Source organism: Dromaius novaehollandiae, chromosome 7, assembly GCF_036370855.1.
Source record: "Dromaius novaehollandiae isolate bDroNov1 chromosome 7, bDroNov1.hap1, whole genome shotgun sequence".
NCBI lineage: Eukaryota > Metazoa > Chordata > Aves > Casuariiformes > Dromaiidae > Dromaius > Dromaius novaehollandiae.
In genome coordinates, this window is record NC_088104.1 from 45,589,656 (window position 1) to 45,659,143 (window position 69,488).

Below are 69,488 nucleotides of genomic sequence, written 5' to 3' on the forward strand. Positions count from 1 at the left end.
TTGCAGTGGTGTCCGCGGCTGAATCAGGAGAGACTCCCCGCACCATAGTTCTGCTCCATCCTTATGACCTACCTGCAGCAGTCGTCCTTGTAAGCTACCTCCATCTTTGTAACCTACCTGTAAGCTTGGGTGGCCAACCCAGCACATGCATGACCCATTGCTATTGATACACCTTAACTACGTACAAAAGCCTGTCTTAAGTGACCATTTCTGCAAGAACAATGTCTCCTGACTCTTTACACATGTCTTAACTGTGTCCAATTTGGTCACTTAGGCAGCAAGACCTACCCACGGGAGTCTTTAGGACATTCCACCCAGGATGGTAACCAACACATTTAAGCGTACACATTGGGCTAGACACAGCAGGAATTGCCTGAGGACATTTCTTAAACCGTCCAAAATTTCTACCTGGCGGGCTCTTGTAACAAGCAGTCGACTACTGAATTGTGAAGGGTCAGTCCATCTGTCCTTTGTCTCCAGCCACTCTCTTTTCTTGGAAGTTCAGATAACCAGCCGGGGAGTCCCTGGTCCACCACGGAAGTAACGGCCGATGTGAGCTGCGTGCACGTACAGCCTTGATGCCCAGCAGGACCACAATAAGTAAAGAATAAGTTGCATTTTTATCCTTACAACTCACTTTTAATTTCAGCCCTGTAGCTCTTGAAATATGAAGCATCTGAATTAGGCAGTGATGTCTGGGCAGAGGTTCATCTCAACCACCTTTTTGGTGCAAGAAATTTGGGCATCTGGTTAAGGGTAGCTGTGCGGGGCCTTTCATGGGTAGCTCTTACGATAGGATAGAAAGGCCTGTCTCAGCTTACTCTTAGGGGAACCTCGACATTGAGTTGGCACTCAAAGACTAATTTTTCAAAGATGGCAATTTAGGTGAAACAAATTTGTAGGTACAAATGAATGTGTCTATTTGTGGACAGGCAGAGGATTGAAAATGTAAGAAAAGACTTTTTCACTCTGAGGGTGGTTGAACACCGGAACAGGTTGCTGACAGAGGTTGTGGAGTCTCCAGTCTTGGAGCTATTCAAAACCCAACTGGACACGTCCCTGGGCAACCTGCTCTAGCTAACTCTGCTTGAGCAGGGGGTCAGGACAGATAATCCCCCGAGGTCTCTTCGAACCTCAGCTACTCTGTGATTCTGTCATTGGGTGGGTGGGAGTGCGAAGCGGGGAAGGTGCTTGCACTTCTCGGTCTAGTGAGGCAAGAGATCCTTTTATGCAAAATTGAGTCATTCTTGAAGTCACAGCAGTTTAGACATAAGAAAGGAATGAGATTGCAGTAGATAAAATGTTACGGTATTTCAAAATGCAATAAAGAACAAAACTTGGGGCTGTATTTTCTTGATGTGTATTCTCTTTAATGCTTCAATCCATAGGTTGTCCTGGCAAGAGCTTCTTAACCAAATACTCATATTTTATCTGTGAAAACCTTAATTGCGATGATGTGGAGTGGTACAGTGAAACGGTGCTGTGGTGAGGCAACAAAAGGTGCTGAACGAATAAAGATGGCAGTAAGAGTCAGAAAAATGCTTTTAGCAAGAAAGAAAAATGTCAGCAGCAGAAGCAGACGAAACTGAAAAACTACTCCTTTTGACACAATCCTGGTCTATGTTACTGACAGCGGAGATACACAAACACAAAGCACCCAGGAGCAAGGTCAGACCCTTGTCCCCCCTCCCCAGTCTGGGAAGTGCAAGTGAGTCCTAGGCCACAGTCTAATTACAAGAGAGAGGCACCATAACGTCCTTTGGGACTAAGGTGCTGCCTGTGCTAAGAGGACTAGAAACCTTCAGGCCCAGCAGGCAACAGCCACTTCTCTCGGCCTTTGAGCAGGAAACATCAGTAGCGAAGTATCCTCCTGGGGTGGGATTCGAGAGCTATGTGAGCCCCCAGGCTGACCCATTGGCTTGGGACTGGCAGGTAGGATGTGGGGCGGTAGGAGGATGGGACCCCCGCCCTCTTGGAGCATTGCTGGCACGCCATGGTGCCACGAGTGCCCGTGTATGGGCAGCCCTGGAGTCTATCTGCTGGGTGTCTCAGGGTTTGCGTTGCCTCCCAGAGAAGTTAGAGGACAAAGCAAAGACAGAGCAACGCGGGGCAGGCAGCAGGGGTTTCTGGAGCCCTGGCTTAGGTGATCTGTCCAAAGGCTAAGCATTTTAGACACACCAGCCTGGTGAGGGGCTTAGGAACAAGGGCACGCAGAGGCTTCTGCACCACACCAAAAGGCCCATTGATGCTCCTGGATTGCAAAGCAAGTCAGCTGGAGGCCCCTGGGGCATGTCATAAGGCTCTTGGAGGGCCCTCAGTGCAGGGAAAGACCAAGCAAGTGATTTGGGGAATGCTGAGAAGTATTCGGAGAGCTCTTGGGCCGTCCTGCATTTGCCGCTTTACCCACCTCCTCGGCTTCTGGCAGCCAGTGCCCGCTGCAGCTGCTGGACAGGCACTGCTAGAAAAGCTTCCTCCCCCCGCCGGAGCGCTGCAGACCGGGCTGCTCCTCCCCAGCCACCGAGTCCTCAGGTGCCCAGGGGCCAAGCGGGGCTGGGTGCAGGGGCAGGCCATCTCACTGACTTCTGCTACGGCTTCCGCAGTGCTACAGAGGGACTGAGAGCCCTTCATTGCCCCCAACACAAGCACCGGCCGGGCTGGGCTCAGCACCTCCAGTGCAGTGAGAGCAGGATCTGGCCATCTGCTCTGGCCGTTGCAGGGGCAGAGAGGGCTGGAGCCAGGGCGGGCACCCCTGGCTGCCTGCTGCTGGCGCGGGGCTCTTGCCTGGGACACTCGGTGTGGTGTAGCCTGAATGGGAGGGCGAGAGGGCTTGGGTGGGACACGAGCGCTTCTCCCTCTTCTTCCTCGCGCTGGCTATGGCCTGTGCAATCCCCGGCACCACAGCAGTGTTTCAGCAAAGCCCAGCATGCCCGCGACAGGCCTGGGGCTGCTCCTTGAGGCTCAGCCATGCTGGTGTTCTTCCCGTCCCTGGCCCCATGCAGCACAGGGGCTTTGCTCTGGGGTGGGACCCCCTGGGTGGGACCCCCGGGTGGGACCACCCCCCCCCCCACGCCGCCCTGCCTGGGCTCAGCGCTCAGCCCGGCGGGAAATTTGCCATGCAAGCAGACTTCTCCTGACACCCCATCAGCTGTGCCAAAAGCATCCCCCCCCTCCCTTCTCCTAGCTATCCCAGGGACCCTGCTAGCACAGCTCTCCTTGCTCCACCACCAGCTCCTGCAGCAGCTAGTGCCAGCTGCCTCCCACTCTGGGGGGGGTCAGGGCAGGGCTGCCCCACACCTGCCACCAGCCCCAGCCAGCCCTGATCCCCCTTCCTTCTTCTGCGCCCCGCTCCCCAGGGAAGGGACACCTTCAATCGGCCCCTGCACCCCAGTGCCTTCCCTTGCACTCCCTGGGGGGAGTGGGCAGCCCCATGCCTCCACCAAGGGCTGCGTGTGCAGGCGAGGGCAGCCCCAAGGGCTGCGTCAGCCCCCGTCTCCCTGCCGTGGCGCTGGGCACTACGGCACTTGCAGGGACCCACGCACACGGCCCTCGGGAGCCTGGGGCCCCGGTGGGGCTCCTCTGCCTCCAAGGTGCCCGCGCTGATGCTCCACACGTCTCTCCCGGGACTCGGAGACCAAGAGAGGGCCCCAGTGCAAGGGAAGAGCAGCAGAGGGCTGCGGGGACACGGACACCGCAGGCGCCGGGGCGTCCTGGAAAGCAGGCAGAGGGAGGCAGAGGGCAACAGCAGGCAGAGAGGAGGGCGGGAGAGAAGGCGTGCGGGGTGTTGGTGTCGCCTTCAGCACTCGCACGGGCACTGCTGGTTCTGCCCTCCCCGAGGGCCGCAGGGGCAGCCCGGTGGAGAGCCAGAGCCGAGCGGTCGAGGGCAGCGGCCGCACGGGGCTGGGCGAGCTGCCGAGCCCGTGACACCGACTAGGGGGTTAGGGTCTAGTGAAGTGAAGTCCCCACTCTGCAGCACTGATGTACTGAGCACCGCTGGTTGCACAAGGGGCCCAGAGGCCTGATGCCTCCTGGATGGGCTGTGGTGATCTGCTTTATGCACAGCTATTTAGGGGCTCCTGCTTTTAATTCTGGCTGATCAGCAATAGTGATGGGGGGTGTTACAGCAGGGATCACCCTGATTGTGGCCATGGAGAAGAAGGGCCTTGAAGGAGAGAAACCACCAGGCATCAAACCCTCATCGGAAAGGTGTAAAATCTCTGGGCAAACAACATGCCATCGCTTTGAAGGGGCACGCTCAGCATCTTCCTGCTGTTACACTGGGCTTCTGCAGTCAGGGTGCCCGAAGAGCTCCAGCTGCAGAGGGGCTGGAGCCTCTCGTGCCTGTGCAGAGCTCGGGGCCCTGCTGCGCTGGTGCCTGCATGGGCAAATCCTGCGGGGCCTACCAGAGCATCCCAGCAGCCTGCTAACTCCTGGGCTCAGCCACACCAGGGGAAGCCAGAGCCAGCGAGGGGCCAGCTCATGCAGGGCCCGTCCTCATGCAGAAGAGATCATGGCTTTGCAGGGCAGAACCCTGTCAAGACTGCTGCCATTCCTGACCCTGCTGTCCGGAGAAATGGGGTGCTTCTCTGACTGCTGGAAGGGGGGTATGTTGTGGCTGCCCCAGACTGCTGGAGAGCGTGTGTGCCCTCCCCCTCCCAGGGTGACCCCGATTCCTTCAGCACCTGACTTTTCTACCCATTCCTTTGCCCAAAGAAAAGACACTGAGCCGTGGTGAAGAGACAGGGCTGCTTCTTTGGGGAAAGCCCAGCAGAGGGGGGACTGGCAGCACAAGCCTGGGACGGGCTGGGCCTGAGGGCTGGAGCTGTCCTGCGGGCAGGGAGAGAGGCCAGGAACCCCCCGACTTCCCCGCACACTCAGGTGGCCGCTGCGGGCAGAGCAGCCTGGCATCAGGAGGCAGCCGAGCTCCAGCAGCAGACACGGCCACCGCGCAGAGGACAGTGCCACCGCTCCCACAGTCTCCTCAGCCGGTAGCACAGGCCTTCTGTGGTGCCTGGGGAGGGAGTCATCTTCCCTAGAGCTCTCAGGAGCAGGATGGTTTGTGTCGCCAGGGAACGGATGGACGGGCTGCTGTCCTCCTGCAAGCCTTGCAGGGCTGAGAGAGAAAGGAGCAGAGCAGAGATCAAGGCGCCATGTCTGCACAGACGCCAGGCATCCCCTGCTGACGCAGCCAGTCCCACCCAGCTCTTCCCACAGCCAGGAGGCAGCAGGAGCAAGAAAGGGATGAGGTGGGAGTTGCTGGCCAGGACCGTCCCAAAGGCGCCTGAAATCTTCTCTCTACTCTACCCACAGCGGCCCTGCTCTGCACGGGCAGCAGAGCCCTCCTCGCCTGGGGCAGGGGTGGCAGCTCCCTGCCCAGCATCTGTCTGCCTCCCACCAGCCCTGCCTGACACCCTGCTGCCCTCACTCACCCTTGCAGATGTCCTCCAGCTTCTCCTTGCTCCGGCCCCTCAGGTGCTGCCCAATGAGCCCTAGGCACACACACAGCCCCCCATAAATCCTGCTCCCCAGCCCACCCCCAGCAGCGAACCTGTCCCCCGGCTCGGCCATGCACTCACCTCCCCTCGGGCAGGGCTGACCCCAGTGTGCTTTCCCCAGCGTAACACCCAAGGGCGTTGCTGTGAGGCACTCAACAAGGCCCCCACCAGCCCCACACGTGTGGACAGAGATGGCGGAGGGTGACACGGAGCCCCCAGGCACCCAGGCCCTGCATCAGGCACACAGCAGCTGCAGCTGCAAGGCTGCTTCTTGCTGCTAGCGCAGCAGCCGGGGCTGGGACCAAGCTGCCCCGGGACAGAGAGGGACCCCAGGGGTTGGGACTCACCAGTGAACCTCACGGCTGCCTCTCGCAAGGACTCCTGCGGGCTCTCCAAGTACGTCAGGCTCTGGCTCAGGTACTCTTCTGCTCTTCTGCTGCCCCCCTCCAGCTGGGGAAGGCACAAGGGCACGGGCTTGGCGCACCCCCCCCTCACCCAGCCAGGCAGTCCCTGCGCCCAGGACCGGCCTCCCCGGCCTTGCCCTGCCAGGACGCTCATGGCTCCCACACACGAGCTGGGCAGTGCCGAGCTTCGGAGGGAGCAGAGGGCAGGCTGCTCCCCAGGCACGCTGAGGTGCCCTCCTGCTGCCAAGGCCCAGCTGGGCCAGGGGCTGCTTTAGCATCCCAGGGGGCAGCGAGGGCAGAGGAGCCTGGAGAAGAGCTCGCCAGGGCAGCGTGCTTGGAGAAGGGCAGCGTGAGTGCTGCTCCAGCCTGGCGACTTTGGGTGCCAGCCAGGGCCAGGGGCACAGCTGCCTGCCCCACACACTGGGCATGGAGGGGGACAGGCCTTGCGCAGGCTGGCTCTGGGGGCTTTGGGGCCATTCTTACCAGGCACTCGCCGATCCTCCATGTCTGCGCTGTCTCAGCCAGGTGCCTGAGCTGCTTCCACTTCAGGAACTTGGCAGCGCCAAGGAGGGCTTCCCGAGAGGCCTGCACAGCAGCAGAGACGGGGAGGTGCCACTGCAGCCCAGGGGACAAGACCCTGTGTCCCCCTGCTCTTGGCAAGCCTCGGGGCCTTGCCTGGCCCACCATGGGAAGAGGCAGCAGCTGGGACCTGGGTCTGCCATGGGGTTCAATGTCCTGGGCAGAGATGGGGGGCAACCACCACCTCAAACACCTCGTCCATTGCTGCTGCCTCGTGCCCCAGCTCCAGAGCTGGGTACCTGGGACGCAGGGCCCAGCCCCTCCCCTGACTGCATCTCCCTCCCTGGGGCTCTCCCCTCCCCAGGCTCGGGGGCTGGGGAACATGTTGGCTCCCCAAACCAGCTTGCAGGTGCTGCACCTCTGTGCAGCCCAAGGACACTGGGGCCACAGGGTGAACTCAGGGAGCAGGTGTCTCCTCCTCCTGGAGAGGGCTGGGCATGCCCCAGCCCAGCCGTCTCCAGGAGCCCTGGGCAGAGCACAGGGGCAAAAGGGATTGGGGGTCAAACCCCATCCTTGGACACCTGCAGGCACAGCTGGGAAGCTGGGGCTCTGCACCCTCCTCAGGCACTCAGGAGGTTGGGCCTCAAGGTGACCCATGTTCAGAGGGGCCCACTGCCAGCAGCCCTTGCTCCTGATGCTCACGCCCACCCAAAGGGGGTCACCCCTCAAAATGACCGCTCAGGGTAGACATCCATACCTGGGCCACACCTGGGCTCTCATCATGCAGATGGAAGAGCAGTGGGAGCAGGCTCTTGTGCACTTGCATCTTCAGCTGCTGGTTTTTGCTGCCCACTGCAGCCTCCACCACATCTCTGAAGACGTGCATGGAGAGTTTTCGCACACAGCCAGACTCCTGGAGGCAAGGAAGAGGGGGCACCTCAGCACTGCCTGCTCCAAGCCCACAGTCAGCATAGGGGGCACTGTGGCTGATGGGGAGATGACGGTTTCTGACCCTCCCTCCGCACCAAGGAGCTGTGGGCCAGGTCTGCAGACCCTGCAAAATGGCCCCAAGCCCAGGCAGGGCAATGCAGTGCGCTTCTGTAACAGGCTGCAGCCAGGAGAGCACAGCTGGGGGAGACGTCTGTGCCTCAAACGGCTCCTCTGGCCCTGGCCACATGCCCCCGGTCACCCCCAGCCAAGGCCCAGAAGAGCTGCCCCAGGAGAGCCCTCCACAGTGCCTCCTGGGCGCATCCCGCCCACTCCAGGCCTCGCCTGCCTGCCCCGGGGAGAGGCGCGAGCTCGCGGTCTTGCCCAGCCACAGTGCCTAGCAGGGCCGTCGGGGTGCTGGGAGCAAGCCTCGGCCTGCAGACGGTCTGCCCAGGGGCTGGGGTGGGCATGCAATGCCTGGCACAGAGGCTGGGATCCCCCGGGGATGGGAGAAGCCGTGGGGGGGCTGCTAGGGGCTGGGGGACATTGGCATTGTCGAGCGCGCGTTTCCAGGGAGGGGCAGCAGCAGGACAGGCTTCTCTGAGCTCTGCCTGCCTGGCCCTTCCGGGGAGCCTTTCTCCATCGCCCTGGGGCTCCACCAGTGCTCCCAGCTCAAGACGCCAGCAGAAAGAGGCAGCCATGGGGCACAGCTGCTCTCTCGCGCCCAGGCCTGCTCCTGGCTCTTTGGGCAGCACCTGCCCAGGCCTCGGGAAGGGCCGCAGGGGCCAAGCACAATACAGTTGCCCAGGGCATGGAGAGGGCTGCTTCGATGCAGTCCTGCAGCCCAGGACACCATGGGCAGCACAAGGCAATGATCCCAATTGCCACCAGGCAAAAAGGCTCCTGGCAGCGCCCGGGGCCTGTGGTGGGAAGCACAAATTCACACGCCGGGGGCACACGCACAGGGGAACACACCACAGCCGTGACCCTGCACACAGCCTCACAGACACACCAGCAGGGCCCCGGGCTCTCCCCCCAGCCTCACCTCATCAAAGAGCGGCAGGAGCTTCTCGGCCAGCAGCGGAGCGATGTGGGCAACCCTCCGTCCATCCATGACAGGGACCACATTGCTGAACACCAGCAGGGCATTTGTGCTCATGTCCCTGTCCACGTCCTGCAGGTGCCTCATTACCAGTGGCCACAGGTACTGCATTTTGCTTACCTGTGGGAAACGCAACCTCATTTCCTGAAGCAATAAAAGACTGCCCTGGCAAAAATGCCACCTTATTAGACACCACCTTCCCCTCTGGCTTCCCAGAAGCTGGCACAGCAATTACTGCAGCAACCTTCTGGCTGGCTGGGCTTACTGGCACATGGGCCTGAGCGGGTCTGGGGCATAGGGAGGGAGGAGAGGCCAACACAGTCTCCTCTGCACCTGACCAGTCGCCCTCTTCTCTGCCAGACTTGAATGGGCACCGTGGTTAGTAACCAATGCTGTCTGGAAACCTGCCCGGCCCGTGAGCAGTCCCAACCCTAGCAGGCTCCTTTCCCAGCGAGGCTCAGCGCTCCGTTGCCACGGCCCTGCGGACACCCACGGCTTGTGCACAGAGGCTGCAGCGCAGCGCAGACACCCCCAAGGTGGCACTCAGCACACGGTGGCCTCTGCAGAGTGGGGGCTGCTGCCTCGCGCCCCGGAAGCTGCCTGTGCCCAAAGCCTGGCCCCGTGCTCAGGCTCCCCCTCCACCTCGCAGCAGGATGCTCCCTCTGGGCACAGCACTCTCGCGACACAAACCGTCTGGAGATGGCTTGCTTGGTGCTGGCTCAAGATATCTACAGCATCCCCTGGCCAGCCCCACGCTGCCTGCACAGCTTCACCCGGCTGTCCCCTGCTCACCATCTCCTGTCTCTTGCACAGCAGGACAAGGCCTCGGAGGGCCAGCCCACGCATCACTCTGCACTGACTCCGCAGAGACATCAAAAGGGTTCCCAGGAAATCGTCCTTGTCGCCAGGAAGGTCACTGCAGGCCAGCAGCTGAAACACACAGCACAGAGAAACTGGCAATGGCGGCAGGACTCCCTGCATCGGGCAGTGCTGCATCCCACCAACAGCTCAGGACAAGGGGCCACCAGGCACAGACAAAGCCCAGTGCACAGGCAGCAGGGAGTGTGGAGAGCCCCTGGGGCCCCACTCCCTGCCCTGGGCCTCAGGGCACACCATGCAGATCCCCTGCCTGCTCCTCTGCTCCTCTCCACCAGCTGCAGCCTCTTATCCTCAGGCCTTTGAGGAGCTGCTGAAGAGAGAGCTGGCACAAAGGAGGCATCAAATACAGGTGGCGACAAGAGTTACCCCACCACAGAGGGGCCAAGGCCAAGGGCACTAATTGCAGGGCACTCCCTGCCCCACTTCCACTCGCTGCCATCCATCCCACAGGTGGGTAGAAGAGAGCACCGGAGCTAGAGGCACTCCAGAAAGGCACCGTCTGCCATCAGGCTCACCTCCACGAGGAAAGCCATGGCGGGGATCTCCTGGCAGGACTCCTTGCTCTTGAGCAGCGCTGTCAGCCGTTGGAAGAGGAAAACACGTACGTGTCTTGGGGTCTTCCTCATCTCTCTGGCAGAGGGAAGAAGGCACTGTCAGTTCTGAGCAGCCCAGGCAAACCTGGGCTTCTGCGACTGCCCTCCCAAACCCTCTCACCAGTGCCCTATGGGCCATGACAGGCAGGGCAAGGCCACGGTTGTGCTCGGCTCTGGCAGCCAGCAGCACTGCCCAGCGTCATCAGGCTCCTTTTGCCAGGGGAGACTGGAAGAACACCCTTCCGGCCCTGAACTCCAGCCTTCCAACGTGACCCCTTTCCTGCCCCCTTGAGTCAGGCACCCCTGGGCTCTTCCAGGGGCACCTTGCCCCTTCCCTGGGGGCTGCCCTTGACGGGGCTGCCTGCACACACACACCCCGGGGCTCCTGTGGCACGAGCCCAGGCCCCACGGGAGGGGACTCCACGCCTTTGGGAGGGAACTGCTCCTGGCCACCCCCCTCTCTTGTGCCTCCCAACACCACCTCTCCCCCAGCAGCTCGCAGAGCCTGGCAGCGATGGAGCCGGGGCTCCCTTGGCCGCTCAACTCGGCCAGGCCGCTGTCACAAGCGCTGAGGCTGCAGCCCCTTTCTTGGGGAGCTGGGCACCCCTGCGGGCTCGGTGGGGCACCGCATCTGCAGGGGAGAAATGCTGGGGCAGAGCGGGCACAAGGGGGCTCTCACCTGGCCAGCAAAGCCACTCCGCTGTGGTGGGTCTCAGCGCTGAGGAGCATGTCCCAGGCGCTCTTCCTCACCATGGCCAGCACCAGATTCTCATAGCCAGCATGGCAGAGCAGTGCTTTCATGGTCCGCACTGTTAACCTGTGTGCAGAGCAAACACCAGCTCACACTGGCACCCCGGCCCTGCCTCCAGGTCCGTGGCAGAGATGGTGGGGCTGGGATGGAGCACCTCACGGGGCTCGTGGGAGTGGACTCTTCCCCTCCGCATTCCTTCCAGCACATCTCAGCCTCTTCTGGTGTCAGCTCTGCGGTGAAGGAAATCTGGAATAGCAGCGCCAGGAAGAGCCGGGGGAAAAACTCCTCTAGCACCTGCAGGCAGGGGGGCTGCTGGAGGACCTCCTGTAGCGCTCTGGTTGCCTGCAGAAAAAGCCCAGAGGCAGCTCTCGCTGCTGAGACGTCCCTGTTGCGCTGCCCGAGCTTGGGGGTGAGGCTCAGGCACTGCCCTGCACCTGGGGAGAAGCAGCAGTGCCTGCCCTGGCTGTGTGGCCTCCCTCACATGCTGTGCCTGTGCGCCCTGGGGGAGGTCAGGGCTTGGCGGTAGATGAGGAAGGGGAGAGGGCTCCCTGCCTCTTGCCTGCAGAGGCAAGCGCAGCCCTAGGAGAGAGCGAGGCTTCCTCCAGAAACTCACGGCCAGGGAAGAGACGTCCACGACATCCCCAGCCGAGGTTACTGTCTCATACAGCGGCCAGTCCTCCAGCACGCTGAGCAGCTCCTGCAGCACCCGCTCCGCAGCCGCGGGCTTCGACGCCAGCACCCTCCACATGGCCGCGGCAGCACTGCAGGCCCAGAGCGCCCTGTCAGCGGGTGCCGCAGCCGCAGCGCCGTGGCCTGGGCAGCCCCACAGGGCCTGGGCTGGCCGCCAGCCCTGCCGCTGCCCGCTGCCCGCTGCCCGCTGCCCGCTGCCCACTGCCCCGTGCCGGCAGCACCCAGCCGGCCCTGCCCCAGCAGGCACCACACCGCCAAGCTCAAGTCCCTTGTGGGGCAGGGAGGGAGCCAGGCGACCGGGCTCAGGGGCCCAAGGCAGCCAGGCTTGCTCAGCTCTGGCTGCTGCAGCCCTGCCTGAGGCAGCGGGGCTGGCACACGGGGACACCGGGAGGGCCCAGCCCCTCAGCAGAGTCCTGAAAAATCTCCCTCTCCCCCGCAGCCCACACGGGACGAGCTCTAAGGCCTGCGGGGCCCCAAGCACTAGAGGCAGCAGGGCCCGTACCTGTCGCAGGATGGGGAACAGCGCAGCAGGCTCACAACCACCTCCTCGGGGTACGCGCAGGCCAGCTTGAGAAGGGCCCTGTCCAGGCTGTGCTGCGCAGACTCCTCTGTGACGGACAGCACGCTTCTCCACAGGCACCTCACCATCTCTGGCACCTGGAGGGCACACGGCTCCGAGTGGGGCTGCTGCCAGCCTGCAGCCGTTTGCCCAGCTCCCACCCAGAACTTTGGCCTCAGAGGGTGTCGGGTGCCTGGCATGCCTGGACTCAGGGGAAAAACAATCTCCCAGAGGCCTCGAGCCTCAGCCACACCACCCACAGGCTACTTACATTCGCCAAAAGGGAGGCATCGTCCGTCACAAACACATCCAGCATGTGAGTAGCTGCCTGTGTGTCATAGGTGCTGCAGGCTCTCATGCCCCTGATGGCTGTGACGATGATATCGGCCCTCTCAGCGGGCTGGAGGTATTTCCCAAACAGCTATGGGAGAAAGGAGGGCAGCCAAGACGGATACATCACACCCAGGGTCCCAACAGCAGTGCCTGGCTGAGTAGCAAGTGGCCCTGGAGAGAGTCGTGGGGCAGTGCTGGCACAGAGACTCCTGGAGAGCCAGGAGCAGGGCTTCTGCTGGGCTGGGTGATGGCACTGGGCTGGAGCTGGATGGTTGGGGTCAGGGTCCCCATGCACTGGTCCTGCGGGGAACCAGAGCTCGCTGGGGGCAGGAGGGAAGCCTTTGGCTAGCCCCAACCCATGGGCAGTGCGAGCCCTCACCCAGTGACCGCAAGGCCCCATCAGCCTCACGCGTTAGCCATCCCTCTCTTCATCCAAGTCGCATGCTGACCCCACGGCTGGCAGCCCCAACCAGGGAGGTGCTCCTTACCCTGCTCATTTCGCTGGCATCCTTGCACCCTGAAAGCCAGAAGGGGTTCGCAGCTTCCCCGTCCCTTTGGAGCTGCAGGTGCTCTGGGCTATCCTGCGACAGCTCCCTGCCTGCACAAGAGGGGAAAAGCAGGGCGGTCAGCAGGAAGGCTGCAGAGGTGGAGATGGCCCACTGAGGGCATCAGGGAGGAATCTGCCCTGGCAGACAACGGGGGCATGCCAGGAAAGTCTGGGCGGCAGGACGCCCAGGGAGGGGCTGCGCCTGTTGCCAGGCGGGGGAAGGAGAAATGGCTTGCAAGAATACAGAAAGGCAGAAGGACTCTGATCAGATGGTCTGGTGTGAAGCAAGACAGCAGACCTCGGAGCAGCAGGTGCTGCTGAAGGCTTCCCAGGCCGCTGCTAAGCAGAACAGGGCTGAGTGTCTGTGGTCTGGCTGCCCGTGTGTGCAAGAACCCAGCCCAATGCAGCTTCTTACTCTCTTCCCGCAGCAGGAATCTGTACAGGTGCCAAAGAGCATCCGCTGCCCTGTGACTGCTCCCCTCGTCCTTGTAGGCGCAGCACAGGGTGAGATGCCCCACCAGCTGCCCCAGGATTGGCACATGCTGCTGGTCGAGGGAGGCAGAGCTGGCACTGGATCCTTGAAAGCAGCCGCGGGCCTGGGGGAGGGAGGTAGCGCTGACACCAGGCCTGAGGGGCAGCGCTTGGGTCAAAGCCCTGAACCCGGGCTCCATGCAGGGCTGCATCCCAGGTGAGCCAGAGCTTTGGTGGCCCCTTCTGGCCCTGGCTCCCAAAGCAGCTGCGCAGCAGCCCAGGGCACGGAGGGCTGCCAGACGCGCTGGGCCCACGGCATGCGCCCAGGGCAGGCCTGGCCTGCATGGGCCAGGGGCACCGCCGGCTCCTGAGAGAGCAGAGACCACAGGGCGAAGCCCAAAGAGGCAGGCCAAGATCTTAGCTCCAGGGCAGGCTCTTGCTGAGGGCCCTAACCTCTGCCCAGGCTTCCCTCAGAGGGAGCCCGCAGCTGCAGGGCACTCCGGGGAGCTGACAAGGGGTGAGGGGGGGGCTGGAGCTTCCCTGCACCACAGGCTCCTTACCGGCAGCAAGGAAGAACTGGTCAGGAGACCACTCAGCCTCGCAATGCGTCCCACGGCCCTCTCATGCACAGCTGCTCGCTGGCAGTCGGTGAAGGTCAGCAGGACCTGGGAGGAGAAAAGCTGCTGCTCTGCCCTGCGCCCTGACGGCTGCTCCAAGGCAGGCAGCTCTGCTAAACACCTGGCCACATTTACGCTTCGGCTCCTTGGAGCACGAGCAAAGGCTCTAAGGAGGTTCTTGCCTCCAGAGTCCCTCGCAGCCATGGCGCAAATGCCCCAGACGGGCCTGCTGCGGCCACACTGATAGCTGAAGGCCATGAGGGCTCCAAGAGCACTGTGGGGAACCCTGCTCCCATGAGGGAGCCAGGCCCCTCCCGGCAGCATGCTCTCCGCTGCTGCTGCTGGCAGGGGGGTCCACCTGAGGGGGGAACTTCCCTTACAAACGAGGGACTGGTCCTGGGACCCTTTCTCTTGGCAAATACCAGACCTGCAGGATGCTCTGCATCTCCAGGAGGCCAGAGGTCGGGGAGTAGAGCACCAGAACCTGCAGCATGTTGTCCATAGCATCCAGGGTCTGCGAGGGGGACAGAGGGTTGAGGTGCTTCTTCCCCATTGCCCCCTACCTGCCGGAGAGGGGCTGGAATTCCTCCTGCCGGAGGGGGACACCTCTGGTCCTGCGGAGCCCAGGGAGAGGCCCCAGGGCAGGGGAGCTGCCTGGCGGCACTGCCCGTTGGCCTGCGCAGGGCAAGGGGAAGAAGGGATGCAGGTGGGAAACCGAGCTGGCAGCCAGCCCTACCTTGGAGCTCACTCTCGTCTCTCAGCACAGGGCAGCCAGGCAGCAGCCCAGGCAGCCTGGCGGGCCTCTGCAACCCACGCAGCACATACCTTGGAGTAGAGGGCAGCATCCAGGCACTGCAGCTCCTCTCTTGGAGGCAGAGTGAAGACGCTGCAGAAGCAGGCATGCAGCAGGCTCTTCTTGTTCTCCAGAAGCAGCCCGACTTTGCTGCAAGCACAGAGAGGGGCCTGTCACTCCCTGGGGCTGGCAGCAGTACCTTTCTGCCCTGGGAAGGTGGACGCGCACCTGGGGGTGGGAGACCTGCGGGGGATACCTGCACTAGGTGGGGGAGCCCTATGGGCAGCCACCTCTTCCCCCCAGGATGCTGGCCAGGGACACAGGACACGCCTGGCAGGGAGAGGGCATCAGGCCCCATGTGCCTGCCTCACCCTTCTGGGGGAAGCCCAAGAGACATGGCGCAGTCCCAGGGCCCTCTCTGCCCTCCCATCTCCACCACTCTCGGGCCCAGCGCAAGCCCAGCAAATGGCACTGGGAGACTCCTCCAGGATGGGGGAAGCCTCCCAGCTAGGACTGGGGCCATCGGGCCATCTGATGGGGAGGCCCTGGCCAAGCCAGGGGCTGGGGCAGCTACCTCATTGCGCTGATGGCGAGCATGACTTGCTGCCGCACCACCGTGCCCAGGTGGTCGATGGGCTCCTCTTGCAGCAGCACCTGGAGAGCACAACCGGGATGGGCCATGGGAGCTGCCAGGGCCCAGCAAGCAGGCTGCAGGGCTGGCAGAGCCCGGGTGCCCCCACGCCACCACCGACACCCGGGGCAGCCCCCTCGTTGCCCAGGGCTCAGCTCCCCCGACTCCTCGGTGGCTCCTGCAGCCCCCGCAAGGGCTGTGGCCACGAGCCAGGGCCCCACACCTCCCTGTGCTCAGACACCCCCATCCTGCCCTCATCGCTGGGCCAGTGCCCCCTCCACCAGGCCTGCTGGCGGTCCCCTCTCCCCTCACCTCCAGCGACTCCGCCAGTTCCCATTTGCGCAGAAAAAGCTCCTCCCATAACACGGCATCGGAGCAGGCCCCTGTGCAGAGGGTGCAGACGCAGGCCAGAAACCACAGCTTCTCGGCCTCTCCCTGGTACCAGGAGCAGAGGGACAAAGAGAGCGCGTAAGAGGGGCAGGGGCAGGGCCAGCAGGACCAGAGCACTGCAGGGCCTGCAGCGACAGTGGGGCTCCACAGCCAGCAGCCCTCCGGGGGCTTCTGAGCGTGGTGCAGCCCGAGGGACCCACCGGCAGAGGCGGGCACAGCCCCGAGGGGGATGGCGACACTCACCTCCCCTCGGTGATTGAAAAAGGCACGCACATACTGCATGGGTTCCATGTCCTCTCTGGGCAGAGCCAGGTGAGGAGCTGAGGGGAGGAAGAGAGCAGGCAGAGCTGCAGGGCTGGCAGCGAGAGGAGAGGAGACAGCCGAGCCCTCTGCCCCACCGCACACCTGCGGCCACGCGCACAGGCAGCCCCGGGCTGGGCACCTGCACCGGGGCACGGACACCGCGGCTCCCTGGGCTCGCCAGGCCTGGGAGGTGCCCAGCGGATGGGGCGCAGCGCTGCAGCGCTTTCAGGCCCCACGGCCCGGCACCCCCACAGCAGCCGGCTAGACAGCCAGGAGACCGGGGCAGAGCAGGGCGGGCTCACAGCCCCCGGCCCTGCCCAGCCCAGCGGTGGCCCCTCACTCACCCATGGGCAGCGCCTGGGGCTCCCACCCCTCCTGGGGCTGCAGCTCACAGCTGCTTGCTGCAAGGGCCCCACCCTCCTCCTCCTCCTCCTCCTCCTTCTCCTCCGAGGCCACCCTGGGGCGGCTGGGGGGTCTCTCCGCCATCTTGGGCCACGCGGCAAAGGCTCCGCGGGGCTCGAGGTGTCCCCCAGACATCTGCGGGAGAAAGGAGGGCAGCCCAGATAGATGCGGAGCACCCAGCAGTGCCCCCTCACTCAGCCGTTGGCAGTGCCTGGGGCGTGCGCACCTCGTGGGGCTGCAGCTCGCAGCTGCTCTCCGTAGGGACCCCACGGTCCTCAGCCTCCTCCTCCCAGGCCACCCTGGGGCGGCTGGGGGGTCTCTCCGCCATCCTAGGCGACGCGGCAAAGGCTCCGCGGGGCTGCCCGGGGACAAGAGGGAAAGGCCTGAGTGCACTCAGGGGGCTCCTTTGCCAGCCCCACGCACTCCCGTCCTCTCCCGTCACCGTCCTCCCGGACACTGCGGGGGCTGAGGCCGCAGGGGTGCCTGGCAACCCCGCGGGGTGTCACAGGAGCCCAGTCACAAAGGGCCCCACTGTCACCCTAGCGACGCTTGTCACCGGCCCGGGGAGGGGCAGGGTGGGTCCCCTCAGGGGGCGCAGGGCCAGCTCGCCCCCCCTGCTCTGGGACACCTCTGTTTGCCCTTGGGGTGCCCCAGGGCCCCCATGGCAGTCTGGTCCCCTCAGGGCTGCTCCTATCCTCGCCTGCTCCCCCCTGACCGTTGCTCGCTGCCCCTGTCCTCATGCACGCCAGTGAGCACCCCACGGGGACACACATGGCATGAGGTGCAAAGGGAACGAGCCCTGAAGGAAAGCTCTCCTCCACAGGGACCCTCTGGGCTGCTTCCTCACTGCTGCCACCCACCCCCTGGGGAGCAGAGCCAAACTCAGGGGTCTCCACCAGCAGCCTGGGGTCCCCGGGGCCCTCACACACCTCTGGGGCCTTTGAGTCCTCCCAAACCCTGACACTACTCAGGGGTCCAGAAGGGGTCCCCCATCTCCCTCACGCTGTGGGACTGTGGAGTGTTTGCCCTCGGGGGCCAGTGCCCCCAACCCCTGACCTGATCTGTGACAGGATCCAGGTGTCCGGGCCCTCCTGGTGTGCTGCAGGGGCCCTGCAGCCCTGCAGCCCTCTCCCACGGGGTGGGCAGTGGGGCTCCGCTCTCCCTGCCTCCCCTTTCTCAGGGAACAGGGGCAGAGACAGAGGCATCTTGAGGAGATCCCCTCCTTAGACCAGGAAAACAAAGCCCAAAACAGGGAAGGAAAGAAAGAGATTTAGAAAAGAACGGGGCAAAGAAAGGACACTGATCTTAGGGCTCCTTCAAGCAAAACCTTCACCTGGTTTCTTTCCAGCACTGCCGGGAGCAGCCTGGGCCGCCATCCTCCACCACAGGCACCCAGACAGGGTGTCTGGCAAAAAGGGAACAAATTAATCCACCGGGATCATGGCATAGGGTCACACTCATGCAGGGGACCAAACCTCCCACCCAGGACCCTGCTGCCAAGTGGCAATATGAGTGTCTGTGACAGGGTCCTTGCAGTGGTGTCCGCGGCTGAATCAGGAGAGACTCCCCGCACCATAGTTCTGCTCCATCCTTATGACCTACCTGCAGCAGTCGTCCTTGTAAGCTACCTCCATCTTTGTAACCTACCTGTAAGCTTGGGTGGCCAACCCAGCACATGCATGACCCATTGCTATTGATACACCTTAACTACGTACAAAAGCCTGTCTTAAGTGACCATTTCTGCAAGAACAATGTCTCCTGACTCTTTACACATGTCTTAACTGTGTCCAATTTGGTCACTTAGGCAGCAAGACCTACCCACGGGAGTCTTTAGGACATTCCACCCAGGATGGTAACCAACACATTTAAGCGTACACATTGGGCTAGACACAGCAGGAATTGCCTGAGGACATTTCTTAAACCGTCCAAAATTTCTACCTGGCGGGCTCTTGTAACAAGCAGTCGACTACTGAATTGTGAAGGGTCAGTCCATCTGTCCTTTGTCTCCAGCCACTCTCTTTTCTTGGAAGTTCAGATAACCAGCCGGGGAGTCCCTGGTCCACCACGGAAGTAACGGCCGATGTGAGCTGCGTGCACGTACAGCCTTGATGCCCAGCAGGACCACAATAAGTAAAGAATAAGTTGCATTTTTATCCTTACAACTCACTTTTAATTTCAGCCCTGTAGCTCTTGAAATATGAAGCATCTGAATTAGGCAGTGATGTCTGGGCAGAGGTTCATCTCAACCACCTTTTTGGTGCAAGAAATTTGGGCATCTGGTTAAGGGTAGCTGTGCGGGGCCTTTCATGGGTAGCTCTTACGATAGGATAGAAAGGCCTGTCTCAGCTTACTCTTAGGGGAACCTCGACATTGAGTTGGCACTCAAAGACTAATTTTTCAAAGATGGCAATTTAGGTGAAACAAATTTGTAGGTACAAATGAATGTGTCTATTTGTGGACAGGCAGAGGATTGAAAATGTAAGAAAAGACTTTTTCACTCTGAGGGTGGTTGAACACCGGAACAGGTTGCTGACAGAGGTTGTGGAGTCTCCAGTCTTGGAGCTATTCAAAACCCAACTGGACACGTCCCTGGGCAACCTGCTCTAGCTAACTCTGCTTGAGCAGGGGGTCAGGACAGATAATCCCCCGAGGTCTCTTCGAACCTCAGCTACTCTGTGATTCTGTCATTGGGTGGGTGGGGGTGCGAAGCGGGGAAGGTGCTTGCACTTCTCGGTCTAGTGAGGCAAGAGATCCTTTTATGCAAAATTGAGTCATTCTTGAAGTCACAGCAGTTTAGACATAAGAAAGGAATGAGATTGCAGTAGATAAAATGTTACGGTATTTCAAAATGCAATAAAGAACAAAACTTGGGGCTGTATTTTCTTGATGTGTATTCTCTTTAATGCTTCAATCCATAGGTTGTCCTGGCAAGAGCTTCTTAACCAAATACTCATATTTTATCTGTGAAAACCTTAATTGCGATGATGTGGAGTGGTACAGTGAAACGGTGCTGTGGTGAGGCAACAAAAGGTGCTGAACGAATAAAGATGGCAGTAAGAGTCAGAAAAATGCTTTTAGCAAGAAAGAAAAATAAGTCAGCAGCAGAAGCAGACGAAACTGAAAAACTACTCCTTTTGACACAATCCTGGTCTATGTTACTGACAGCTGAGATACACAAACACAAAGCACCCAGGAGCAAGGTCAGACCCTTGTCCCCCCTCCCCAGTCTGGGAAGTGCAAGTGAGTCCTAGGCCACAGTCTAATTACAAGAGAGAGGCACCATAACGTCCTTTGGGACTAAGGTGCTGCCTGTGCTAAGAGGACTAGAAACCTTCAGGCCCAGCAGGCAACAGCCACTTCTCTCGGCCTTTGAGCAGGAAACATCAGTAGCGAAGTATCCTCCTGGGGTGGGATTCGAGAGCTATGTGAGCCCCCAGGCTGACCCATTGGCTTGGGACTGGCAGGTAGGATGTGGGGCGGTAGGAGGATGGGACCCCCGCCCTCTTGGAGCATTGCTGGCACGCCATGGTGCCACGAGTGCCTGTGTATGGGCAGCCCTGGAGTCTATCTGCTGGGTGTCTCAGGGTTTGCGTTGCCTCCCAGAGAAGTTAGAGGACAAAGCAAAGACAGAGCAACGCGGGGCAGGCAGCAGGGGTTTCTGGAGCCCTGGCTTAGGTGATCTGTCCAAAGGCTAAGCATTTTAGGCACACCAGCCTGGTGAGGGGCTTAGGAACAAGGGCACGCAGAGGCTTCTGCACCACACCAAAAGGCCCATTGATGCTCCTGGATTGCAAAGCAAGTCAGCTGGAGGCCCCTGGGGCATGTCATAAGGCTCTTGGAGGGCCCTCAGTGCAGGGAAAGACCAAGCAAGTGATTTGGGGAATGCTGAGAAGTATTCGGAGAGCTCTTGGGCCGTCCTGCATTTGCCGCTTTACCCACCTCCTCGGCTTCTGGCAGCCAGTGCCCGCTGCAGCTGCTGGACAGGCACTGCTAGAAAAGCTTCCTCCCCCCGCCGGAGCGCTGCAGACCAGGCTGCTCCTCCACAGCCACCGAGTCCTCAGGTGCCCAGGGGCCAAGCGGGGCTGGGTGCAGGGGCAGGCCATCTCACTGACTTCTGCTACGGCTTCCGCAGTGCTACAGAGGGACTGAGAGCCCTTCATTGCCCCCAACACAAGCACCGGCCGGGCTGGGCTCAGCACCTCCAGTGCAGTGAGAGCAGGATCTGGCCATCTGCTCTGGCCGTTGCAGGGGCAGAGAGGGCTGGAGCCAGGGCGGGCACCCCTGGCTGCCTGCTGCTGGCGCGGGGCTCTTGCCTGGGACACTCGGTGTGGTGTAGCCTGAATGGGAGGGCGAGAGGGCTTGGGTGGGACACGAGCGCTTCTCCCTCTTCTTCCTCGCGCTGGCTATGGCCTGTGCAATCCCCGGCACCACAGCAGTGTTTCAGCAAAGCCCAGCATGCCCGCGACAGGCCTGGGGCTGCTCCTTGAGGCTCAGCCATGCTGGTGTTCTTCCCATCCCTGGCCCCATGCAGCACAGGGGCTTTGCTCTGGGGTGGGACCCCCTGGGTGGGACCCCCGGGTGGGACCACCCCCACCCCCCACACCGCCCTGCCTGGGCTCAGCGCTCAGCCCGGCGGGAAATTTGCCATGCAAGCAGACTTCTCCTGACACCCCATCAGCTGTGCCAAAAGCATCCCCCCCCCCCCTTCTCCTAGCCATCCCAGGGACCCTGCTAGCACAGCTCTCCTTGCTCCGCCACCAGCTCCTGCAGCAGCTAGTGCCAGCTGCCTCCCACTCTGGGGGGGTCAGGGCAGGGCTGCCCCACACCTGCCACCAGCCCCAGCCAGCCCTGATCCCCCTTCCTTCTTCTGCGTCCCGCTCCCCAGGGAAGGGACACCTTCAATCGGCCCCTGCACCCCAGTGCCTTCCCTTGCACTCCCTGGGGGGAGTGGGCAGCCCCATGCCTCCACCAAGGGCTGCGTGTGCAGGCGAGGGCAGCCCCAAGGGCTGCGTCAGCCCCCGTCTCCCTGCCGTGGCGCTGGGCACTACGGCACTTGCAGGGACCCACGCACACGGCCCTCGGGAGCCTGGGGCCCCGGTGGGGCTCCTCCGCCTCCAAGGTGCCCGCGCTGATGCTCCACACGTCTCTCCCGGGACTCGGAGACCAAGAGAGGGCCCCAGTGCAAGGGAAGAGCAGCAGAGGGCTGCGGGGACACGGACACCGCAGGCGCCGGGGCGTCCTGGAAAGCAGGCAGAGGGAGGCAGAGGGCAACAGCAGGCAGAGAGGAGGGCGGGAGAGAAGGCGTGCGGGGTGTTGGTGTCGCCTTCAGCGCTCGCACGGGCACTGCTGGTTCTGCCCTCCCCGAGGGCCGCAGGGGCAGCCCGGTGGAGAGCCAGAGCCGAGCGGTCGAGGGCAGCGGCCGCACGGGGCTGGGCGAGCTGCCGAGCCCGTGACACCGACTAGGGGGTTAGGGTCTAGTGAAGTGAAGTCCCCACTCTGCAGCACTGATGTACTGAGCACCGCTGGTTGCACAAGGGGCCCAGAGGCCTGATGCCTCCTGGATGGGCTGTGGTGATCTGCTTTATGCACAGCTATTTAGGGGCTCCTGCTTTTAATTCTGGCTGATCAGCAATAGTGATGGGGGGTGTTACAGCAGGGATCACCCTGATTGTGGCCATGGAGAAGAAGGGCCTTGAAGGAGAGAAACCACCAGGCATCAAACCCTCATCGGAAAGGTGTAAAATCTCTGGGCAAACAACATGCCATCGCTTTGAAGGGGCACGCTCAGCATCTTCCTGCTGTTACACTGGGCTTCTTCAGTCAGGGTGCCCGAAGAGCTCCAGCTGCAGAGGGGCTGGAGCCTCTCGTGCCTGTGCAGAGCTCGGGGCCCTGCTGCGCTGGTGCCTGCATGGGCAAATCCTGCGGGGCCTACCAGAGCATCCCAGCAGCCTGCTAACTCCTGGGCTCAGCCACACCAGGGGAAGCCAGCGCCAGCGAGGGGCCAGCTCCGGGGCCTTCCTCATGCAGAAGAGGTCATGGCTTTGCAGGGCAGAACCCTGTCAAGACTGCTGCCATTCCTGACCCTGCTGTCCGGAGAAATGGGGTGCTTCTCTGACTGCTGGAAGGGGGGTATGTTGTGGCTGCCCCAGACTGCTGGAGAGCGTGTGTGCCCTCCCCCTCCCAGGGTGACCCCGATTCCTTCAGCACCTGACTTTTCTACCCATTCCTTTGCCCAAAGAAAAGACACTGAGCCGTGGTGAAGAGACAGGGCTGCTTCTTTGGGGAAAGCCCAGCAGAGGGGGGACTGGCAGCACAAGCCTGGGACGGGCTGGGCCTGAGGGCCGGAGCTGTCCTGCGGGCAGGGAGAGAGGCCAGGAACCCCCCGACTTCCCCGCACACTCAGGTGGCCGCTGCGGGCAGAGCAGCCTGGCATCAGGAGGCAGCCGAGCTCCAGCAGCAGACACGGCCACCGCGCAGAGGACAGTGCCACCGCTCCCACAGTCTCCTCAGGCGGTAGCACAGGCCTTCTGTGGTGCCTGGGGAGGGAGTCATCTTCCCTAGAGCTCTCAGGAGCAGGATGGTTTGTGTCGCCAGGGAACGGATGGACGGGCTGCTGTCCTCCTGCAAGCCTTGCAGGGCTGAGAGAGAAAGGAGCAGAGCAGAGATCAAGGCGCCGTGTCTGCACAGACGCCAGGCATCCCCTGCTGACGCAGCCAGTCCCACCCAGCTCTTCCCACAGCCAGGAGGCAGCAGGAGCAAGAAAGGGATGAGGTGGGAGTTGCTGGCCAGGACCGTCCCAAAGGTGCCTGAAATCTTCTCCCTACTCTACCCACAGCGGCCCTGCTCTGCACGGGCAGCAGAGCCCTCCTCGCCTGGGGCAGGGGTGGCAGCTCCCTGCCCAGCATCTGTCTGCCTCCCACCAGCCCTGCCTGACACCCTGCTGCCCTCACTCACCCTTGCAGATGTCCTCCAGCTTCTCCTTGCTCCGGCCCCTCAGGTGCTGCCCAATGAGCCCTAGGCACACACACAGCCCCCCATAAATCCTGCTCCCCAGCCCACCCCCAGCAGCGAACCTGTCCCCCGGCTCGGCCATGCACTCACCTCCCCTCGGGCAGGGCTGACCCCAGTGTGCTTTCCCCAGCGCAACACCCAAGGGCGTTGCTGTGAGGCACTCAACAAGGCCCCCACCAGCCCCACACGTGTGGACAGAGATGGCGGAGGGTGACACGGAGCCCCCAGGCACCCAGGCCCTGCATCAGGCACACAGCAGCTGCAGCTGCAAGGCTGCTTCTTGCTGCTAGCGCAGCAGCCGGGGCTGGGACCAAGCTGCCCCGGGACAGAGAGGGACCCCAGGGGTTGGGACTCACCAGTGAACCTCACGGCTGCCTCTCGCAAGGACTCCTGCGGGCTCTCCAAGTACGTCAGGCTCTGGCTCAGGTACTCTTCTGCTCTTCTGCTGCCCCCCTCCAGCTGGGGAGGGCACAAGGGCACGGGCTTGGCGCACCCCCCCCTCACCCAGCCAGGCAGTCCCTGCGCCCAGGACCGGCCTCCCCGGCCTTGCCCTGCCAGGACGCTCATGGCTCCCACACACGAGCTGGGCAGTGCCGAGCTTCGGAGGGAGCAGAGGGCAGGCTGCTCCCCAGGCACGCTGAGGTGCCCTCCTGCTGCCAAGGCCCAGCTGGGCCAGGGGCTGCTTTAGCATCCCAGGGGGCAGCGAGGGCAGAGGAGCCTGGAGAAGAGCTCGCCAGGGCAGCGTGCTTGGAGAAGGGCAGCGTGAGTGCTGCTCCAGCCTGGTGGCTTTGGGTGCCAGCCAGGGCCAGGGGCACAGCTGCCTGCCCCACACACTGGGCATGGAGGGGGACAGGCCTTGCGCAGGCTGGCTCTGGGGGCTTTGGGGCCATTCTTACCAGGCACTCGCCGATCCTCCATGTCTGCGCTGTCTCAGCCAGGTGCCTGAGCTGCTTCCACTTCAGGAACTTGGCAGCGCCAAGGAGGGCTTCCCGAGAGGCCTGCACAGCAGCAGAGACGGGGAGGTGCCACTGCAGCCCAGGGGACAAGACCCTGCGTCCCCCTGCTCTTGGCAAGCCTCGGGGCCTTGCCTGGCCCACCATGGGAAGAGGCAGCAGCTGGGACCTGGGTCTGCCATGGGGTTCAATGTCCTGGGCAGAGATGGGGGGCAACCACCACCTCAAGCACCTCGTCCATTGCTGCTGCCTCGTGCCCCAGCTCCAGAGCTGGGTACCTGGGACACAGGGCCCAGCCCCTCCCCTGACTGCATCTCCCTCCCTGGGGCTCTCCCCTCCCCAGGCTCGGGGGCTGGGGAACATGTTGGCTCCCCAAACCAGCTTGCAGGTGCTGCACCTCTGTGCAGCCCAAGGACACTGGGGCCACAGGGTGAACTCAGGGAGCAGGTGTCTCCTCCTCCTGGAGAGGGCTGGGCATGCCCCAGCCCAGCCGTCTCCAGGAGCCCTGGGCAGAGCACAGGGGCAAAAGGGATTGGGGGTCAAACCCCATCCTTGGACACCTGCAGGCACAGCTGGGAAGCTGGGGCTCTGCACCCTCCTCAGGCACTCAGGAGGTTGGGCCTCAAGGTGACTCATGTTCAGAGGGGCCCACTGCCAGCAGCCCTTGCTCCTGATGCTCACGCCCACCCAAAGGGGGTCACCCCTCAAAATGACCGCTCAGGGTAGACATCCATACCTGGGCCACACCTGGGCTCTCATCATGCAGATGGAAGAGCAGTGGGAGCAGGCTCTTGTGCACTTGCATCTTCAGCTGCTGGTTTTTGCTGCCCACTGCAGCCTCCACCACATCTCTGAAGACGTGCATGGAGAGTTTTCGCACACAGCCAGACTCCTGGAGGCAAGGAAGAGGGGGCACCTCAGCACTGCCTGCTCCAAGCCCACAGTCAGCATAGGGGGCACTGTGGCTGATGGGGAGATGACGGTTTCTGACCCTCCCTCCGCACCAAGGAGCTGTGGGCCAGGTCTGCAGACCCTGCAAAATGGCCCCAAGCCCAGGCAGGGCAATGCAGTGCGCTTCTGTAACAGGCTGCAGCCAGGAGAGCACAGCTGGGGGAGACGTCTGTGCCTCAAACGGCTCCTCTGGCCCTGGCCACATGCCCCCGGTCACCCCCAGCCGAGGCCCAGAAGAGCTGCCCCAGGAGAGCCCTCCACAGTGCCTCCTGGGCGCATCCCGCCCACTCCAGGCCTCGCCTGCCTGCCCCGGGGAGAGGCGCGAGCTCGCGGTCTTGCCCAGCCACAGTGCCTAGCAGGGCCGTCGGGGTGCTGGGAGCAAGCCTCGGCCTGCAGACGGTCTGCCCAGGGGCTGGGGTGGGCATGCAATGCCTGGCACAGAGGCTGGGATCCCCTGGGGATGGGAGAAGCCGTGGGGGGGCTGCTAGGGGCTGCGGGGACATTGGCATTGTCGAGCGCGCGTTTCCAGGGAGGGGCAGCAGCAGGACAGGCTTCTCTGAGCTCTGCCTGCCTGGCCCTTCCGGGGAGCCTTTCTCCATCGCCCTGGGGCTCCACCAGTGCTCCCAGCTCAAGACGCCAGCAGAAAGAGGCAGCCATGGGGCACAGCTGCTCTCTCGCGCCCAGGCCTGCTCCTGGCTCTTTGGGCAGCACCTGCCCAGGCCTCGGGAAGGGCCGCAGGGGCCAAGCACAATACAGTTGCCCAGGGCACGGAGGGGGCTGCTTCGATGCAGTCCTGCAGCCCAGGACACCATGGGCAGCACAAGGCAATGATCCCAATTGCCACCAGGCAAAAAGGCTCCTGGCAGCGCCCGGGGCCTGTGGTGGGAAGCACAAATTCACACGCCGGGGGCACACGCACAGGGGAACACACCACAGCCGTGACCCTGCACACAGCCTCACAGACACACCAGCAGGGCCCCGGGCTCTCCCCCCAGCCTCACCTCATCAAAGAGCGGCAGGAGCTTCTCGGCCAGCAGCGGAGCGATGTGGGCAACCCTCCGTCCATCCATGACAGGGACCACATTGCTGAACACCAGCAGGGCATTTGTGCTCATGTCCCTGTCCACGTCCTGCAGGTGCCTCATTACCAGTGGCCACAGGTACTGCATTTTGCTTACCTGTGGGAAACGCAACCTCATTTCCTGAAGCAATAAAAGACTGCCCTGGTAAAAATGCTGCCTTATTAGACACCACCTTCCCCTCTGGCTTCCCAGAAGCTGGCACAGCAATTACTGCAGCAACCTTCTGGCTGGCTGGGCTTACTGGCACATGGGCCTGAGCGGGTCTGGGGCATAGGGAGGGAGGAGAGGCCAACACAGTCTCCTCTGCACCTGACCAGTCGCCCTCTTCTCCGCCAGACTTGAATGGGCACCGTGGTTAGTAACCAATGCTGTCTGGAAACCTGCCCGGCCCGTGAGCAGTCCCAACCCTAGCAGGCTCCTTTCCCAGCGAGGCTCAGCGCTCCGTTGCCATGGCCCTGCGGACACCCACGGCTTGTGCACAGAGGCTGCAGCGCAGCGCAGACACCCCCAAGGTGGCACTCAGCACACGGTGGCCTCTGCAGAGTGGGGGCTGCTGCCTCGCGCCCCGGAAGCTGCCTGTGCCCAAAGCCTGGCCCCGCGCTCAGGCTCCCCCTCCACCTCGCAGCAGGATGCTCCCTCTGGGCACAGCACTCTCGCGACACAAACCGTCTGGAGATGGCTTGCTTGGTGCTGGCTCAAGATATCTACAGCATCCCCTGGCCAGCCCCACGCTGCCTGCACAGCTTCACCCGGCTGTCCCCTGCTCACCATCTCCTGTCTCTTGCACAGCAGGACAAGGCCTCGGAGGGCCAGCCCACGCATCACTCTGCACTGACTCCGCAGAGACATCAAAAGGGTTCCCAGGAAATCGTCCTTGTCGCCAGGAAGGTCACTGCAGGCCAGCAGCTGAAACACACAGCACAGAGAAACTGGCAATGGCGGCAGGACTCCCTGCATCGGGCAGCGCTGCATCCCACCAACAGCTCAGGACAAGGGGCCACCAGGCACAGACAAAGCCCAGTGCACAGGCAGCAGGGAGTGTGGAGAGCCCCTGGGGCCCCACTCCCTGCCCTGGGCCTCAGGGCACACCATGCAGATCCCCTGCCTGCTCCTCTGCTCCTCTCCACCAGCTGCAGCCTCTTATCCTCAGGCCTTTGAGGAGCTGCTGAAGAGAGAGCTGGCACAAAGGAGGCATCAAATACAGGTGGCGACAAGAGTTACCCCACCACAGAGGGGCCAAGGCCAAGGGCACTAATTGCAGGGCACTCCCTGCCCCACTTCCACTCGCTGCCATCCATCCCACAGGTGGGTAGAAGAGAGCACCGGAGCTAGAGGCACTCCAGAAAGGCACCGTCTGCCATCAGGCTCACCTCCACGAGGAAAGCCATGGCGGGGATCTCCTGGCAGGACTCCTTGCTCTTGAGCAGCGCTGTCAGCCGTTGGAAGAGGAAAACACGTACGTGTCTTGGGGTCTTCCTCATCTCTCTGGCAGAGGGAAGAAGGCACTGTCAGTTCTGAGCAGCCCAGGCAAACCTGGGCTTCTGCGACTGCCCTCCCAAACCCTCTCACCAGTGCCCTATGGGCCATGACAGGCAGGGCAAGGCCACGGTTGTGCTCGGCTCTGGCAGCCAGCAGCACTGCCCAGCGTCATCAGGCTCCTTTTGCCAGGGGAGACTGGAAGAACACCCTTCTGGCCCTGAACTCCAGCCTTCCAACGTGACCCCTTTCCTGCCCCCTTGAGTCAGGCACCCCTGGGCTCTTCCAGGGGCACCTTGCCCCTTCCCTGGGGGCTGCCCTTGACGGGGCTGCCTGCACACACACACCCCGGGGCTCCTGTGGCACGAGCCCAGGCCCCACGGGAGGGGACTCCACGCCTTTGGGAGGGAACTGCTCCTGGCCACCCCCCTCTCTTGTGCCTCCCAACACCACCTCTCCCCCAGCAGCTCGCAGAGCCTGGCAGCGATGGAGCCGGGGCTCCCTTGGCCGCTCAACTCGGCCAGGCCGCTGTCACAAGCGCTGAGGCTGCAGCCCCTTTCTTGGGGAGCTGGGCACCCCTGCGGGCTCGGTGGGGCACCGCATCTGCAGGGGAGAAATGCTGGGGCAGAGCGGGCACAAGGGGGCTCTCACCTGGCCAGCAAAGCCACTCCGCTGTGGTGGGTCTCAGCGCTGAGGAGCATGTCCCAGGCGCTCTTCCTCACCATGGCCAGCACCAGATTCTCATAGCCAGCATGGCAGAGCAGTGCTTTCATGGTCCGCACTGTTAACCTGTGTGCAGAGCAAACACCAGCTCACACTGGCACCCCGGCCCTGCCTCCAGGTCCGTGGCAGAGATGGTGGGGCTGGGATGGAGCACCTCACGGGGCTCGTGGGAGTGGACTCTTCCCCTCCGCATTCCTTCCAGCACATCTCAGCCTCTTCTGGTGTCAGCTCTGCGGTGAAGGAAATCTGGAATAGCAGCGCCAGGAAGAGCCGGGGGAAAAACTCCTCTAGCACCTGCAGGCAGGGGGGCTGCTGGAGGACCTCCTGTAGCGCTCTGGTTGCCTGCAGAAAAAGCCCAGAGGCAGCTCTCGCTGCTGAGACGTCCCTGTTGCGCTGCCCGAGCTTGGGGGTGAGGCTCAGGCACTGCCCTGCACCTGGGGAGAAGCAGCAGTGCCTGCCCTGGCTGTGTGGCCTCCCTCACATGCTGTGCCTGTGCGCCCTGGGGGAGGTCAGGGCTTGGCGGTAGATGAGGAAGGGGAGAGGGCTCCCTGCCTCTTGCCTGCAGAGGCAAGCGCAGCCCTAGGAGAGAGCGAGGCTTCCTCCAGAAACTCACGGCCAGGGAAGAGACGTCCACGACATCCCCAGCCGAGGTTACTGTCTCATACAGCGGCCAGTCCTCCAGCACGCTGAGCAGCTCCTGCAGCACCCGCTCCGCAGCCGCGGGCTTCGACGCCAGCACCCTCCACATGGCCGCGGCAGCACTGCAGGCCCAGAGCGCCCTGTCAGCGGGTGCCGCAGCCGCAGCGCCGTGGCCTGGGCAGCCCCACAGGGCCTGGGCTGGCCGCCAGCCCTGCCGCTGCCCGCTGCCCGCTGCCCGCTGCCCGCTGCCCGCTGCCCACTGCCCCGTGCCGGCAGCACCCAGCCGGCCCTGCCCCAGCAGGCACCACACCGCCAAGCTCAAGTCCCTTGTGGGGCAGGGAGGGAGCCAGGCGACCAGGCTCAGGGGCCCAAGGCAGCCAGGCTTGCTCAGCTCTGGCTGCTGCAGCCCTGCCTGAGGCAGCGGGGCTGGCACACGGGGACACCGGGAGGGCCCAGCCCCTCAGCAGAGTCCTGAAAATCTCCCTCTCCCCCGCAGCCCACACGGGACGAGCTCTAAGGCCTGCGGGGCCCCAAGCACTAGAGGCAGCAGGGCCCGTACCTGTCGCAGGATGGGGAACAGCGCAGCAGGCTCACAACCACCTCCTCGGGGTACGCGCAGGCCAGCTTGAGAAGAGCCCTGTCCAGGCTGCGCCGCGCAGACTCCTCCGTGATGGACAGCACGCTTCTCCACAGGCACCTCACCATCTCTGGCACCTGGAGGGCACACGGCTCCGAGTGGGGCTGCTGCCAGCCTGCAGCCGTTTGCCCAGCTCCCACCCAGAACTTTGGCCTCAGAGGGTGTCGGGTGCCTGGCATGCCTGGACTCAGGGGAAAAACAATCTCCCAGAGGCCTCGAGCCTCAGCCACACCACCCACAGGCTACTTACATTCGCCAAAAGGGAGGCATCGTCCGTCACAAACACATCCAGCATGTGAGTAGCTGCCTGTGTGTCATAGGTGCTGCAGGCTCTCATGCCCCTGATGGCTGTGACGATGATATCGGCCCTCTCAGCGGGCTGGAGGTATTTCCCAAACAGCTATGGGAGAAAGGAGGGCAGCCAAGACGGATACATCACACCCAGGGTCCCAACAGCAGTGCCTGGCTGAGTAGCAAGTGGCCCTGGAGAGAGTCGTGGGGCAGTGCTGGCACAGAGACTCCTGGAGAGCCAGGAGCAGGGCTTCTGCTGGGCTGGGTGATGGCACTGGGCTGGAGCTGGATGGTTGGGGTCAGGGTCCCCATGCACTGGTCCTGCGGGGAACCAGAGCTCGCTGGGGGCAGGAGGGAAGCCTTTGGCTAGCCCCAACCCATGGGCAGTGCGAGCCCTCACCCAGTGACCGCAAGGCCCCATCAGCCTCACGCGTTAGCCATCCCTCTCTTCATCCAAGTCGCATGCTGACCCCACGGCTGGCAGCCCCAACCAGGGAGGTGCTCCTTACCCTGCTCATTTCGCTGGCATCCTTGCACCCTGAAAGCCAGAAGGGGTTCGCAGCTTCCCCGTCCCTTTGGAGCTGCAGGTGCTCTGGGCTATCCTGCGACAGCTCCCTGCCTGCACAAGAGGGGAAAAGCAGGGCGGTCAGCAGGAAGGCTGCAGAGGTGGAGATGGCCCACTGAGGGCATCAGGGAGGAATCTGCCCTGGCAGACAACGGGGGCATGCCAGGAAAGTCTGGGCGGCAGGACGCCCAGGGAGGGGCTGCGCCTGTTGCCAGGCGGGGGAAGGAGAAATGGCTTGCAAGAATACAGAAAGGCAGAAGGACTCTGATCAGATGGTCTGGTGTGAAGCAAGACAGCAGACCTCGGAGCAGCAGGTGCTGCTGAAGGTTTCCCAGGCCGCTGCTAAGCAGAACAGGGCTGAGTGTCTGTGGTCTGGCTGCCCGTGTGTGCAAGAACCCAGCCCAATGCAGCTTCTTACTCTCTTCCCGCAGCAGGAATCTGTACAGGTGCCAAAGAGCATCCGCTGCCCTGTGACTGCTCCCCTCGTCCTTGTAGGCGCAGCACAGGGTGAGATGCCCCACCAGCTGCCCCAGGATTGGCACATGCTGCTGGTCGAGGGAGGCAGAGCTGGCACTGGATCCTTGAAAGCAGCCGCGGGCCTGGGGGAGGGAGGTAGCGCTGACACCAGGCCTGAGGGGCAGCGCTTGGGTCAAAGCCCTGAACCCGGGCTCCATGCAGGGCTGCATCCCAGGTGAGCCAGAGCTTTGGTGGCCCCTTCTGGCCCTGGCTCCCAAAGCAGCTGCGCAGCAGCCCAGGGCACGGAGGGCTGCCAGACGCGCTGGGCCCACGGCATGCGCCCAGGGCAGGCCTGGCCTGCATGGGCCAGGGGCACCGCCGGCTCCTGAGAGAGCAGAGACCACAGGGCGAAGCCCAAAGAGGCAGGCCAAGATCTTAGCTCCAGGGCAGGCTCTTGCTGAGGGCCCTAACCTCTGCCCAGGCTTCCCTCAGAGGGAGCCCGCAGCTGCAGGGCACTCCGGGGAGCTGACAAGGGGTGAGGGGGGGGCTGGAGCTTCCCTGCACCACAGGCTCCTTACCGGCAGCAAGGAAGAACTGGTCAGGAGACCACTCAGCCTCGCAATGCGTCCCACGGCCCTCTCATGCACAGCTGCTCGCTGGCAGTCGGTGAAGGTCAGCAGGACCTGGGAGGAGAAAAGCTGCTGCTCTGCCCTGCGCCCTGACGGCTGCTCCAAGGCAGGCAGCTCTGCTAAACACCTGGCCACATTTACGCTTCGGCTCCTTGGAGCACGAGCAAAGGCTCTAAGGAGGTTCTTGCCTCCAGAGTCCCTCGCAGCCATGGCGCAAATGCCCCAGACGGGCCTGCTGCAGCCACACTGATAGCTGAAGGCCATGAGGGCTCCAAGAGCACTGTGGGGAACCCTGCTCCCATGAGGGAGCCAGGCCCCTCCCGGCAGCATGCTCTCCGCTGCTGCTGCTGGCAGGGGGGTCCACCTGAGGGGGGAACTTCCCTTACAAACGAGGGACTGGTCCTGGGACCCTTTCTCTTGGCAAATACCAGACCTGCAGGATGCTCTGCATCTCCAGGAGGCCAGAGGTCGGGGAGTAGAGCACCAGAACCTGCAGCATGTTGTCCATAGCATCCAGGGTCTGCGAGGGGGACAGAGGGTTGAGGTGCTTCTTCCCCATTGCCCCCTACCTGCCGGAGAGGGGCTGGAATTCCTCCTGCCGGAGGGGGACATCTCTGGTCCTGCGGAGCCCAGGGAGAGGCCCCAGGGCAGGGGAGCTGCCTGGCGGCACTGCCCGTTGGCCTGCGCAGGGCAAGGGGAAGAAGGGATGCAGGTGGGAAACCGAGCTGGCAGCCAGCCCTACCTTGGAGCTCACTCTCGTCTCTCAGCACAGGGCAGCCAGGCAGCAGCCCAGGCAGCCTGGCGGGCCTCTGCAACCCACGCAGCACATACCTTGGAGTAGAGGGCAGCATCCAGGCACTGCAGCTCCTCCCTTGGAGGCAGAGTGAAGATGCTGCAGAAGCAGGCATGCAGCAGGCTCTTCTTGTTCTCCAGAAGCAGCCCGACTTTGCTGCAAGCACAGAGAGGGGCCTGTCACTCCCTGGGGCTGGCAGCAGTACCTTCCTGCCCTGGGAAGGTGGACGCGCACCTGGGGGTGGGAGACCTGCGGGGGATATCTGCACTAGGTGGGGGAGCCCTATGGGCAGCCACCTCTTCCCCCCAGGATGCTGGCCAGGGACACAGGACACGCCTGGCAGGGAGAGGGCATCAGGCCCCATGTGCCTGCCTCACCCTTCTGGGGGAAGCCCAAGAGACATGGCGCAGTCCCAGGGCCCTCTCTGCCCTCCCCTCTCCACCACTCTCGGGCCCAGTGCAAGCCCAGCAAATGGCACTGGGAGACTCCTCCAGGATGGGGGAAGCCTCCCAGCTAGGACTGGGGCCATCGGGCCATCTGATGGGGAGGCCCTGGCCAAGCCAGGGGCTGGGGCAGCTACCTCATTGCGCTGATGGCGAGCATGACTTGCTGCCGCACCACCGTGCCCAGGTGGTCGATGGGCTCCTCTTGCAGCAGCACCTGGAGAGCACAACCGGGATGGGCCATGGGAGCTGCCAGGGCCCAGCAAGCAGGCTGCAGGGCTGGCAGAGCCCGGGTGCCCCCACGCCACCACCGACACCTGGGGCAGCCCCCTCGTTGCCCAGGGCTCAGCTCCCCCGACTCCTCGGTGGCTCCTGCAGCCCCCGCAAGGGCTGTGGCCACGAGCCAGGGCCCCACACCTCCCTGTGCTCAGACACCCCCATCCTGCCCTCATCGCTGGGCCAGTGCCCCCTCCACCAGGCCTGCTGGCGGTCCCCTCTCCCCTCACCTCCAGCGACTCCGCCAGTTCCCATTTGCGCAGAAAAAGCTCCTCCCATAACACGGCATCGGAGCAGGCCCCTGTGCAGAGGGTGCAGACGCAGGCCAGAAACCACAGCTTCTCGGCCTCTCCCTGGTACCAGGAGCAGAGGGACAAAGAGAGCGCGTAAGAGGGGCAGGGGCAGGGCCAGCAGGACCAGAGCACTGCAGGGCCTGCAGCGACAGTGGGGCTCCACAGCCAGCAGCCCTCCGGGGGCTTCTGAGCGTGGTGCAGCCCGAGGGACCCACTGGCAGAGGCGGGCACAGCCCCGAGGGGGATGGCGACACTCACCTCCCCTCGGTGATTGAAAAAGGCACGCACATACTGCATGGGTTCCATGTCCTCTCTGGGCAGAGCCAGGTGAGGAGCTGAGGGGAGGAAGAGAGCAGGCAGAGCTGCAGGGCTGGCAGCGAGAGGAGAGGAGACAGCCGAGCCCTCTGCCCCACCGCACACCTGCGGCCACGCGCACAGGCAGCCCCGGGCTGGGCACCTGCACCGGGGCACGGACACCGCGGCTCCCTGGGCTCGCCAGGCCTGGGAGGTGCCCAGCGGATGGGGCGCAGCGCTGCAGCGCTTTCAGGCCCCACGGCCCGGCACCCCCACAGCAGCCGGCTAGACAGCCAGGAGACCGGGGCAGAGCAGGGCGGGCTCGCAGCCCCCGGCCCTGCCCAGCCCAGCGGTGGCCCCTCACTCACCCATGGGCAGCGCCTGGGGCTCCCACCCCTCCTGGGGCTGCAGCTCACAGCTGCTTGCTGCAAGGGCCCCACCCTCCTCCTCCTCCTCCTCCTCCTTCTCCTCCGAGGCCACCCTGGGGCGGCTGGGGGGTCTCTCCGCCATCTTGGGCCACACGGCAAAAGCTCCGCGGGGCTCGAGGTGTCCCCCAGACATCTGCGGGAGAAAGGAGGGCAGCCCAGATAGATGCGGAGCACCCAGCGGTGCCCCCTCACTCAGCCGTTGGCAGCGCCTGGGGCGTGCGCACCTCGTGGGGCTGCAGCTCGCAGCTGCTCTCCGTAGGGACCCCACGGTCCTCAGCCTCCTCCTCCCAGGCCACCCTGGGGCGGCTGGGGGGACTCTCCGCCATCTTGGGCCACGCGGCAAAGGCTCCGCGGGGCTCGAGGTGTCCCCCAGACATCTGCGGGAGAAAGGAGGGCAGCCCAGATAGATGCGGAGCACCCAGCGGTGCCCCCTCACTCAGCCGTTGGCAGTGCCTGGGGCGTGCGCACCTCGTGGGGCTGCAGCTCGCAGCTGCTCTCCGTAGGGACCCCACGGTCCTCAGCCTCCTCCTCCCAGGCCACCCTGGGGCGGCTGGGGGGTCTCTCCGCCATCCTAGGCGACGCGGCAAAGGCTCCGCGGGGCTGCCCGGGGACAAGAGGGAAAGGCCTGAGTGCACTCAGGGGGCTCCTTTGCCAGCCCCACGCACTCCCGTCCTCTCCCGTCACCGTCCTCCCGGACACTGCGGGGGCTGAGGCCGCAGGGGTGCCTGGCAACCCCGCGGGGTGTCACAGGAGCCCAGTCACAAAGGGCCCCACTGTCACCCTAGCGACGCTTGTCACCGGCCCGGGGAGGGGCAGGGTGGGTCCCCTCAGGGGGCGCAGGGCCAGCTCGCCCCCCCTGCTCTGGGACACCTCTGTTTGCCCTTGGGGTGCCCCAGGGCCCCCATGGCAGTCTGGTCCCCTCAGGGCTGCTCCTATCCTCGCCTGCTCCCCCCTGACTGTTGCTCGCTGCCCCTGTCCTCATGCACGCCAGTGAGCACCCCATGGGGACACACATGGCAAGAGGTGCGAAGGGAACGAGCCCTGAAGGAAAGCTCTCCTCCACAGGGACCCTCTGGGCTGCTTCCTCACTGCTGCCACCCACCCCCTGGGGAGCAGAGCCAAACTCAGGGGTCTCCACCAGCAGCCTGGGGTCCCCGGGGCCCTCACACACCTCTGGGGCCTTTGAGTCCTCCCAAACCCTGACACTACTCAGGGGTCCAGAAGGGGTCCCCCATCTCCCTCACGCTGTGGGACTGTGGAGTGTTTGCCCTCGGGGGCCAGTGCCCCCAACCCCTGACCTGATCTGTGACAGGATCCAGGTGTCCGGGCCCTCCTGGTGTGCTGCAGGGGCCCTGCAGCCCTGCAGCCCTCTCCCACGGGGTGGGCAGTGGGGCTCCGCTCTCCCTGCCTCCCCTTTCTCAGGGAACAGGGGCAGAGACAGAGGCATCTTGAGGAGATCCCCTCCTTAGACCAGGAAAACAAAGCCCAAAACAGGGAAGGAAAGAAAGAGATTTAGAAAAGAACGGGGCAAAGAAAGGACACTGATCTTAGGGCTCCTTCAAGCAAAACCTTCACCTGGTTTCTTTCCAGCACTGCCGGGAGCAGCCTGGGCCGCCATCCTCCACCACAGGCACCCAGACAGGGTGTCTGGCAAAAAGGGAACAAATTAATCCACCGGGATCATGGCATAGGGTCACACTCATGCAGGGGACCAAACCTCCCACCCAGGACCCTGCTGCCAAGTGGCAATATGAGTGTCTGTGACAGGGTCCTTGCAGTGGTGTCCGCGGCTGAATCAGGAGAGACTCCCCGCACCATAGTTCTGCTCCATCCTTATGACCTACCTGCAGCAGTCGTCCTTGTAAGCTACCTCCATCTTTGTAACCTACCTGTAAGCTTGGGTGGCCAACCCAGCACATGCATGACCCATTGCTATTGATACACCTTAACTACGTACAAAAGCCTGTCTTAAGTGACCATTTCTGCAAGAACAATGTCTCCTGACTCTTTACACATGTCTAAACTGTGTCCAATTTGGTCACTTAGGCAGCAAGACCTACCCACGGGAGTCTTTAGGACATTCCACCCAGGATGGTAACCAACACATTTAAGCGTACACATTGGGCTAGACACAGCAGGAATTGCCTGAGGACATTTCTTAAACCGTCCAAAATTTCTACCTGGCGGGCTCTTGTAACAAGCAGTCGACTACTGAATTGTGAAGGGTCAGTCCATCTGTCCTTTGTCTCCAGCCACTCTCTTTTCTTGGAAGTTCAGATAACCAGCCGGGGAGTCCCTGGTCCACCACGGAAGTAACGGCCGATGTGAGCTGCGTGCACGTACAGCCTTGATGCCCAGCAGGACCACAATAAGTAAAGAATAAGTTGCATTTTTATCCTTACAACTCACTTTTAATTTCAGCCCTGTAGCTCTTGAAATATGAAGCATCTGAATTAGGCAGTGATGTCTGGGCAGAGGTTCATCTCAACCACCTTTTTGGTGCAAGAAATTTGGGCATCTGGTTAAGGGTAGCTGTGCGGGGCCTTTCATGGGTAGCTCTTACGATAGGATAGAAAGGCCTGTCTCAGCTTACTCTTAGGGGAACCTCGACATTGAGTTGGCACTCAAAGACTAATTTTTCAAAGATGGCAATTTAGGTGAAACAAATTTGTAGGTACAAATGAATGTGTCTATTTGTGGACAGGCAGAGGATTGAAAAAGTAAGAAAAGACTTTTTCACTCTGAGGGTGGTTGAACACCGGAACAGGTTGCTGACAGAGGTTGTGGAGTCTCCAGTCTTGGAGCTATTCAAAACCCAACTGGACACGTCCCTGGGCAACCTGCTCTAGCTAACTCTGCTTGAGCAGGGGGTCAGGACAGATAATCCCCCGAGGTCTCTTCGAACCTCAGCTACTCTGTGATTCTGTCATTGGGTGGGTGGGAGTGCGAAGCGGGGAAGGTGCTTGCACTTCTCGGTCTAGTGAGGCAAGAGATCCTTTTATGCAAAATTGAGTCATTCTTGAAGTCACAGCAGTTTAGACATAAGAAAGGAATGAGATTGCAGTAGATAAAATGTTACGGTATTTCAAAATGCAATAAAGAACAAAACTTGGGGCTGTATTTTCTTGATGTGTATTCTCTTTAATGCTTCAATCCATAGGTTGTCCTGGCAAGAGCTTCTTAACCAAATACTCATATTTTATCTGTGAAAACCTTAATTGCGATGATGTGGAGTGGTACAGTGAAACGGTGCTGTGGTGAGGCAACAAAAGGTGCTGAACGAATAAAGATGGCAGTAAGAGTCAGAAAAATGCTTTTAGCAAGAAAGAAAAATAAGTCAGCAGCAGAAGCAGACGAAACTGAAAAACTACTCCTTTTGACACAATCCTGGTCTATGTTACTGACAGCGGAGATACACAAACACAAAGCACCCAGGAGCAAGGTCAGACCCTTGTCCCCCCTCCCCAGTCTGGGAAGTGCAAGTGAGTCCTAGGCCACAGTCTAATTACAAGAGAGAGGCACCATAACGTCCTTTGGGACTAAGGTGCTGCCTGTGCTAAGAGGACTAGAAACCTTCAGGCCCAGCAGGCAACAGCCACTTCTCTCGGCCTTTGAGCAGGAAACATCAGTAGCGAAGTATCCTCCTGGGGTGGGATTCGAGAGCTATGTGAGCCCCCAGGCTGACCCATTGGCTTGGGACTGGCAGGTAGGATGTGGGGCGGTAGGAGGATGGGACCCCCGCCCTCTTGGAGCATTGCTGGCACGCCATGGTGCCACGAGTGCCCGTGTATGGGCAGCCCTGGAGTCTATCTGCTGGGTGTCTCAGGGTTTGCGTTGCCTCCCAGAGAAGTTAGAGGACAAAGCAAAGACAGAGCAACGCGGGGCAGGCAGCAGGGGTTTCTGGAGCCCTGGCTTAGGTGATCTGTCCAAAGGCTAAGCATTTTAGGCACACCAGCCTGGTGAGGGGCTTAGGAACAAGGGCACGCAGAGGCTTCTGCACCACACCAAAAGGCCCATTGATGCTCCTGGATTGCAAAGCAAGTCAGCTGGAGGCCCCTGGGGCATGTCATAAGGCTCTTGGAGGGCCCTCAGTGCAGGGAAAGACCAAGCAAGTGATTTGGGGAATGCTGAGAAGTATTCGGAGAGCTCTTGGGCCGTCCTGCATTTGCCGCTTTACCCACCTCCTCGGCTTCTGGCAGCCAGTGCCCGCTGCAGCTGCTGGACAGGCACTGCTAGAAAAGCTTCCTCCCCCCGCCGGAGCGCTGCAGACCGGGCTGCTCCTCCCCAGCCACCGAGTCCTCAGGTGCCCAGGGGCCAAGCGGGGCTGGGTGCAGGGGCAGGCCATCTCACTGACTTCTGCTACGGCTTCCGCAGTGCTACAAAGGGACTGAGAGCCCTTCATTGCCCCCAACACAAGCACCGGCCGGGCTGGGCTCAGCACCTCCAGTGCAGTGAGAGCAGGATCTGGCCATCTGCTCTGGCCGTTGCAGGGGCAGAGAGGGCTGGAGCCAGGGCGGGCACCCCTGGCTGCCTGCTGCTGGCGCGGGGGGCTCTTGCCTGGGACACTCGGTGTGGTGTAGCCTGAATGGGAGGGCGAGAGGGCTTGGGTGGGACACGAGCGCTTCTCCCTCTTCTTCCTCGCGCTGGCTATGGCCTGTGCAATCCCCGGCACCACAGCAGTGTTTCAGCAAAGCCCAGCATGCCCGCGACAGGCCTGGGGCTGCTCCTTGAGGCTCAGCCATGCTGGTGTTCTTCCCGTCCCTGGCCCCATGCAGCACAGGGGCTTTGCTCTGGGGTGGGACCCCCTGGGTGGGACCCCTGGGTGGGACCACCCCCCACACACACACCGCCCTGCCTGGGCTCAGCGCTCAGCCCGGCGGGAAATTTGCCATGCAAGCAGACTTCTCCTGACACCCCATCAGCTGTGCCAAAAGCATCCCCCCCCTCCCTTCTCCTAGCTATCCCAGGGACCCTGCTAGCACAGCTCTCCTTGCTCCACCACCAGCTCCTGCAGCAGCTAGTGCCAGCTGCCTCCCACTCTGGGGGGGGTCAGGGCAGGGCTGCCCCACACCTGCCACCAGCCCCAGCCAGCCCTGATCCCCCTTCCTTCTTCTGCGCCCCGCTCCCCAGGGAAGGGACACCTTCAATCGGCCCCTGCACCCCAGTGCCTTCCCTTGCACTCCCTGGGGGGAGTGGGCAGCCCCATGCCTCCACCAAGGGCTGCGTGTGCAGGCGAGGGCAGCCCCAAGGGCTGCGTCAGCCCCCGTCTCCCTGCTGTGGCGCTGGGCACTACGGCACTTGCAGGGACCCACGCACACGGCCCTCGGGAGCCTGGGGCCCCGGTGGGGCTCCTCTGCCTCCAAGGTGCCCGCGCTGATGCTCCACACGTCTCTCCCGGGACTCGGAGACCAAGAGAGGGCCCCAGTGCAAGGGAAGAGCAGCAGAGGGCTGCGGGGACACGGACACCGCAGGCGCCGGGGCGTCCTGGAAAGCAGGCAGAGGGAGGCAGAGGGCAACAGCAGGCAGAGAGGAGGGCGGGAGAGAAGGCGTGCGGGGTGTTGGTGTCGCCTTCAGCGCTCGCACGGGCACTGCTGGTTCTGCCCTCCCCGAGGGCCGCAGGGGCAGCCCGGTGGAGAGCCAGAGCCGAGCGGTCGAGGGCAGCGGCCGCACGGGGCTGGGCGAGCTGCCGAGCCCGTGACACCGACTAGGGGGTTAGGGTCTAGTGAAGTGAAGTCCCCACTCTGCAGCACTGATGTACTGAGCACCGCTGGTTGCACAAGGGGCCCAGAGGCCTGATGCCTCCTGGATGGGCTGTGGTGATCTGCTTTATGCACAGCTATTTAGGGGCTCCTGCTTTTAATTCTGGCTGATCAGCAATAGTGATGGGGGGTGTTACAGCAGGGATCACCCTGATTGTGGCCATGGAGAAGAAGGGCCTTGAAGGAGAGAAACCACCAGGCATCAAACCCTCATCGGAAAGGTGTAAAATCTCTGGGCAAATAACATGCCATCGCTTTGAAGGGGCACGCTCAGCATCTTCCTGCTGTTACACTGGGCTTCTGCAGTCAGGGTGCCCGAAGAGCTCCGGCTGCAGAGGGGCTGGAGCCTCTCGTGCCTGTGCAGAGCTCGGGGCCCTGCTGCGCTGGTGCCTGCATGGGCAAATCCTGCGGGGCCTACCAGAGCATCCCAGCAGCCTGCTAACTCCTGGGCTCAGCCACACCAGGGGAAGCCAGCGCCAGCGAGGGGCCAGCTCATGCAGGGTCCTTCCTCATGCAGAAGAGGTCATGGCTTTGCAGGGCAGAACCCTGTCAAGACTGCTGCCATTCCTGACCCTGCTGTCCGGAGAAATGGGGTGCTTCTCTGACTGCTGGAAGGGGGGTATGTTGTGGCTGCCCCAGACTGCTGGAGAGTGTGTGTGCCCTCCCCCTCCCAGGGTGACCCCGATTCCTTCAGCACCTGACTTTTCTACCCATTCCTTTGCCCAAAGAAAAGACACTGAGCCGTGGTGAAGAGACAGGGCTGCTTCTTTGGGGAAAGCCCAGCAGAGGGGGGACTGGCAGCACAAGCCTGGGACGGGCTGGGCCTGAGGGCCGGAGCTGTCCTGCGGGCAGGGAGAGAGGCCAGGAACCCCCCGACTTCCCCGCACACTCAGGTGGCCGCTGCGGGCAGAGCAGCCTGGCATCAGGAGGCAGCCGAGCTCCAGCAGCAGACACGGCCACCGCGCAGAGGACAGTGCCACCGCTCCCACGCTCTCCTCAGGCGGTAGCGCAGGCCTTCTGTGGTGCCTGGGGAGGGAGTCATCTTCCCTGGAGCTCTCAGGAGCAGGATGGTTTGCGTCGCCAGGGAACGGATGGACAGGCTGCTGTCCTCCTGCAAGCCTTGCAGGGCTGAGAGAGAAAGGAGCAGAGCAGAGATCAAGGCGCCGTGTCTGCACAGACGCCAGGCATCCCTTGCTGACGCAGCCAGTCCCACCCAGCTCTTCCCACAGCCAGGAGGCAGCAGGAGCAAGAAAGGGATGAGGTGGGAGTTGCTGGCCAGGACCGTCCCAAAGGCGCCTGAAATCTTCTCTCTACTCTACCCACAGCGGCCCTGCTCTGCACGGGCAGCAGAGCCCTCCTCGCCTGGGGCAGGGGTGGCAGCTCCCTGCCCAGCATCTGTCTGCCTCCCACCAGCCCTGCCTGACACCCTGCTGCCCTCGCTCACCCGTGCAGATGTCCTCCAGCTTCTCCTTGCTCCGGCCCCTCAGGTGCTGCCCGACAAGCCCTAGGCACACACACACAGCCGCTCACAAATCCGGCTCCCCAGCCCACCCCCAGCAGCACAGCTGCCTCCAGGCCCTGCCAGCCTGGCCACGCTCCCTCCTCCCTTTTGCAGCGCTGACGCCAGGGTGCTCCGCACTGCGTGCCACCCAAGGGCGTTGCTGTGAGGGCACAGCAGGAGGCTCCCAGCAGCCCCACACGTGTGGACAGAGATGGCGGAGGGTGACACGGAGCCCCCAGGCACCCAGGCCCTGCATCAGGCACACAGCAGCTGCAGCTGCAAGGCTGCTTCTTGCTGCTAGCGCAGCAGCCGGGGCTGGGACCAAGCTGCCCCGGGACAGAGAGGGACCCCAGGGGTTGGGACTCACCAGTGAACCTCACGGCTGCCTCTCGCAAGGACTCCTGCGGGCTCTCCAAGTACGTCAGGCTCTGGCTCAGGTACTCTTCTGCTCTTCTGCTGCCCCCCTCCAGCTGGGGAGGGCACAAGGGCACGGGCTTGGCGCACCCCCCCCTCACCCAGCCAGGCAGTCCCTGCGCCCAGGACCGGCCTCCCCGGCCTTGCCCTGCCAGGACGCTCATGGCTCCCACACACGAGCTGGGCAGTGCCGAGCTTCGGAGGGAGCAGAGGGCAGGCTGCTCCCCAGGCACGCTGAGGTGCCCTCCTGCTGCCAAGGCCCAGCTGGGCCAGGGGCTGCTTTAGCATCCCAGGGGGCAGCGAGGGCAGAGGAGCCTGGAGAAGAGCTCGCCAGGGCAGCGTGCTTGGAGAAGGGCAGCGTGAGTGCTGCTCCAGCCTGGTGGCTTTGGGTGCCAGCCAGGGCCAGGGGCACAGCTGCCTGCCCCACACACTGGGCATGGAGGGGGACAGGCCTTGCGCAGGCTGGCTCTGGGGGCTTTGGGGCCATTCTTACCAGGCACTCGCCGATCCTCCATGTCTGCGCTGTCTCAGCCAGGTGCCTGAGCTGCTTCCACTTCAGGAACTTGGCAGCGCCAAGGAGGGCTTCCCGAGAGGCCTGCACAGCAGCAGAGACGGGGAGGTGCCACTGCAGCCCAGGGGACAAGACCCTGCGTCCCCCTGCTCTTGGCAAGCCTCGGGGCCTTGCCTGGCCCACCATGGGAAGAGGCAGCAGCTGGGACCTGGGTCTGCCATGGGGTTCAATGTCCTGGGCAGAGATGGGGGGCAACCACCACCTCAAACACCTCGTCCATTGCTGCTGCCTCGTGCCCCAGCTCCAGAGCTGGGTACCTGGGACGCAGGGCCCAGCCCCTCCCCTGACTGCATCTCCCTCCCTGGGGCTCTCCCCTCCCCAGGCTCGGGGGTTGGGGAACATGTTGGCTCCCCAAACCAGCTTGCAGGTGCTGCACCTCTGTGCAGCCCAAGGACACTGGGGCCACAGGGTGAACTCAGGGAGCAGGTGTCTCCTCCTCCTGGAGAGGGCTGGGCATGCCCCAGCCCAGCCGTCTCCAGGAGCCCTGGGCAGAGCACAGGGGCAAAAGGGATTGGGGGTCAAACCCCATCCTTGGACACCTGCAGGCACAGCTGGGAAGCTGGGGCTCTGCACCCTCCTCAGGCACTCAGGAGGTTGGGCCTCAAGGTGACCCATGTTCAGAGGGGCCCACTGCCAGCAGCCCTTGCTCCTGATGCTCACGCCCACCCAAAGGGGGTCACCCCTCAAAATGACCGCTCAGGGTAGACATCCATACCTGGGCCACACCTGGGCTCTCATCATGCAGATGGAAGAGCAGTGGGAGCAGGCTCTTGTGCACTTGCATCTTCAGCTGCTGGTTTTTGCTGCCCACTGCAGCCTCCACCACATCTCTGAAGACGTGCATGGAGAGTTTTCGCACACAGCCAGACTCCTGGAGGCAAGGAAGAGGGGACACCTCAGCACTGCCTGCTCCAAGCCCACAGTCAGCATAGGGGGCACTGTGGCTGATGGGGAGATGACGGTTTCTGACCCTCCCTCCGCACCAAGGAGCTGTGGGCCAGGTCTGCAGACCCTGCAAAATGGCCCCAAGCCCAGGCAGGGCAATGCAGTGCGCTTCTGTAACAGGCTGCAGCCAGGAGAGCACAGCTGGGGGAGACGTCTGTGCCTCAAACGGCTCCTCTGGCCCTGGCCACATGCCCCCGGTCACCCCCAGCCAAGGCCCAGAAGAGCTGCCCCAGGAGAGCCCTCCACAGTGCCTCCTGGGCGCATCCCGCCCACTCCAGGCCTCGCCTGCCTGCCCCGGGGAGAGGCGCGAGCTCGCGGTCTTGCCCAGCCACAGTGCCTAGCAGGGCCGTCGGGGTGCTGGGAGCAAGCCTCGGCCTGCAGACGGTCTGCCCAGGGGCTGGGGTGGGCATGCAATGCCTGGCACAGAGGCTGGGATCCCCCGGGGATGGGAGAAGCCGTGGGGGGGCTGCTAGGGGCTGGGGGACATTGGCATTGTCGAGCGCGCGTTTCCAGGGAGGGGCAGCAGCAGGACAGGCTTCTCTGAGCTCTGCCTGCCTGGCCCTTCCGGGGAGCCTTTCTCCATCGCCCTGGGGCTCCACCAGTGCTCCCAGCTCAAGACGCCAGCAGAAAGAGGCAGCCATGGGGCACAGCTGCTCTCTCGCGCCCAGGCCTGCTCCTGGCTCTTTGGGCAGCACCTGCCCAGGCCTCGGGAAGGGCCGCAGGGGCCAAGCACAATACAGTTGCCCAGGGCACGGAGGGGGCTGCTTCGATGCAGTCCTGCAGCCCAGGACACCATGGGCAGCACAAGGCAATGATCCCAATTGCCACCAGGCAAAAAGGCTCCTGGCAGCGCCCGGGGCCTGTGGTGGGAAGCACAAATTCACACGCCGGGGGCACACGCACAGGGGAACACACCACAGCCGTGACCCTGCACACAGCCTCACAGACACACCAGCAGGGCCCCGGGCTCTCCCCCCAGCCTCACCTCATCAAAGAGCGGCAGGAGCTTCTCGGCCAGCAGCGGAGCGATGTGGGCAACCCTCCGTCCATCCGTGACAGGGACCACATTGCTGAACACCAGCAGGGCATTTGTGCTCATGTCCCTGTCCACGTCCTGCAGGTGCCTCATTACCAGTGGCCACAGGTACTGCATTTTGCTTACCTGTGGGAAACGCAACCTCATTTCCTGAAGCAATAAAAGACTGCCCTGGCAAAAATGCCGCCTTATTAGACACCACCTTCCCCTCTGGCTTCCCAGAAGCTGGCACAGCAATTACTGCAGCAACCTTCTGGCTGGCTGGGCTTACTGGCACATGGGCCTGAGCGGGTCTGGGGCATAGGGAGGGAGGAGAGGCCAACACAGTCTCCTCTGCACCTGACCAGTCGCCCTCTTCTCCGCCAGACTTGAATGGGCACCGTGGTTAGTAACCAATGCTGTCTGGAAACCTGCCCGGCCCGTGAGCAGTCCCAACCCTAGCAGGCTCCTTTCCCAGCGAAGCTCAGCGCTCCGTTGCCACGGCCCTGCGGACACCCACGGCTTGTGCACAGAGGCTGCAGCGCAGCGCAGACACCCCCAAGGTGGCACTCAGCACACGGTGGCCTCTGCAGAGTGGGGGCTGCTGCCTCGCGCCCCGGAAGCTGCCTGTGCCCAAAGCCTGGCCCCGCGCTCAGGCTCCCCCTCCACCTCGCAGCAGGATGCTCCCTCTGGGCACAGCACTCTCGCGACACAAACCGTCTGGAGATGGCTTGCTTGGTGCTGGCTCAAGATATCTACAGCATCCCCTGGCCAGCCCCACGCTGCCTGCACAGCTTCACCCGGCTGTCCCCTGCTCACCATCTCCTGTCTCTTGCACAGCAGGACAAGGCCTCGGAGGGCCAGCCCACGCATCACTCTGCACTGACTCCGCAGAGACATCAAAAGGGTTCCCAGGAAATCGTCCTTGTCGCCAGGAAGGTCACTGCAGGCCAGCAGCTGAAACACACAGCACAGAGAAACTGGCAATGGCGGCAGGACTCCCTGCATCGGGCAGCGCTGCATCCCACCAACAGCTCAGGACAAGGGGCCACCAGGCACAGACAAAGCCCAGTGCACAGGCAGCAGGGAGTGTGGAGAGCCCCTGGGGCCCCACTCCCTGCCCTGGGCCTCAGGGCACACCATGCAGATCCCCTGCCTGCTCCTCTGCTCCTCTCCACCAGCTGCAGCCTCTTATCCTCAGGCCTTTGAGGAGCTGCTGAAGAGAGAGCTGGCACAAAGGAGGCATCAAATACAGGTGGCGACAAGAGTTACCCCACCACAGAGGGGCCAAGGCCAAGGGCACTAATTGCAGGGCACTCCCTGCCCCACTTCCACTCGCTGCCATCCATCCCACAGGTGGGTAGAAGAGAGCACCGGAGCTAGAGGCACTCCAGAAAGGCACCGTCTGCCATCAGGCTCACCTCCACGAGGAAAGCCATGGCGGGGATCTCCTGGCAGGACTCCTTGCTCTTGAGCAGCGCTGTCAGCCGTTGGAAGAGGAAAACACGTACGTGTCTTGGGGTCTTCCTCATCTCTCTGGCAGAGGGAAGAAGGCACTGTCAGTTCTGAGCAGCCCAGGCAAACCTGGGCTTCTGCGACTGCCCTCCCAAACCCTCTCACCAGTGCCCTATGGGCCATGACAGGCAGGGCAAGGCCACGGTTGTGCTCGGCTCTGGCAGCCAGCAGCACTGCCCAGCGTCATCAGGCTCCTTTTGCCAGGGGAGACTGGAAGAACACCCTTCCGGCCCTGAACTCCAGCCTTCCAACGTGACCCCTTTCCTGCCCCCTTGAGTCAGGCACCCCTGGGCTCTTCCAGGGGCACCTTGCCCCTTCCCTGGGGGCTGCCCTTGACGGGGCTGCCTGCACACACACACCCCGGGGCTCCTGTGGCACGAGCCCAGGCCCCACGGGAGGGGACTCCACGCCTTTGGGAGGGAACTGCTCCTGGCCACCCCCCTCTCTTGTGCCTCCCAACACCACCTCTCCCCCAGCAGCTCGCAGAGCCTGGCAGCGATGGAGCCGGGGCTCCCTTGGCCGCTCAACTCGGCCAGGCCGCTGTCACAAGCGCTGAGGCTGCAGCCCCTTTCTTGGGGAGCTGGGCACCCCTGCGGGCTCGGTGGGGCACCGCATCTGCAGGGGAGAAATGCTGGGGCAGAGCGGGCACAAGGGGGCTCTCACCTGGCCAGCAAAGCCACTCCGCTGTGGTGGGTCTCAGCGCTGAGGAGCATGTCCCAGGCGCTCTTCCTCACCATGGCCAGCACCAGATTCTCATAGCCAGCATGGCAGAGCAGTGCTTTCATGGTCCGCACTGTTAACCTGTGTGCAGAGCAAACACCAGCTCACACTGGCACCCCGGCCCTGCCTCCAGGTCCGTGGCAGAGATGGTGGGGCTGGGATGGAGCACCTCACGGGGCTCGTGGGAGTGGACTCTTCCCCTCCGCATTCCTTCCAGCACATCTCAGCCTCTTCTGGTGTCAGCTCTGCGGTGAAGGAAATCTGGAATAGCAGCGCCAGGAAGAGCCGGGGGAAAAACTCCTCTAGCACCTGCAGGCAGGGGGGCTGCTGGAGGACCTCCTGTAGCGCTCTGGTTGCCTGCAGAAAAAGCCCAGAGACAGCTCTCGCTGCTGAGACGTCCCTGTTGCGCTGCCCGAGCTTGGGGGTGAGGCTCAGGCACTGCCCTGCACCTGGGGAGAAGCAGCAGTGCCTGCCCTGGCTGTGTGGCCTCCCTCACATGCTGTGCCTGTGCGCCCTGGGGGAGGTCAGGGCTTGGCGGTAGATGAGGAAGGGGAGAGGGCTCCCTGCCTCTTGCCTGCAGAGGCAAGCGCAGCCCTAGGAGAGAGCGAGGCTTCCTCCAGAAACTCACGGCCAGGGAAGAGACGTCCACGACATCCCCAGCCGAGGTTACTGTCTCATACAGCGGCCAGTCCTCCAGCACGCTGAGCAGCTCCTGCAGCACCCGCTCTGCAGCCGCGGGCTTCGACGCCAGCACCCTCCACATGGCCGCGGCAGCACTGCAGGCCCAGAGCGCCCTGTCAGCGGGTGCCGCAGCCGCAGCGCCGTGGCCTGGGCAGCCCCACAGGGCCTGGGCTGGCCGCCAGCCCTGCCGCTGCCCGCTGCCCGCTGCCCGCTGCCCGCTGCCCACTGCCCCGTGCCGGCAGCACCCAGCCGGCCCTGCCCCAGCAGGCACCACACCGCCAAGCTCAAGTCCCTTGTGGGGCAGGGAGGGAGCCAGGCGACCGGGCTCAGGGGCCCAAGGCAGCCAGGCTTGCTCAGCTCTGGCTGCTGCAGCCCTGCCTGAGGCAGCGGGGCTGGCACACGGGGACACCGGGAGGGCCCAGCCCCTCAGCAGAGTCCTGAAAAATCTCCCTCTCCCCCGCAGCCCACACGGGACGAGCTCTAAGGCCTGCGGGGCCCCAAGCACTAGAGGCAGCAGGGCCCGTACCTGTCGCAGGATGGGGAACAGCACAGCAGGCTCACAACCACCTCCTCGGGGTACGCGCAGGCCAGCTTGAGAAGGGCCCTGTCCAGGCTGTGCTGCGCAGACTCCTCCGTGACGGACAGCACGCTTCTCCACAGGCACCTCACCATCTCTGGCACCTGGAGGGCACACGGCTCCGAGTGGGGCTGCTGCCAGCCTGCAGCCGTTTGCCCAGCTCCCACCCAGAACTTTGGCCTCAGAGGGTGTCGGGTGCCTGGCATGCCTGGACTCAGGGGAAAAACAATCTCCCAGAGGCCTCGAGCCTCAGCCACACCACCCACAGGCTACTTACATTCGCCAAAAGGGAGGCATCGTCCGTCACAAACACATCCAGCATGTGAGTAGCTGCCTGTGTGTCATAGGTGCTGCAGGCTCTCATGCCCCTGATGGCTGTGACGATGATATCGGCCCTCTCAGCGGGCTGGAGGTATTTCCCAAACAGCTATGGGAGAAAGGAGGGCAGCCAAGACGGATACATCACACCCAGGGTCCCAACAGCAGTGCCTGGCTGAGTAGCAAGTGGCCCTGGAGAGAGTCGTGGGGCAGTGCTGGCACAGAGACTCCTGGAGAGCCAGGAGCAGGGCTTCTGCTGGGCTGGGTGATGGCACTGGGCTGGAGCTGGATGGTTGGGGTCAGGGTCCCCATGCACTGGTCCTGCGGGGAACCAGAGCTCGCTGGGGGCAGGAGGGAAGCCTTTGGCTAGCCCCAACCCATGGGCAGTGCGAGCCCTCACCCAGTGACCGCAAGGCCCCATCAGCCTCACGCGTTAGCCATCCCTCTCTTCATCCAAGTCGCATGCTGACCCCACGGCTGGCAGCCCCAACCAGGGAGGTGCTCCTTACCCTGCTCATTTCGCTGGCATCCTTGCACCCTGAAAGCCAGAAGGGGTTCGCAGCTTCCCCGTCCCTTTGGAGCTGCAGGTGCTCTGGGCTATCCTGCGACAGCTCCCTGCCTGCACAAGAGGGGAAAAGCAGGGCGGTCAGCAGGAAGGCTGCAGAGGTGGAGATGGCCCACTGAGGGCATCAGGGAGGAATCTGCCCTGGCAGACAACGGGGGCATGCCAGGAAAGTCTGGGCGGCAGGACGCCCAGGGAGGGGCTGCGCCTGTTGCCAGGCGGGGGAAGGAGAAATGGCTTGCAAGAATACAGAAAGGCAGAAGGACTCTGATCAGATGGTCTGGTGTGAAGCAAGACAGCAGACCTCGGAGCAGCAGGTGCTGCTGAAGGTTTCCCAGGCCGCTGCTAAGCAGAACAGGGCTGAGTGTCTGTGGTCTGGCTGCCCGTGTGTGCAAGAACCCAGCCCAATGCAGCTTCTTACTCTCTTCCCGCAGCAGGAATCTGTACAGGTGCCAAAGAGCATCCGCTGCCCTGTGACTGCTCCCCTCGTCCTTGTAGGCGCAGCACAGGGTGAGATGCCCCACCAGCTGCCCCAGGATTGGCACATGCTGCTGGTCGAGGGAGGCAGAGCTGGCACTGGATCCTTGAAAGCAGCCGCGGGCCTGGGGGAGGGAGGTAGCGCTGACACCAGGCCTGAGGGGCAGCGCTTGGGTCAAAGCCCTGAACCCGGGCTCCATGCAGGGCTGCATCCCAGGTGAGCCAGAGCTTTGGTGGCCCCTTCTGGCCCTGGCTCCCAAAGCAGCTGCGCAGCAGCCCAGGGCACGGAGGGCTGCCAGACGCGCTGGGCCCACGGCATGCGCCCAGGGCAGGCCTGGCCTGCATGGGCCAGGGGCACCGCCGGCTCCTGAGAGAGCAGAGACCACAGGGCGAAGCCCAAAGAGGCAGGCCAAGATCTTAGCTCCAGGGCAGGCTCTTGCTGAGGGCCCTAACCTCTGCCCAGGCTTCCCTCAGAGGGAGCCCGCAGCTGCAGGGCACTCCGGGGAGCTGACAAGGGGTGAGGGGGGGGCTGGAGCTTCCCTGCACCACAGGCTCCTTACCGGCAGCAAGGAAGAACTGGTCAGGAGACCACTCAGCCTCGCAATGCGTCCCACGGCCCTCTCATGCACAGCTGCTCGCTGGCAGTCGGTGAAGGTCAGCAGGACCTGGGAGGAGAAAAGCTGCTGCTCTGCCCTGCGCCCTGACGGCTGCTCCAAGGCAGGCAGCTCTGCTAAACACCTGGCCACATTTACGCTTCGGCTCCTTGGAGCACGAGCAAAGGCTCTAAGGAGGTTCTTGCCTCCAGAGTCCCTCGCAGCCATGGCGCAAATGCCCCAGACGGGCCTGCTGCGGCCACACTGATAGCTGAAGGCCATGAGGGCTCCAAGAGCACTGTGGGGAACCCTGCTCCCATGAGGGAGCCAGGCCCCTCCCGGCAGCATGCTCTCCGCTGCTGCTGCTGGCAGGGGGGTCCACCTGAGGGGGGAACTTCCCTTACAAACGAGGGACTGGTCCTGGGACCCTTTCTCTTGGCAAATACCAGACCTGCAGGATGCTCTGCATCTCCAGGAGGCCAGAGGTCGGGGAGTAGAGCACCAGAACCTGCAGCATGTTGTCCATAGCATCCAGGGTCTGCGAGGGGGACAGAGGGTTGAGGTGCTTCTTCCCCATTGCCCCCTACCTGCCGGAGAGGGGCTGGAATTCCTCCTGCCGGAGGGGGACACCTCTGGTCCTGCGGAGCCCAGGGAGAGGCCCCAGGGCAGGGGAGCTGCCTGGCGGCACTGCCCGTTGGCCTGCGCAGGGCAAGGGGAAGAAGGGATGCAGGTGGGAAACCGAGCTGGCAGCCAGCCCTACCTTGGAGCTCGCTCTCGTCTCTCAGCACAGGGCAGCCAGGCAGCAGCCCAGGCAGCCTGGCGGGCCTCTGCAACCCACGCAGCACATACCTTGGAGTAGAGGGCAGCATCCAGGCACTGCAGCTCCTCCCTTGGAGGCAGAGTGAAGACGCTGCAGAAGCAGGCATGCAGCAGGCTCTTCTTGTTCTCCAGAAGCAGCCCGACTTTGCTGCAAGCACAGAGAGGGGCCTGTCACTCCCTGGGGCTGGCAGCAGTACCTTCCTGCCCTGGGAAGGTGGACGCGCACCTGGGGGTGGGAGACCTGCGGGGGATATCTGCACTAGGTGGGGGAGCCCTATGGGCAGCCACCTCTTCCCCCCAGGATGCTGGCCAGGGACACAGGACACGCCTGGCAGGGAGAGGGCATCAGGCCCCATGTGCCTGCCTCACCCTTCTGGGGGAAGCCCAAGAGACATGGCGCAGTCCCAGGGCCCTCTCTGCCCTCCCATCTCCACCACTCTCGGGCCCAGCGCAAGCCCAGCAAATGGCACTGGGAGACTCCTCCAGGATGGGGGAAGCCTCCCAGCTAGGACTGGGGCCATCGGGCCATCTGATGGGGAGGCCCTGGCCAAGCCAGGGGCTGGGGCAGCTACCTCATTGCGCTGATGGCGAGCATGACTTGCTGCCGCACCACCGTGCCCAGGTGGTCGATGGGCTCCTCTTGCAGCAGCACCTGGAGAGCACAACCGGGATGGGCCATGGGAGCTGCCAGGGCCCAGCAAGCAGGCTGCAGGGCTGGCAGAGCCTGGGTGCCCCCACGCCACCACCGACACCCGGGGCAGCCCCCTCGTTGCCCAGGGCTCAGCTCCCCCGACTCCTCGGTGGCTCCTGCAGCCCCCGCAAGGGCTGTGGCCACGAGCCAGGGCCCCACACCTCCCTGTGCTCAGACACCCCCATCCTGCCCTCATCGCTGGGCCAGTGCCCCCTCCACCAGGCCTGCTGGCGGTCCCCTCTCCCCTCACCTCCAGCGACTCCGCCAGTTCCCATTTGCGCAGAAAAAGCTCCTCCCATAACACGGCATCGGAGCAGGCCCCTGTGCAGAGGGTGCAGACGCAGGCCAGAAACCACAGCTTCTCGGCCTCTCCCTGGTACCAGGAGCAGAGGGACAAAGAGAGTGCGTAAGAGGGGCAGGGGCAGGGCCAGCAGGACCAGAGCACTGCAGGGCCTGCAGCGACAGTGGGGCTCCACAGCCAGCAGCCCTCCGGGGGCTTCTGAGCGTGGTGCAGCCCGAGGGACCCACCGGCAGAGGCGGGCACAGCCCCGAGGGGGATGGCGACACTCCCCTCCCCTCGGTGATTGAAAAAGGCACGCACATACTGCATGGGTTCCATGTCCTCTCTGGGCAGAGCCAGGTGAGGAGCTGAGGGGAGGAAGAGAGCAGGCAGAGCTGCAGGGCTGGCAGCGAGAGGAGAGGAGACAGCCGAGCCCTCTGCCCCACCGCACACCTGCGGCCACGCGCACAGGCAGCCCCGGGCTGGGCACCTGCACCGGGGCACGGACACCGCGGCTCCCTGGGCTCGCCAGGCCTGGGAGGTGCCCAGCGGATGGGGCGCAGCGCTGCAGCGCTTTCAGGCCCCACGGCCCGGCACCCCCACAGCAGCCGGCTAGACAGCCAGGAGACCGGGGCAGAGCAGGGCAGGCTCGCAGCCCCCGGCCCTGCCCAGCCCAGCGGTGGCCCCTCACTCACCCATGGGCAGCGCCTGGGGCTCCCACCCCTCCTGGGGCTCCAGCTCACAGCTGCTTGCTGCAAGGGCCCCACCCTCCTCCTCCTCCTCCTCCTCCTTCTCCTCCGAGGCCACCCTGGGGCGGCTGGGGGGTCTCTCCGCCATCTTGGGCCACACGGCAAAAGCTCCGCGGGGCTCGAGGTGTCCCCCAGACATCTGCAGGAGAAAGGAGGGCAGCCCAGATAGATGCGGAGCACCCAGCGGTGCCCCCTCACTCAGCCGTTGGCAGCGCCTGGGGCGTGCGCACCTCGTGGGGCTCCAGCTCGCAGCTGCTCTCCGTAGGGACCCCACGGTCCTCAGCCTCCTCCTCCCAGGCCACCCTGGGGCGGCTGGGGGGTCTCTCCGCCATCTTGGGCCACGCGGCAAAGGCTCCGCGGGGCTCGAGGTGTCCCCCAGACATCTGCGGGAGAAAGGAGGGCAGCCCAGATAGATGCGGAGCACCCAGCAGTGCCCCCTCACTCAGCCGTTGGCAGTGCCTGGGGCGTGCGCACCTCGTGGGGCTGCAGCTCGCAGCTGCTCTCCGTAGGGACCCCACGGTCCTCAGCCTCCTCCTCCCAGGCCACCCTGGGGCGGCTGGGGGGTCTCTCCGCCATCCTAGGCGACGCGGCAAAGGCTCCGCGGGGCTGCCCGGGGACAAGAGGGAAAGGCCTGAGTGCACTCAGGGGGCTCCTTTGCCAGCCCCACGCACTCCCGTCCTCTCCCGTCACCGTCCTCCCGGACACTGCGGGGGCTGAGGCCGCAGGGGTGCCTGGCAACCCCGCGGGGTGTCACAGGAGCCCAGTCACAAAGGGCCCCACTGTCACCCTAGCGACGCTTGTCACCGGCCCGGGGAGGGGCAGGGTGGGTCCCCTCAGGGGGCGCAGGGCCAGCTCGCCCCCCCTGCTCTGGGACACCTCTGTTTGCCCTTGGGGTGCCCCAGGGCCCCCATGGCAGTCTGGTCCCCTCAGGGCTGCTCCTATCCTCGCCTGCTCCCCCCTGACCGTTGCTTGCTGCCCCTGTCCTCATGCACGCCAGTGAGCACCCCACGGGGACACACATGGCATGAGGTGCGAAGGGAACGAGCCCCGAAGGAAAGCTCTCCTCCACAGGGACCCTCTGGGCTGCTTCCTCACTGCTGCCACCCACCCCCTGGGGAGCAGAGCCAAACTCAGGGGTCTCCACCAGCAGCCTGGGGTCCCCGGGGCCCTCACACACCTCTGGGGCCTTTGAGTCCTCCCAAACCCTGACACTACTCAGGGCTCCAGAAGGGGTCCCCCATCTCCCTCACGCTGTGGGACTGTGGAGTGTTTGCCCTCGGGGGCCAGTGCCCCCAACCCCTGACCTGATCTGTGACAGGATCCAGGTGTCCGGGCCCTCCTGGTGTGCTGCAGGGGCCCTGCAGCCCTGCAGCCCTCTCCCACGGGGTGGGCAGTGGGGCTCCGCTCTCCCTGCCTCCCCTTTCTCAGGGAACAGGGGCAGAGACAGAGGCATCTTGAGGAGATCCCCTCCTTAGACCAGGAAAACAAAGCCCAAAACAGGGAAGGAAAGAAAGAGATTTAGAAAAGAACGGGGCAAAGAAAGGACACTGATCTTAGGGCTCCTTCAAGCAAAACCTTCACCTGGTTTCTTTCCAGCACTGCCGGGAGCAGCCTGGGCCGCCATCCTCCACCACAGGCACCCAGACAGGGTGTCTGGCAAAAAGGGAACAAATTAATCCACCGGGATCATGGCATAGGGTCACACTCATGCAGGGGACCAAACCTCCCACCCAGGACCCTGCTGCCAAGTGGCAATATGAGTGTCTGTGACAGGGTCCTTGCAGTGGTGTCCGCGGCTGAATCAGGAGAGACTCCCCGCACCATAGTTCTGCTCCATCCTTATGACCTACCTGCAGCAGTCGTCCTTGTAAGCTACCTCCATCTTTGTAACCTACCTGTAAGCTTGGGTGGCCAACCCAGCACATGCATGACCCATTGCTATTGATACACCTTAACTACGTACAAAAGCCTGTCTTAAGTGACCATTTCTGCAAGAACAATGTCTCCTGACTCTTTACACATGTCTTAACTGTGTCCAATTTGGTCACTTAGGCAGCAAGACCTACCCACGGGAGTCTTTAGGACATTCCACCCAGGATGGTAACCAACACATTTAAGCGTACACATTGGGCTAGACACAGCAGGAATTGCCTGAGGACATTTCTTAAACCGTCCAAAATTTCTACCTGGAGGGCTCTTGTAACAAGCAGTCGACTACTGAATTGTGAAGGGTCAGTCCATCTGTCCTTTGTCTCCAGCCACTCTCTTTTCTTGGAAGTTCAGATAACCAGCCGGGGAGTCCCTGGTCCACCACGGAAGTAACGGCCGATGTGAGCTGCGTGCACGTACAGCCTTGATGCCCAGCAGGACCACAATAAGTAAAGAATAAGTTGCATTTTTATCCTTACAACTCACTTTTAATTTCAGCCCTGTAGCTCTTGAAATATGAAGCATCTGAATTAGGCAGTGATGTCTGGGCAGAGGTTCATCTCAACCACCTTTTTGGTGCAAGAAATTTGGGCATCTGGTTAAGGGTAGCTGTGCGGGGCCTTTCATGGGTAGCTCTTACGACAGGATAGAAAGGCCTGTCTCAGCTTACTCTTAGGGGAACCTCGACATTGAGTTGGCACTCAAAGACTAATTTTTCAAAGATGGCAATTTAGGTGAAACAAATTTGTAGGTACAAATGAATGTGTCTATTTGTGGACAGGCAGAGGATTGAAAATGTAAGAAAAGACTTTTTCACTCTGAGGGTGGTTGAACACCGGAACAGGTTGCTGACAGAGGTTGTGGAGTCTCCAGTCTTGGAGCTATTCAAAACCCAACTGGACACGTCCCTGGGCAACCTGCTCTAGCTAACTCTGCTTGAGCAGGGGGTCAGGACAGATAATCCCCCGAGGTCTCTTCGAACCTCAGCTACTCTATGATTCTGTCATTGGGTGGGTGGGAGTGCGAAGCGGGGAAGGTGCTTGCACTTCTCGGTCTAGTGAGGCAAGAGATCCTTTTATGCAAAATTGAGTCATTCTTGAAGTCACAGCAGTTTAGACATAAGAAAGGAATGAGATTGCAGTAGATAAAATGTTACGGTATTTCAAAATGCAATAAAGAACAAAACTTGGGGCTGTATTTTCTTGATGTGTATTCTCTTTAATGCTTCAATCCATAGGTTGTCCTGGCAAGAGCTTCTTAACCAAATACTCATATTTTATCTGTGAAAACCTTAATTGCGATGATGTGGAGTGGTACAGTGAAACGGTGCTGTGGTGAGGCAACAAAAGGTGCTGAACGAATAAAGATGGCAGTAAGAGTCAGAAAAATGCTTTTAGCAAGAAAGAAAAATAAGTCAGCAGCAGAAGCAGACGAAACTGAAAAACTACTCCTTTTGACACAATCCTGGTCTATGTTACTGACAGCGGAGATACACAAACACAAAGCACCCAGGAGCAAGGTCAGACCCTTGTCCCCCCTCCCCAGTCTGGGAAGTGCAAGTGAGTCCTAGGCCACAGTCTAATTACAAGAGAGAGGCACCATAACGTCCTTTGGGACTAAGGTGCTGCCTGTGCTAAGAGGACTAGAAACCTTCAGGCCCAGCAGGCAACAGCCACTTCTCTCGGCCTTTGAGCAGGAAACATCAGTAGCGAAGTATCCTCCTGGGGTGGGATTCGAGAGCTATGTGAGCCCCCAGGCTGACCCATTGGCTTGGGACTGGCAGGTAGGATGTGGGGCGGTAGGAGGATGGGACCCCCGCCCTCTTGGAGCATTGCTGGCACGCCATGGTGCCACGAGTGCCCGTGTATGGGCAGCCCTGGAGTCTATCTGCTGGGTGTCTCAGGGTTTGCGTTGCCTCCCAGAGAAGTTAGAGGACAAAGCAAAGACAGAGCAACGCGGGGCAGGCAGCAGGGGTTTCTGGAGCCCTGGCTTAGGTGATCTGTCCAAAGGCTAAGCATTTTAGGCACACCAGCCTGGTGAGGGGCTTAGGAACAAGGGCACGCAGAGGCTTCTGCACCACACCAAAAGGCCCATTGATGCTCCTGGATTGCAAAGCAAGTCAGCTGGAGGCCCCTGGGGCATGTCATAAGGCTCTTGGAGGGCCCTCAGTGCAGGGAAAGACCAAGCAAGTGATTTGGGGAATGCTGAGAAGTATTCGGAGAGCTCTTGGGCCGTCCTGCATTTGCCGCTTTACCCACCTCCTCGGCTTCTGGCAGCCAGTGCCCGCTGCAGCTGCTGGACAGGCACTGCTAGAAAAGCTTCCTCCCCCCGCCGGAGCGCTGCAGACCAGGCTGCTCCTCCACAGCCACCGAGTCCTCAGGTGCCCAGGGGCCAAGCGGGGCTGGGTGCAGGGGCAGGCCATCTCACTGACTTCTGCTACGGCTTCCGCAGTGCTACAGAGGGACTGAGAGCCCTTCATTGCCCCCAACACAAGCACCGGCCGGGCTGGGCTCAGCACCTCCAGTGCAGTGAGAGCAGGATCTGGCCATCTGCTCTGGCCGTTGCAGGGGCAGAGAGGGCTGGAGCCAGGGCGGGCACCCCTGGCTGCCTGCTGCTGGCGCGGGGCTCTTGCCTGGGACACTCGGTGTGGTGCAGCCTGAATGGGAGGGCGAGAGGGCTTGGGTGGGACACGAGCGCTTCTCCCTCTTCTTCCTCGTGCTGGCTATGGCCTGTGCAATCCCCGGCACCACAGCAGTGTTTCAGCAAAGCCCAGCATGCCCGCGACAGGCCTGGGGCTGCTCCTTGAGGCTCAGCCATGCTGGTGTTCTTCCCATCCCTGGCCCCATGCAGCACAGGGGCTTTGCTCTGGGGTGGGACCCCCTGGGTGGGACCCCTGGGTGGGACCACCCCCCACACACACACCGCCCTGCCTGGGCTCAGCGCTCAGCCCGGCGGGAAATTTGCCATGCAAGCAGACTTCTCCTGACACCCCATCAGCTGTGCCAAAAGCATCCCCCCCCCTCCCTTCTCCTAGCCATCCCAGGGACCCTGCTAGCACAGCTCTCCTTGCTCCACCACCAGCTCCTGCAGCAGCTAGTGCCAGCTGCCTCCCACTCTGGGGGGGTCAGGGCAGGGCTGCCCCACACCTGCCACCAGCCCCAGCCAGCCCTGATCCCCCTTCCTTCTTCTGCGCCCCGCTCCCCAGGGAAGGGACACCTTCAATCGGCCCCTGCACCCCAGTGCCTTCCCTTGCACTCCCTGGGGGGAGTGGGCAGCCCCATGCCTCCACCAAGGGCTGCGTGTGCAGGCGAGGGCAGCCCCAAGGGCTGCGTCAGCCCCCGTCTCCCTGCCGTGGCGCTGGGCACTACGGCACTTGCAGGGACCCACGCACACGGCCCTCGGGAGCCTGGGGCCCCGGTGGGGCTCCTCCGCCTCCAAGGTGCCCGCGCTGATGCTCCACACGTCTCTCCCGGGACTCGGAGACCAAGAGAGGGCCCCAGTGCAAGGGAAGAGCAGCAGAGGGCTGCGGGGACACGGACACCGCAGGCGCCGGGGCGTCCTGGAAAGCAGGCAGAGGGAGGCAGAGGGCAACAGCAGGCAGAGAGGAGGGCGGGAGAGAAGGCGTGCGGGGTGTTGGTGTCGCCTTCAGCGCTCGCACGGGCACTGCTGGTTCTGCCCTCCCCGAGGGCCGCAGGGGCAGCCCGGTGGAGAGCCAGAGCGGAGCGGTCGAGGGCAGCGGCCGCACGGGGCTGGGCGAGCTGCCGAGCCCGTGACACCGACTAGGGGGTTAGGGTCTAGTGAAGTGAAGTCCCCACTCTGCAGCACTGATGTACTGAGCACCGCTGGTTGCACAAGGGGCCCAGAGGCCTGATGCCTCCTGGATGGGCTGTGGTGATCTGCTTTATGCACAGCTATTTAGGGGCTCCTGCTTTTAATTCTGGCTGATCAGCAATAGTGATGGGGGGTGTTACAGCAGGGATCACCCTGATTGTGGCCATGGAGAAGAAGGGCCTTGAAGGAGAGAAACCACCAGGCATCAAACCCTCATCGGAAAGGTGTAAAATCTCTGGGCAAACAACATGCCATCGCTTTGAAGGGGCACGCTCAGCATCTTCCTGCTGTTACACTGGGCTTCTGCAGTCAGGGTGCCCGAAGAGCTCCAGCTGCAGAGGGGCTGGAGCCTCTCGTGCCTGTGCAGAGCTCGGGGCCCTGCTGCGCTGGTGCCTGCATGGGCAAATCCTGCGGGGCCTACCAGAGCATCCCAGCAGCCTGCTAACTCCTGGGCTCAGCCACACCAGGGGAAGCCAGCGCCAGCGAGGGGCCAGCTCATGCAGGGTCCTTCCTCATGCAGAAGAGATCATGGCTTTGCAGGGCAGAACCCTGTCAAGACTGCTGCCATTCCTGACCCTGCTGTCCGGAGAAATGGGGTGCTTCTCTGACTGCTGGAAGGGGGGTATGTTGTGGCTGCCCCAGACTGCTGGAGAGCGTGTGTGCCCTCCCCCTCCCAGGGTGACCCCGATTCCTTCAGCACCTGACTTTTCTACCCATTCCTTTGCCCAAAGAAAAGACACTGAGCCGTGGTGAAGAGACAGGGCTGCTTCTTTGGGGAAAGCCCAGCAGAGGGGGGACTGGCAGCACAAGCCTGGGACGGGCTGGGCCTGAGGGCCGGAGCTGTCCTGCGGGCAGGGAGAGAGGCCAGGAACCCCCCGACTTCCCCGCACACTCAGGTGGCCGCTGCGGGCAGAGCAGCCTGGCATCAGGAGGCAGCCGAGCTCCAGCAGCAGACACGGCCACCGCGCAGAGGACAGTGCCACCGCTCCCACAGTCTCCTCAGCCGGTAGCACAGGCCTTCTGTGGTGCCTGGGGAGGGAGACATCTTCCCTAGAGCTCTCAGGAGCAGGATGGTTTGTGTCGCCAGGGAACAGATGGACGGGCTGCTGTCCTCCTGCAAGCCTTGCAGGGCTGAGAGAGAAAGGAGCAGAGCAGAGATCAAGGCGCCGTGTCTGCACAGACGCCAGGCATCCCCTGCTGACGCAGCCAGTCCCACCCAGCTCTTCCCACAGCCAGGAGGCAGCAGGAGCAAGAAAGGGATGAGGTGGGAGTTGCTGGCCAGGACCGTCCCAAAGGCGCCTGAAATCTTCTCTCTACTCTACCCACAGCGGCCCTGCTCTGCACGGGCAGCAGAGCCCTCCTCGCCTGGGGCAGGGGTGGCAGCTCCCTGCCCAGCATCTGTCTGCCTCCCACCAGCCCTGCCTGACACCCTGCTGCCCTCACTCACCCTTGCAGATGTCCTCCAGCTTCTCCTTGCTCCGGCCCCTCAGGTGCTGCCCAATGAGCCCTAGGCACACACACAGCCCCCCATAAATCCTGCTCCCCAGCCCACCCCCAGCAGCGAACCTGTCCCCCGGCTCGGCCATGCACTCACCTCCCCTCGGGCAGGGCTGACCCCAGTGTGCTTTCCCCAGCGTAACACCCAAGGGCGTTGCTGTGAGGCACTCAACAAGGCCCCCACCAGCCCCACACGTGTGGACAGAGATGGCGGAGGGTGACACGGAGCCCCCAGGCACCCAGGCCCTGCATCAGGCACACAGCAGCTGCAGCTGCAAGGCTGCTTCTTGCTGCTAGCGCAGCAGCCGGGGCTGGGACCAAGCTGCCCCGGGACAGAGAGGGACCCCAGGGGTTGGGACTCACCAGTGAACCTCACGGCTGCCTCTCGCAAGGACTCCTGCGGGCTCTCCAAGTACGTCAGGCTCTGGCTCAGGTACTCTTCTGCTCTTCTGCTGCCCCCCTCCAGCTGGGGAGGGCACAAGGGCACGGGCTTGGCGCACCCCCCCCTCACCCAGCCAGGCAGTCCCTGCGCCCAGGACCGGCCTCCCCGGCCTTGCCCTGCCAGGACGCTCATGGCTCCCACACACGAGCTGGGCAGTGCCGAGCTTCGGAGGGAGCAGAGGGCAGGCTGCTCCCCAGGCACGCTGAGGTGCCCTCCTGCTGCCAAGGCCCAGCTGGGCCAGGGGCTGCTTTAGCATCCCAGGGGGCAGCGAGGGCAGAGGAGCCTGGAGAAGAGCTCGCCAGGGCAGCGTGCTTGGAGAAGGGCAGCGTGAGTGCTGCTCCAGCCTGGCGGCTTTGGGTGCCAGCCAGGGCCAGGGGCACAGCTGCCTGCCCCACACACTGGGCATGGAGGGGGACAGGCCTTGCGCAGGCTGGCTCTGGGGGCTTTGGGGCCATTCTTACCAGGCACTCGCCGATCCTCCATGTCTGCGCTGTCTCAGCCAGGTGCCTGAGCTGCTTCCACTTCAGGAACTTGGCAGCGCCAAGGAGGGCTTCCCGAGAGGCCTGCACAGCAGCAGAGACGGGGAGGTGCCACTGCAGCCCAGGGGACAAGACCCTGCGTCCCCCTGCTCTTGGCAAGCCTCGGGGCCTTGCCTGGCCCACCATGGGAAGAGGCAGCAGCTGGGACCTGGGTCTGCCATGGGGTTCAATGTCCTGGGCAGAGATGGGGGGCAACCACCACCTCAAACACCTCGTCCATTGCTGCTGCCTCGTGCCCCAGCTCCAGAGCTGGGTACCTGGGACGCAGGGCCCAGCCCCTCCCCTGACTGCATCTCCCTCCCTGGGGCTCTCCCCTCCCCAGGCTCGGGGGCTGGGGAACATGTTGGCTCCCCAAACCAGCTTGCAGGTGCTGCACCTCTGTGCAGCCCAAGGACACTGGGGCCACAGGGTGAACTCAGGGAGCAGGTGTCTCCTCCTCCTGGAGAGGGCTGGGCATGCCCCAGCCCAGCCGTCTCCAGGAGCCCTGGGCAGAGCACAGGGGCAAAAGGGATTGGGGGTCAAACCCCATCCTTGGACACCTGCAGGCACAGCTGGGAAGCTGGGGCTCTGCACCCTCCTCAGGCACTCAGGAGGTTGGGCCTCAAGGTGACCCATGTTCAGAGGGGCCCACTGCCAGCAGCCCTTGCTCCTGATGCTCACGCCCACCCAAAGGGGGTCACCCCTCAAAATGACCGCTCAGGGTAGACATCCATACCTGGGCCACACCTGGGCTCTCATCATGCAGATGGAAGAGCAGTGGGAGCAGGCTCTTGTGCACTTGCATCTTCAGCTGCTGGTTTTTGCTGCCCACTGCAGCCTCCACCACATCTCTGAAGACGTGCATGGAGAGTTTTCGCACACAGCCAGACTCCTGGAGGCAAGGAAGAGGGGACACCTCAGCACTGCCTGCTCCAAGCCCACAGTCAGCATAGGGGGCACTGTGGCTGATGGGGAGATGACGGTTTCTGACCCTCCCTCCGCACCAAGGAGCTGTGGGCCAGGTCTGCAGACCCTGCAAAATGGCCCCAAGCCCAGGCAGGGCAATGCAGTGCGCTTCTGTAACAGGCTGCAGCCAGGAGAGCACAGCTGGGGGAGACGTCTGTGCCTCAAACGGCTCCTCTGGCCCTGGCCACATGCGCCCGGTCACCCCCAGCCAAGGCCCAGAAGAGCTGCCCCAGGAGAGCCCTCCACAGTGCCTCCTGGGCGCATCCCGCCCACTCCAGGCCTCGCCTGCCTGCCCCGGGGAGAGGCGCGAGCTCGCGGTCTTGCCCAGCCACAGTGCCTAGCAGGGCCGTCGGGGTGCTGGGAGCAAGCCTCGGCCTGCAGACGGTCTGCCCAGGGGCTGGGGTGGGCATGCAATGCCTGGCACAGAGGCTGGGATCCCCCGGGGATGGGAGAAGCCGTGGGGGGGCTGCTAGGGGCTGGGGGACATTGGCATTGTCGAGCGCGCGTTTCCAGGGAGGGGCAGCAGCAGGACAGGCTTCTCTGAGCTCTGCCTGCCTGGCCCTTCCGGGGAGCCTTTCTCCATCGCCCTGGGGCTCCACCAGTGCTCCCAGCTCAAGACGCCAGCAGAAAGAGGCAGCCATGGGGCACAGCTGCTCTCTCGTGCCCAGGCCTGCTCCTGGCTCTTTGGGCAGCACCTGCCCAGGCCTCGGGAAGGGCCGCAGGGGCCAAGCACAATACAGTTGCCCAGGGCACGGAGGGGGCTGCTTCGATGCAGTCCTGCAGCCCAGGACACCATGGGCAGCACAAGGCAATGATCCCAATTGCCACCAGGCAAAAAGGCTCCTGGCAGCGCCCGGGGCCTGTGGTGGGAAGCACAAATTCACACGCCGGGGGCACACGCACAGGGGAACACACCACAGCCGTGACCCTGCACACAGCCTCACAGACACACCAGCAGGGCCCCGGGCTCTCCCCCCAGCCTCACCTCATCAAAGAGCGGCAGGAGCTTCTCGGCCAGCAGCGGAGCGATGTGGGCAACCCTCCGTCCATCCGTGACAGGGACCACATTGCTGAACACCAGCAGGGCATTTGTGCTCATGTCCCTGTCCACGTCCTGCAGGTGCCTCATTACCAGTGGCCACAGGTACTGCATTTTGCTTACCTGTGGGAAACGCAACCTCATTTCCTGAAGCAATAAAAGACTGCCCTGGCAAAAATGCCGCCTTATTAGACACCACCTTCCCCTCTGGCTTCCCAGAAGCTGGCACAGCAATTACTGCAGCAACCTTCTGGCTGGCTGGGCTTACTGGCACATGGGCCTGAGCGGGTCTGGGGCATAGGGAGGGAGGAGAGGCCAACACAGTCTCCTCTGCACCTGACCAGTCGCCCTCTTCTCCGCCAGACTTGAATGGGCACCGTGGTTAGTAACCAATGCTGTCTGGAAACCTGCCCGGCCCGTGAGCAGTCCCAACCCTAGCAGGCTCCTTTCCCAGCGAGGCTCAGCGCTCCGTTGCCACGGCCCTGCGGACACCCACGGCTTGTGCACAGAGGCTGCAGCGCAGCGCAGACACCCCCAAGGTGGCACTCAGCACACGGTGGCCTCTGCAGAGTGGGGGCTGCTGCCTCGCGCCCCGGAAGCTGCCTGTGCCCAAAGCCTGGCCCCGTGCTCAGGCTCCCCCTCCACCTCGCAGCAGGATGCTCCCTCTGGGCACAGCACTCTCGCGACACAAACCGTCTGGAGATGGCTTGCTTGGTGCTGGCTCAAGATATCTACAGCATCCCCTGGCCAGCCCCACGCTGCCTGCACAGCTTCACCCGGCTGTCCCCTGCTCACCATCTCCTGTCTCTTGCACAGCAGGACAAGGCCTCGGAGGGCCAGCCCACGCATCACTCTGCACTGACTCCGCAGAGACATCAAAAGGGTTCCCAGGAAATCGTCCTTGTCGCCAGGAAGGTCACTGCAGGCCAGCAGCTGAAACACACAGCACAGAGAAACTGGCAATGGCGGCAGGACTCCCTGCATCGGGCAGTGCTGCATCCCACCAACAGCTCAGGACAAGGGGCCACCAGGCACAGACAAAGCCCAGTGCACAGGCAGCAGGGAGTGTGGAGAGCCCCTGGGGCCCCACTCCCTGCCCTGGGCCTCAGGGCACACCATGCAGATCCCCTGCCTGCTCCTCTGCTCCTCTCCACCAGCTGCAGCCTCTTATCCTCAGGCCTTTGAGGAGCTGCTGAAGAGAGAGCTGGCACAAAGGAGGCATCAAATACAGGTGGCGACAAGAGTTACCCCACCACAGAGGGGCCAAGGCCAAGGGCACTAATTGCAGGGCACTCCCTGCCCCACTTCCACTCGCTGCCATCCATCCCACAGGTGGGTATAAGAGAGCACCGGAGCTAGAGGCACTCCAGAAAGGCACCGTCTGCCATCAGGCTCACCTCCACGAGGAAAGCCATGGCGGGGATCTCCTGGCAGGACTCCTTGCTCTTGAGCAGCGCTGTCAGCCGTTGGAAGAGGAAAACACGTACGTGTCTTGGGGTCTTCCTCATCTCTCTGGCAGAGGGAAGAAGGCACTGTCAGTTCTGAGCAGCCCAGGCAAACCTGGGCTTCTGCGACTGCCCTCCCAAACCCTCTCACCAGTGCCCTATGGGCCATGACAGGCAGGGCAAGGCCACGGTTGTGCTCGGCTCTGGCAGTCAGCAGCACTGCCCAGCGTCATCAGGCTCCTTTTGCCAGGGGAGACTGGAAGAACACCCTTCCGGCCCTGAACTCCAGCCTTCCAACGTGACCCCTTTCCTGCCCCCTTGAGTCAGGCACCCCTGGGCTCTTCCAGGGGCACCTTGCCCCTTCCCTGGGGGCTGCCCTTGACGGGGCTGCCTGCACACACACACCCCGGGGCTCCTGTGGCACGAGCCCAGGCCCCACGGGAGGGGACTCCACGCCTTTGGGAGGGAACTGCTCCTGGCCACCCCCCTCTCTTGTGCCTCCCAACACCACCTCTCCCCCAGCAGCTCGCAGAGCCTGGCAGCGATGGAGCCGGGGCTCCCTTGGCCGCTCAACTCGGCCAGGCCGCTGTCACAAGCGCTGAGGCTGCAGCCCCTTTCTTGGGGAGCTGGGCACCCCTGCGGGCTCGGTGGGGCACCGCATCTGCAGGGGAGAAATGCTGGGGCAGAGCGGGCACAAGGGGGCTCTCACCTGGCCAGCAAAGCCACTCCGCTGTGGTGGGTCTCAGCGCTGAGGAGCATGTCCCAGGCGCTCTTCCTCACCATGGCCAGCACCAGATTCTCATAGCCAGCATGGCAGAGCAGTGCTTTCATGGTCCGCACTGTTAACCTGTGTGCAGAGCAAACACCAGCTCACACTGGCACCCCGGCCCTGCCTCCAGGTCCGTGGCAGAGATGGTGGGGCTGGGATGGAGCACCTCACGGGGCTCGTGGGAGTGGACTCTTCCCCTCCGCATTCCTTCCAGCACATCTCAGCCTCTTCTGGTGTCAGCTCTGCGGTGAAGGAAATCTGGAATAGCAGCGCCAGGAAGAGCCGGGGGAAAAACTCCTCTAGCACCTGCAGGCAGGGGGGCTGCTGGAGGACCTCCTGTAGCGCTCTGGTTGCCTGCAGAAAAAGCCCAGAGGCAGCTCTCGCTGCTGAGACGTCCCTGTTGCGCTGCCCGAGCTTGGGGGTGAGGCTCAGGCACTGCCCTGCACCTGGGGAGAAGCAGCAGTGCCTGCCCTGGCTGTGTGGCCTCCCTCACATGCTGTGCCTGTGCGCCCTGGGGGAGGTCAGGGCTTGGCGGTAGATGAGGAAGGGGAGAGGGCTCCCTGCCTCTTGCCTGCAGAGGCAAGCGCAGCCCTAGGAGAGAGCGAGGCTTCCTCCAGAAACTCACGGCCAGGGAAGAGACGTCCACGACATCCCCAGCCGAGGTTACTGTCTCATACAGCGGCCAGTCCTCCAGCACGCTGAGCAGCTCCTGCAGCACCCGCTCCGCAGCCGCGGGCTTCGACGCCAGCACCCTCCACATGGCCGCGGCAGCACTGCAGGCCCAGAGCGCCCTGTCAGCGGGTGCCGCAGCCGCAGCGCCGTGGCCTGGGCAGCCCCACAGGGCCTGGGCTGGCCGCCAGACCTGCCGCTGCCTGCTGCCCGCTGCCCGCTGCCCGCTGCCCACTGCCCCGTGCCGGCAGCACCCAGCCGGCCCTGTCCCAGCAGGCACCACACCGCCAAGCTCAAGTCCCTTGTGGGGCAGGGAGGGAGCCAGGCGACCGGGCTCAGGGGCCCAAGGCAGCCAGGCTTGCTCAGCTCTGGCTGCTGCAGCCCTGCCTGAGGCAGCGGGGCTGGCACACGGGGACACCGGGAGGGCCCAGCCCCTCAGCAGAGTCCTGAAAAATCTCCCTCTCCCCCGCAGCCCACACGGGACGAGCTCTAAGGCCTGCGGGGCCCCAAGCACTAGAGGCAGCAGGGCCCGTACCTGTCGCAGGATGGGGAACAGCGCAGCAGGCTCACAACCACCTCCTCGGGGTACGCGCAGGCCAGCTTGAGAAGGGCCCTGTCCAGGCTGTGCTGCGCAGACTCCTCCGTGATGGACAGCACGCTTCTCCACAGGCACCTCACCATCTCTGGCACCTGGAGGGCACACGGCTCCGAGTGGGGCTGCTGCCAGCCTGCAGCCGTTTGCCCAGCTCCCACCCAGAACTTTGGCCTCAGAGGGTGTCGGGTGCCTGGCATGCCTGGACTCAGGGGAAAAACAATCTCCCAGAGGCCTCGAGCCTCAGCCACACCACCCACAGGCTACTTACATTCGCCAAAAGGGAGGCATCGTCCGTCACAAACACATCCAGCATGTGAGTAGCTGCCTGTGTGTCATAGGTGCTGCAGGCTCTCATGCCCCTGATGGCTGTGACGATGATATCGGCCCTCTCAGCGGGCTGGAGGTATTTCCCAAACAGCTATGGGAGAAAGGAGGGCAGCCAAGACGGATACATCACACCCAGGGTCCCAACAGCAGTGCCTGGCTGAGTAGCAAGTGGCCCTGGAGAGAGTCGTGGGGCAGTGCTGGCACAGAGACTCCTGGAGAGCCAGGAGCAGGGCTTCTGCTGGGCTGGGTGATGGCACTGGGCTGGAGCTGGATGGTTGGGGTCAGGGTCCCCATGCACTGGTCCTGCGGGGAACCAGAGCTCGCTGGGGGCAGGAGGGAAGCCTTTGGCTAGCCCCAACCCATGGGCAGTGCGAGCCCTCACCCAGTGACCGCAAGGCCCCATCAGCCTCACGCGTTAGCCATCCCTCTCTTCATCCAAGTCGCATGCTGACCCCACAGCTGGCAGCCCCAACCAGGGAGGTGCTCCTTACCCTGCTCATTTCGCTGGCATCCTTGCACCCTGAAAGCCAGAAGGGGTTCGCAGCTTCCCCGTCCCTTTGGAGCTGCAGGTGCTCTGGGCTATCCTGCAACAGCTCCCTGCCTGCACAAGAGGGGAAAAGCAGGGCGGTCAGCAGGAAGGCTGCAGAGGTGGAGATGGCCCACTGAGGGCATCAGGGAGGAATCTGCCCTGGCAGACAACGGGGGCATGCCAGGAAAGTCTGGGCGGCAGGACGCCCAGGGAGGGGCTGCGCCTGTTGCCAGGCGGGGGAAGGAGAAATGGCTTGCAAGAATACAGAAAGGCAGAAGGACTCTGATCAGATGGTCTGGTGTGAAGCAAGACAGCAGACCTCGGAGCAGCAGGTGCTGCTGAAGGTTTCCCAGGCCGCTGCTAAGCAGAACAGGGCTGAGTGTCTGTGGTCTGGCTGCCCGTGTGTGCAAGAACCCAGCCCAATGCAGCTTCTTACTCTCTTCCCGCAGCAGGAATCTGTACAGGTGCCAAAGAGCATCCGCTGCCCTGTGACTGCTCCCCTCGTCCTTGTAGGCGCAGCACAGGGTGAGATGCCCCACCAGCTGCCCCAGGATTGGCACATGCTGCTGGTCGAGGGAGGCAGAGCTGGCACTGGATCCTTGAAAGCAGCCGCGGGCCTGGGGGAGGGAGGTAGCGCTGACACCAGGCCTGAGGGGCAGCGCTTGGGTCAAAGCCCTGAACCCGGGCTCCATGCAGGGCTGCATCCCAGGTGAGCCAGAGCTTTGGTGGCCCCTTCTGGCCCTGGCTCCCAAAGCAGCTGCGCAGCAGCCCAGGGCACGGAGGGCTGCCAGACGCGCTGGGCCCACGGCATGCGCCCAGGGCAGGCCTGGCCTGCATGGGCCAGGGGCACCGCCGGCTCCTGAGAGAGCAGAGACCACAGGGCGAAGCCCAAAGAGGCAGGCCAAGATCTTAGCTCCAGGGCAGGCTCTTGCTGAGGGCCCTAACCTCTGCCCAGGCTTCCCTCAGAGGGAGCCCGCAGCTGCAGGGCACTCCGGGGAGCTGACAAGGGGTGAGGGGGGGGCTGGAGCTTCCCTGCACCACAGGCTCCTTACCGGCAGCAAGGAAGAACTGGTCAGGAGACCACTCAGCCTCGCAATGCGTCCCACGGCCCTCTCATGCACAGCTGCTCGCTGGCAGTCGGTGAAGGTCAGCAGGACCTGGGAGGAGAAAAGCTGCTGCTCTGCCCTGCGCCCTGACGGCTGCTCCAAGGCAGGCAGCTCTGCTAAACACCTGGCCACATTTACGCTTCGGCTCCTTGGAGCACGAGCAAAGGCTCTAAGGAGGTTCTTGCCTCCAGAGTCCCTCGCAGCCATGGCGCAAATGCCCCAGACGGGCCTGCTGCGGCCACACTGATAGCTGAAGGCCATGAGGGCTCCAAGAGCACTGTGGGGAACCCTGCTCCCATGAGGGAGCCAGGCCCCTCCCGGCAGCATGCTCTCCGCTGCTGCTGCTGGCAGGGGGGTCCACCTGAGGGGGGAACTTCCCTTACAAACGAGGGACTGGTCCTGGGACCCTTTCTCTTGGCAAATACCAGACCTGCAGGATGCTCTGCATCTCCAGGAGGCCAGAGGTCGGGGAGTAGAGCACCAGAACCTGCAGCATGTTGTCCATAGCATCCAGGGTCTGCGAGGGGGACAGAGGGTTGAGGTGCTTCTTCCCCATTGCCCCCTACCTGCCGGAGAGGGGCTGGAATTCCTCCTGCCGGAGGGGGACACCTCTGGTCCTGCGGAGCCCAGGGAGAGGCCCCAGGGCAGGGGAGCTGCCTGGCGGCACTGCCCGTTGGCCTGCGCAGGGCAAGGGGAAGAAGGGATGCAGGTGGGAAACCGAGCTGGCAGCCAGCCCTACCTTGGAGCTCGCTCTCGTCTCTCAGCACAGGGCAGCCAGGCAGCAGCCCAGGCAGCCTGGCGGGCCTCTGCAACCCACGCAGCACATACCTTGGAGTAGAGGGCAGCATCCAGGCACTGCAGCTCCTCCCTTGGAGGCAGAGTGAAGACGCTGCAGAAGCAGGCATGCAGCAGGCTCTTCTTGTTCTCCAGAAGCAGCCCGACTTTGCTGCAAGCACAGAGAGGGGCCTGTCACTCCCTGGGGCTGGCAGCAGTACCTTTCTGCCCTGGGAAGGTGGACGCGCACCTGGGGGTGGGAGACCTGCGGGGGATACCTGCACTAGGTGGGGGAGCCCTATGGGCAGCCACCTCTTCCCCCCAGGATGCTGGCCAGGGACACAGGACACGCCTGGCAGGGAGAGGGCATCAGGCCCCATGTGCCTGCCTCACCCTTCTGGGGGAAGCCCAAGAGACATGGTGCAGTCCCAGGGCCCTCTCTGCCCTCCCATCTCCACCACTCTCGGGCCCAGCGCAAGCCCAGCAAATGGCACTGGGAGACTCCTCCAGGATGGGGGAAGC